General features: G+C 44.1%; 5 protein-coding genes and 1 non-coding gene across 14 annotated transcripts; 1 reads left to right on the forward strand and 5 right to left on the reverse strand.

Moving 5' to 3' along the window:
- Positions 1-14,356: 14,356 nt before the first annotated feature.
- Positions 14,357-17,100, reverse strand: LOC133916125 (uncharacterized). The gene is made up of 9 exons (XM_062359647.1): positions 17,010-17,100; positions 16,742-16,861; positions 16,543-16,610; positions 15,971-16,076; positions 15,800-15,868; positions 15,560-15,617; positions 14,880-15,115; positions 14,694-14,745; positions 14,357-14,613 (listed from the first exon to the last, which is right to left on the reverse strand). Exons 1-9 carry the CDS (start codon positions 17,010-17,012, stop codon positions 14,546-14,548), a joined length of 780 nt encoding a protein of 259 aa, XP_062215631.1. The 5' UTR covers positions 17,013-17,100; the 3' UTR covers positions 14,357-14,545.
- Positions 17,101-17,326: 226 nt separating this feature from the next.
- LOC133916124 (ubiquitin-like-specific protease ESD4) lies at positions 17,327-22,404 on the forward strand. 2 transcript variants are annotated; one of them, XM_062359646.1, is made up of 9 exons: positions 17,327-17,955; positions 18,446-18,525; positions 18,647-18,737; positions 18,851-18,949; positions 20,104-20,196; positions 20,288-20,449; positions 20,876-20,979; positions 21,736-21,808; positions 22,009-22,404. In XM_062359646.1, the coding sequence occupies exons 1-9, from the start codon at positions 17,653-17,655 to the stop codon at positions 22,069-22,071; spliced, it is 1,068 nt and encodes a 355-aa protein (XP_062215630.1). In that variant the 5' UTR covers positions 17,327-17,652; the 3' UTR covers positions 22,072-22,404. The 2 variants fall into 2 exon arrangements, with proteins under 2 accessions (XP_062215630.1, XP_062215628.1); XM_062359644.1 differs by having other exon boundaries at positions 17,329-17,955; positions 18,644-18,737.
- A 224-nt stretch (positions 22,405-22,628) lies between these two features.
- Positions 22,629-22,701, reverse strand: TRNAA-AGC (transfer RNA alanine (anticodon AGC)). The gene has a single exon. It is a non-coding gene; the product is annotated as a tRNA-Ala (tRNA).
- Positions 22,702-23,088: 387 nt separating this feature from the next.
- Positions 23,089-24,167, reverse strand: LOC133914328 (protein STRICTOSIDINE SYNTHASE-LIKE 10-like). Its single transcript, XM_062357449.1, has one exon. It carries the CDS (start codon positions 24,128-24,130, stop codon positions 23,108-23,110), a length of 1,023 nt encoding a protein of 340 aa, XP_062213433.1. The 5' UTR covers positions 24,131-24,167; the 3' UTR covers positions 23,089-23,107.
- A 14,780-nt stretch (positions 24,168-38,947) lies between these two features.
- On the reverse strand, positions 38,948-45,068 carry LOC133916126 (protein LAZ1 homolog 1-like). Of its 4 annotated transcripts, XM_062359651.1 has the most exons (10): positions 44,806-45,068; positions 42,742-43,152; positions 42,535-42,591; positions 41,961-42,069; positions 40,974-41,158; positions 40,796-40,884; positions 40,358-40,613; positions 39,562-39,804; positions 39,242-39,473; positions 38,948-39,137 (listed from the first exon to the last, which is right to left on the reverse strand). In XM_062359651.1, exons 2-10 carry the CDS (start codon positions 42,955-42,957, stop codon positions 39,130-39,132), a joined length of 1,395 nt encoding a protein of 464 aa, XP_062215635.1. In that variant the 5' UTR covers positions 42,958-43,152; positions 44,806-45,068; the 3' UTR covers positions 38,948-39,129. The 4 variants fall into 4 exon arrangements, with proteins under 4 accessions (XP_062215635.1, XP_062215634.1, XP_062215632.1 ...); XM_062359650.1 differs by having other exon boundaries at positions 38,948-39,473; positions 42,742-43,086; XM_062359648.1 differs by having other exon boundaries at positions 38,948-39,473.
- A 15,080-nt stretch (positions 45,069-60,148) lies between these two features.
- Positions 60,149-64,217, reverse strand: LOC133916127 (serine/arginine-rich-splicing factor SR34-like). Of its 5 annotated transcripts, none has more exons than XR_009909457.1 (15): positions 64,054-64,177; positions 63,781-63,883; positions 63,348-63,413; positions 63,184-63,258; positions 62,995-63,100; positions 62,867-62,913; positions 62,724-62,781; positions 62,309-62,358; positions 62,021-62,077; positions 61,859-61,944; positions 61,692-61,787; positions 61,140-61,192; positions 60,678-61,055; positions 60,528-60,602; positions 60,149-60,442 (listed from the first exon to the last, which is right to left on the reverse strand). XR_009909457.1 is itself a non-coding variant. In XM_062359652.1 (14 exons), the coding sequence occupies exons 2-14, from the start codon at positions 63,865-63,867 to the stop codon at positions 60,428-60,430; spliced, it is 852 nt and encodes a 283-aa protein (XP_062215636.1). In that variant the 5' UTR covers positions 63,868-63,883; positions 64,054-64,217; the 3' UTR covers positions 60,149-60,427. The 5 variants fall into 5 exon arrangements, 1 of the variants encoding a protein (XP_062215636.1); XR_009909459.1 differs by having other exon boundaries at positions 61,140-61,251; XR_009909458.1 differs by having other exon boundaries at positions 60,678-61,192.
- Positions 64,218-70,795: the final 6,578 nt, after the last annotated feature.

Consider the following 70,795-nt stretch of genomic DNA (forward strand, 5'->3'; position numbering starts at 1 on the left):
GAGACTCGAACATAAGTCCTACACCAAGTAAGACTGAACAAACCGCTACGCTACTCAGGTGATTTCGACAAAATTTGTACTATCTATAAATATTAACATTATGTTGACCTAAAATCGTAATACATATTTATTTAAATTTGAACTTGCTATATAGCAAAATTACATTTTGTATATACCTAAATTTTCTGGTTAATTTTTCTAATTCAATTAAAAATTAAAATAAATATGTTCATACCTAAGTTTCTATATTGCAGCTTGCTAATTAATTAAAATATATACTTGGAGCTTCACTGCCTGCTCAATAGACTACCGGCCCAATAAATCCACCGGCAGTGAAACTCCTATCACTGCTGGTGCCACGGGGTGCAAATTGTTTTAGCTTCGCGCAGGCTAGCAGAGACTCGAATCAATGTCCTACACCAAGTAGACCAAACAAACTGTTGCGCTACTCAAATGATTTCGATTGAGTTTGTACTATCTATATTTATTAACATTAAGTTGACCTAGCAGACCTAATACGTATTTATTTAAATTTGATATATACCAAAATTAATTTTTGTATATACCTAAAATAAAAAATCAATATGGTCAATAATAAATATATCTTCCACCATACACTATAAATTGAAGCTTCCATAACAAAAATGAGGTATAATTGCATCTAAAACAAATTCATACATAGTAAATAATATGATTTAGCTACTTTGTCTTAACAATTCTCCCTTCATTATGATCACGACGTACTAGGGAGGTTCGTCGGTATCTTCCATGGGACCTAGGTCAACGTCCTCTCCGAAAGGAGGTAGCGCGTCAATTTGATTATAGTCTTCCTCGTCAATAACATTCTCCACTCTGATAATCCTTCTTTTGCCTTGAAGAATCACGTGGCGCTCCTCCTTGTTAGTTGGGTTTGGATCCTTAACATAGAAGATTTGCATAACATCATTCACAAGTACAAATAGTTCTTCTTTGTATCCAATGAGTTTTTGGTCCACTGTAGTCATACCATACTTATCGATCCTCACACCCCCCCGGGAGTCTGACCCATTAGCACCAGAAAAGAAGAACCTCTAACACTCCATAGTCGAGCTCCTGATCTCCTCTATAAATCCGTAATAGGTCTCCCTATTTTCATTGTAGTCGTAGGCATCTATACAGACACCGCTATTTTGGTTGGAGCTCTTATTATCTTGAGCCCTTGTATAAAATGTATAGATATTCATATCATATCCTTGGAATGTGAGGATTGTAGTAGACGGTCAGTGAGCCAACACATTCAACTAAGCACACTCTATCTACTTATCTATCACATGTCTGCGTAACCAAGCGTCAAAATGATCCCTGTGCTCTCACGTGATCCAACCATCGGACTTCCCTGGGTTTCTGGTGCGTAGCATCTTCTGGTGTTCTTCGACATACGAGTCCACTACAACTGATTGTTGTAGAACTACAAAATATACTTGTGTGAATGAAACAGGGTCGTTAGTGCAGAATACGTTTGCATCTATCGTCCATTTCCCTTGTAGCCTCCCCTCATGGCGAGATACAGGCACACCAATCAATTTGAGATTCATGTAGTCAACACAGAAATCAATGACCTCCTCGATTCCCCAGCCCACGGCCATGCAGCCTTCCGACCGATTTTGGTTACGAACGTGTTTCTTAAGAACTCCCATGAACCTCTCGAAAAGGTACATCTGATGTACAAATATGGGGCCAAGAATCCGTATCTCTTTCACAATGTGAACAATGAGATGCACCATGATATCAAAAAATGATGGAGGGAATAACGCCTCAAGATGGGATAGAGTCTCGACCACGTCTTCCTGTAGCTTATCTAGCTTGGTCGGATCGATGGCCTTCTGTGATATCGCGTTGAAGAATGAACACAGCTTTATGATTGGGTTTCGAACTTTCGGTGCCAGAATACCTCTAATTGCAATTGGAAGAATATATGTCATCATCACATGACAATCATGAAACTTCATGCCAGTTAATTTCAAGTCTTTCATGTTTACTAGTCTCTTTATATTAGCGGAGTAACCGGATAGAACTTTGATTCCATGCAAGCACTTGCACATTGCAATTTTCTCCGTCTTGCACAGATTATAGCTCATGGGTCCAAGATATTTGTTGCCTTCTTTCATCTCTTTGGGATGTAGATCATGTCTGAGTTTCAAATATTTCAGGTCCTTCCGTGCTTGGAGTGTATCCTTCGTTTTGCCAGGTATGTCTAGTAACATACCAATCAAGCTATCACACACATTCTTCTCAATGTGCATGACATCGATTGCGTGTCGAACCACCAAATCTAGCCAATATACTAAGTCATAAAAGACAGATTTCTTTTTGAACATAGGAGCTCTAAGATTAGATTTTCAAACTGGTGTACTCCCACGTCCCTTTCCAAGGATAACCCTAAGTCCCTTTACCATCTCATATATTTGTCTCCCAATGCGATGCTTAGGAGGTGATCGAGTCTCAACTTTCCCATCAAAAGCTCTCCTGTTGCTGCGGTACGGGTGATCCTTGAGAAGAAATTTATGATGACCTAGGTACACCATTTTTCAACTGTTCTTCATCCACAAGCTCTCTATTTCATCCAAGCAATGCACGCATCCACAATAGCCTTTGACAGTCTGGCCCGATAGGTTGCCAAGGGCTGGCCAATCTTGGATTGTTAAAAATAGCATTACGTGTAGGGTGAAGTTCTCTCATTTGTATGTATCCTATACCTACACACCATCATTCCATAGTATTACAAGATCTTCCATTAATAGTTTCAGGTAGACATCGATATTGTTACCATGTTGCCTCGGCCCTAGTATCAACACCGGTATCATAATGTACTTTCGCTTCATACACAACCAAGGAGGAAGGTTGTAGATACATAGAGTCACAGGCCAAGTATTATGACTACTGCTTATATTGCCGAATGGATTCATCCTATCCGTATTCAACCCAAATCTTATATTCCTCACATCTTCTGCAAATAGCTCCTTGTATCTCTTATCGATATTTCTCCACTGTGTAGAATCAGCAGGGTGTCTCAGCATTCCATCATCCTTGCGCTCATCAGCGTGCCATCTCATCAGTTCGGCATGCCTTTTGTTCGTGAATAAATGCTCCAAACGGGGGACTATAGGAAAATACCACATCACCTTCACGTGACGCCTTTTCTTCTTTCCTTCACAATCAATATCATCACCATCACGCTTGTACTGTGCTGCACCACAGACGAGACACGCTTGCATGTCTGTATGCTCTCCGTGATACAACATGCAATCATTTGGATATGCATGTAATTTCTGTACTTCCGACCCCAATGGGCACACAACCTGCTTGGTCTGGTACGTGTTTTCTGGCAGCACATTTTCCTTTAGAAGTAATTTCTTTAAGAATAGTAACAACCCTGTGAAGCTTGTATCAGACCGCCCGTTGCTTGCCTTCAATTACAGCAGTGAAAGCACGGTACGTAACTTTGTGTGCTCCTTCTCGCAGCTTGGGAACAAAGGTGTTTTAAAGTCCTCTAACATACACTGGAACTTTTGAAACTCTCTTTTATTGGTAAAGTTCCTCTCCCCATCGCGGAACATCTGCTCCAAATAATCGATATCGGCGTCGGCCAACATCTCCTCTAGATCATCATCGGCCAACGTATCTCCGGTAGGCGGCATATCGATGCATTCGTCGACCGACATATCGGTGCACATGTCTTTGTTTTCTCTTTCAATGTATTGCCCTTCCTATACGATCTCAGCTTCATCGTGCTTGGTCCAACAGGTATAGCCAGGCATAAAGCCCCTTAGCATCAAGTGGGAATATATCTGCTGGGTGGTGGAGAATTGCTTCTTGTTCTCACAATCGACACGTGGACAGCACATGTATTGAGACTGTGTATTTGATTTGTGCATCGCGGCTTGTACCAGGAAACAATCCACGTCGTTCTTGTACTCTGCGCTCACACGGTTCGCATCGTACATCCATCTTCTGTCCATCTACAATGATATTATTATTGTAAATCCAAATTCATAACATCTAGAACATTTTACGATCACCAATAAATAAATTACCTCATCATCTCCTACCGGCAATTGACCCGGGTTGGAGGAGCCGTCTTTTCCATGCTTTTGCGTCCGCTTCCAATGAGTATTTGTTGGTGTCATCCCTAAAAATTTTCTTTATTATTCAACACCTTATCTATGACTCATTAAGAAAACATGAAAAATAAATACGCTCATACATAAATATAATTATATCTTGCTACATACCTAAATATCATAGCAAAATTTTCTAATTCATAAAAAATCCAAATAAATATGCTCATACCTAAAGTTTCCATATTGGGAACATGCTAATTAATTAAAATAGAAAAAATATAATTGGAGGTTTCTACATACCTAAATATCATGGCTAATTTTTCTAATTCACTAAAAATCAACCATAAATATGTTCATACCTAAAGGAGCTTGCTAATTAATTAAAATATAAAAAATATAATTGGAGTTTGCTATATAATATCATGGTTAATTTTTCTAATTTATTAAAAACCAATAATAAATATGTGCATACATATAGCTAACGTAAATCAATAATAAAGACACTTTCCACCATAATTGAAGCTTCCATATCATAAATATGGTATAATTGCATCTACATTTTCTCAAAACATCATGGGCATAGGTTCAACTCCATCATTTCAAAATCTAGAGCAATTTAGCAAATAAAATTCAAATAGAAATGGATTGAAGAGGAAGTTACACACCTTGGAACACCTAGAGCATGAGGATTCCTCAAAATTTTGAAGCCACCAAAATCCTGGTGAGAAAAAATGGCCGCCACCGAGTAAGAACAAAGCTCCTCTCTGTTGTGCTTGAGCTTGCAGAAGAAGAGGGCGACTTGTATATAGCCGGGACATCACTAATGGCTCATTTAACCAGCCGACAGTGATGTTATGCTATCACTATCGATCGGTGGATTAAGCCGGCAGTGATGAGGGAGCAGGGCATCACTGCCGGCTCAATCCATCGACTGACAGTGGTGACCTTTATCACTACTGATTCATAAACCACGATGACTAATTTTTCCTGTACGGCTTGTGAACCGGCAGTAATACGCCATCTCTACCGGCCCATTAGGAACCGACAGTAATAGACCGGTATATAAGAATAGTTTTATAGTAGTGTATCTTTTTCCTCTGTGCCTCTCCTCCTGTGATGGATCCTCATCTTACATACAGAAGATCGTACTCTTCCAGCATCTCACAGCCCATGGGTTCTAAAACTCAAAAGGTCTTAGTGGGTGGTTAAGGATAGAGTTGAACTTAACCTTCAAATATTTGTGTCATCCGTACAGTTCGTTCAGTGTCAGTTCCACCTTATTTATGACGTGTCACCTGTATAGCCTATGGACTATGCCTGGGAACACGCGGCCTATTCCCACCGCCATAACCAAGTCCTGGTCTAAATAAGAAAAAAAACGCTTATCAGAATTGGTCAGAAAAATGCTCATTAGAAAAAAAAAAGCTCATCTGAATAACAAACACATGACAGGAACCAATATTACATGATGTTTCCTCACCTGTTAACATGCACCTCAGATGTTTCTCATTCCCCATGCACCACTTAAATGTATTGAACAACTACTCGAATGCCATAATTTATTCATCCTGTATAAGTGCACATCCAAATATAACATTCTAGTGATGATGATTAAAGCCTCTAAATATAACATTCTAGTGATGATGGTTAGAGCCTACGAACATAAGGAGTGGCATATCATATATATTTGTCTTACATGTAGTATCGAAGGTAACTGCATCCCAAAGTCTACATAATGCGCTTACATGGCTCTAGAAAATGTGCTGAATGACCCAATTATCGTATAGCTTGACATACCAATAGAGCTGTACATAATGCTTGCATGGCTCTAGAAAACGTGTTGAAGAAATTAATAAGCCTACTGATGGCATTGATATTTTCTGCACATAGGTTCGCGGTTTTCCTGTCCCCAAGCCATATAATAATCATCCATAGACATATATGATAACAATACACCAGGAAAACATTAGTTTTTTTTTATCTAAGTTAGAAGATAACATACAACACTTCTTTTAACTGGAGAAACATCAGAAAATGTTTTGAATTGATAATGGAAAATGTTAGCTCCATGACCGGAAATGTATAACAAATTCACAAGAAATCGTTTGTACATTATTTTGAGGTGTTGCAAATACATAATATATCCATTAGGTGCTGAAATTTTACCTGTTCTCAATGTCCCTTGTCGTCATGGATATGTTTTGCTCCCCTCCGTGCATCTCGCACAGCATGTTCCTCACACAATTAGCTGGTACCTTACTCTTTTGCATCTAGACCACATTGCTTGTGGCACTCCAACTTGTAACCATTGGTGCCTTTGTCAGAAGATGGTTATGATATAGCTTGAGGTTCTCTATTATAAACTATTATTGGACACTCTCTCCGTCTTCGTCGTAGATATTCTTGAGCTTCATGTACGATTTACAATTTGTCTTCTTGGACATCTTATTGCGTACTCGCACCAGGCCCGGCTTGTAGAACTTTCCTATCCCTTCATGGGAACAACATATCTCCCTCACTATATTTTTTGTTCTGTGCCAACGAACTCCGACCCTTGCCTGATGAGCATATACTCTTTGTAGAACTCGTACGCAGTCTCCTCGTCTTTGAAGGACATATCAATTTTGGCACAATAGAATTATCCACCTCGGGACCCTAAAAATTAATAATTAAGAACACCAAGGAACAAATTGTTAAACAGTGTTAAGCAGGTTTCACTACTACAAAACCAAGCTTATATACCGGCCTATCACTGCCGGTTCCTAATAAGCCGACAGTGATGTGGCATCACTGCTGGTTCGTAAGCCATGCGGGAAGAATCAGCAATCTTGGCTTATGAACCGGCAATGAGAAGTGTCATCATTGTCGGTTGATGGATTGAGGCAGCAGTGATGCCCAGCTCCCTCATCACTGCTGACTTAATCCACCAACTGGCAGTGATAGCATAATATCACTGTCGACTGGTTAAATGAGCCAGCAGTGATGCCCCCCTTCCCCACTTTCTTCAAGCTCGAACTAACAGACAGTTCGATCAGAACTTTCTCTCCCCCTCACAAACTCTCACATGGCAGCACCAACTTCATTCCTTTTCCCCCTTTGATTCTCCCACCACTCAAGCTCATTTTTGGTCAAGAAGAAGGTCTAGAGCTCTCTAGCTATCCAAACAAAATCCCTTCTTTTCTCTTCATGTGCTCATTTGCCTTTTCTTCATTTTTTGGGCAAGTGAATCCTGAATTTTTCCCAAACAGCAAGCAAGATTATGGGAGCCTCTTGAGCTCAAATAAGTTGAAATCCCCAAGTTAAATCCTATATTTAGTATTTTAACTCAAAATGTTACCTTAAAAACCAAAGTTGATCGTATCGCTTATTTTGATTTTTAATGAAATATAAAATTTTGCCATGATATTTAGGTATGTAGCAAGATCTAATTGTATTTTAGATATTTTATTTAATAGCAAGCTCTAATATAGAAACTTTATGTATGAGCGTATTATTTTTCATATTTCCTTAATGAGCCATAGATAAGGGGTTGAATAATAAAGAAAATTTCTAGAGATGGCACCAACAAACACTCATCGGAAGCGGACGCGAAAGCATGCAAAAGACGGCTCCTCCAACCCGGGCCAATTGCCGGTAGGAGATGATGAGGTAATTTATTTGTTGGTAATAGCAAAATCTTCTAAATGTTATGAATTTGGATTTACAATGATGATATAATTATAAATGGACAGAAGATGGATGTACGATACGAGTTGTGTGATCGCAGAGTATAAGAATGGTGTTGATTGTTTGTTGGTACAAGCCATGACGCACAAGTTAAATACACAGTCTCAATACATGTGCTATCCATACGTCGATTGCGAGAACAAGAAGCAATTTTCCATCGCCTAGTAGATACATTCCCACTTCATGCCAAGGGGCTTTATGCCTGGCTATACTCGTTGGACCGAGCACGGTGAAACTGATATCGTACATGAACTACAATACATTGACAGAGAAGATGAAGGCTTGTGCACCGATATACCGACTGACGAATACACCGATATGTCACCTGTCGGAGATACGTTGGTCGATGATGATCTAGAGGAAATGTTGGCCGACGCCAACACTGATGATCTAGAGCAGATGTTGTGCAATAGGGAGGGGAACTTCACCAATAAAAGAGAGTTTCAAAAGTTCCAACGTATGGTAGAGGACTTTAAAATATCGTTATTCCCGAGCTGTGGAAGGAGCACACAAAGTTGCATACCATGCTTTCACTGCTACAATTGAAGGTAAGTAACGGGTGGTCTGATACAAACTTCACCGAGTTGTTATTGTTCTTACAGAAATTACTTTCAAAGGGAAATGTGCTACCAGAAAACACGTACCAGGCTAAGTAGGTTGTGTGCCCATTAGGGTTGGAAGTGCAGAAAATACATGTATGTCTAAACAATTGCATGTTATATCACGGAGAGCATGCAGACTTAAAAGCGTGACTCGTCTGTGGTGCATCACGGTACAAGTGTGGCCTTGATGATATCGATGGTCAGCAAGATCGTTGTCTTGGACTCACAAAAGAGAGATAAGACGACTTACTAATACCCCATCAACATGCTAAACAGGTTAACTCGATCATTTAATCTTCTCGACGATTGCATCTAAATTTAATTGGTATTCATATTGACATGCAGGACATACACAAGATACCGCAAAAAGAGTGTTATCCACTTTCATTCAGAAAGCGGTACGATGTAAAAATTAACTTTCCGATACATAATCCATATTAATGTCTTGCATTTCCTACTAAATAAAAAGGCTCAATTTATTCCACTGACGAATCATTTCCTCTTGAAGTGTATGAGGCAGCCACCTGGCAACAATCTTTACGCATTTTATGTTCTCACTTTCATACACACATTCAGCCCGGATGGAGACGCTGTTAGATTCAACGATCTTACGGTATAAAATAACATATCGATGCCTTCTTTTCAATTTCTACACGTGTTTAAGGATTAATTCTTCCTATTCTTCAAATGCAACGCTCCAAACTACGCACAAGTGTGTTACAACTTACAGAAATATATGCTCTTCAAGAACAGATGGTTGAGTTCTTCTTCGAACATGTTATCAACCCAAACGGCAAGTTTCATAAACCGATTGTGTCATCCACGCGTGAGAGACATTCAGATGACACCGTACCTTCCAGTAGAGAGTATGCGATAAGGAGGAAGACTACCAAGGTGCTTGATAACGTATTATATTTCGTCAATTGACACAATATTAATGAATTCTAATTAATTACTATTTATTAATGAATGATATGAAGTACTATGTATGATGCGAAGTTGGTATCGTCGGATGACGTTTCGACAGAATGGCCTTCCAACGATGATGTGAACGGGGAGCAAGAAGCAGCAGCCAGTAAGCGTGCCCAGGAGGAGGATGAGAGGTTGGCACGTCAGCTGCGCATTGCGGAGGAGCAAGAAGCAGCGTCCCGTAAGCGTGCCCAGGACGAGGAGGAGAGGTTGACTTGTCAGCCGTGCACTGCGGAGGAGCAAGAAGCAGCGTCCTGTAAGCATGCCCAGGAGGAGAGAACGAGAGAGTGGCTCGTCAGTGTGCTGCGAAGGAGGCCAAAAGCTCAAACCGTAGAGGTATTTAGACGTTAGATTTCAATGTCTTTAACACGCTAGCGAACCTGGAGCATAGGCAACGCTGCGGTCAATCAGGCGTGGCCGGGTCCTTCGATCCACCACCATCGGCCCCTGACATCCCCGGATGTACACACGCTGTCCTTACCGATGCTATCCTTGACTATCATTGTCTGTTGTTCACTGCTAACTCTAAAATAGACAGTGAAGAGAGTTTTAGAGCCGACAATAAAGAAAATTTCTGCAGTAGTATTCCCTCGAAACTTTGCACTACTTAATAACACCAAAAATTGTGTTGTGCCAACAAGTAAAACAATGTGCATCTCTTACGTGAGTGAATGTGAGGCCATCTTCGGGGGTCCTCGTCTCTTCTACGATAAGACTTGATGGCGATGTATTTTCACCTCAACGTGGAATCGACATGAAGTCCGGAAGCATCGGCAACATTGTCATCAATTTCGATTCGGTGTAAATCGGCGCGGGCGTTGAAACCACCAGAGCCACGGATGGAGTAATCAATGGAGCGGTCGAAGACCTTGCTAAATCCGTACCTCGACATCCTGATGTAGTCGGTTCGCCGGAATGACATGAATGCCGATGCTCCGGAGATGGCGGACATACAGGTGTAGCGTCGTCGCCCGAACGTCCTAAACGCTGGTGATCTCTATCATCCTTTCTCAAGGCACAGTGTTGGTGCTGCCACCCAATTATCTCTCCACAAGATCTAATCTGTTTCAACTTGTATGCGTGTTTGTTTTCTTCTGTTTCCGTAACCAAGGATTTCGTTCCATAGATATGAACCGTGGGCATAAATCACGGACGTGAGCAATAACAACCGAGATTTCATGGTGGATTAGTTACCCTGAAAATTATAGTAGGAATATTTTGTCTCTAAACCGGAAAAGGTTGTCATTTTTACCGAAAATTAAAAAGTTGTTCGATGATACCAAAAAAAGTTAATTCAACAAGAGGAAAAGGGAAATTAGATTTGCACGACCTGAGAAGCCACTGTTACGTTCCAAATCAATGCTAACTCTAACAAACCTTCAGTTTTATTATCCGGAGAAGTATATAAAGCATGTTATACGTTCCTTGGTAGGCACTGTAGTACTAAAGTTTTTCAAAGGTAGCAGATTAGGACGAACACAATAGTTTTTTTAGGTTAATTAAGTAGAAAGGTTTTTCCATTTTCAAAGAAGGAAATATTTGTGATGAGAGTCGGGATAATAATAGGCCTCATCAGTTGAGCCCACTACTGTTCAAAAGGATACGAATCATGGGCGCAGTTGATCGAGACAGGAATTTATATTATTATTTCCGGAAATGTACAACGAGTGTACTAGAAATTAAATCATTTGTAAATAGGAAATTTTTTGCCCTTTTGGGGACATAATGTGTAAATTTTGCAATTTGCAATACGAAATCACTGAAATCGTGGAAATTATACTTTCAATCATGAATATGTTCGTTTTCCAGAATAAAAAAGTGCAATTTGATTTTTTTTTTATACGACAACTATTTCTCATGTGTTGAACCCAGTGTGACTAACTTCTCCGTTTGCGGGATTTATCTTCCAGTTTTTTCCACCCACGAACGTGTTTTTCAGTTGCGGGATCAAAACCTCCGGTTTTGTCGAAAACCAGCTTTAATATTGCATCCTAACCAACCGATCTTTCACCTGTGCCGCTATTAGATACGTGCAGCATGTTGCGGAAGAAAATTTTATGAGATCTGATCTTACATAAGATCCCTTCTTATGTATACCACGTGTTCCTCTTCTTACTCTCAGTTGTACGTGCCAGCTGTTATATCAGAGAATGACGGTATAGCTCAGAATCTCGTAAGGATCTTTCGATGAAATATGTTATAGAATTTCCTTCCACACGCTACAGTGGTCCGTCTTCCAATAAAGTTTGGGACCGGAGCTAACAGGGAGGATTGAGTGGCAGGCCAAGTGAAGCTTTCACTATTCGTTATGACTTTAGTGCATGCACACGATGGCAGGACGGAGCTACAGTACAACCACCGGGGTGGCATGGGCATAAAATTTTAGTTTTTTAAATATTTAGTTAAATGATATAACATAAGTACCACTTGATATGTTACCAAAAGTACTTTCATAACATTATATACTTATAAATGCTTGGTCATGTTTTTTGAAAAATTGATGGTTAAAAATTGTCAATTATTTTTAAACGGAAGGAGCAATATCTAAGGAGCGGAAATACTGGTTTGAGCTGAACGGCTGAACCGAAGAATAGAATATGTCCAATAAAAAGACGAATAACACATCAGGGATTTATTTTTGAAATACATTTAATTTTTATTAATGTTACGATTGCATATTTTATAGAAATAGACCCCTGTTGTGCTGACGAGGACTAGTCACCCGACCATTGAGCGAATTTTGCAAAACCACCCTTTCAATATGTGAAATTTACAAAAAAATCAGGAAAATAACAAAATGCCATCCAAATATCACAAAAAAATCTAAAATAATTTTATGGTGTCAAGGATTCTACCTTGAGGTGCTTCGCAAAATTTCATCCCAAAAAATGGCTTATATAACAAGAAGGAAAAAAAAAGACAAGTGTTTGTCTTTCTAAAATTTGTCTTTTTTGCTTCTCATAGCACAAGTTATCATTTGAGCTGAAATTTTGTGGAGTGCTTGAAGATAGCATTCTCTAAAAAAAAATTTATAAATTTATGGATTTTTTGTGGTGTTTTAAAGGTTGAGAGCAAAGTAACGTAATATTTTTATGAATTTGGCAAAAATCAATCGATGCTCGTGCTGTTATACCTTGTCGTCCGTTGGTTGGTTGATCGGGGCTTATTTATAGGGATGTAATTTTGTAATAGTAATAAAAAATAAATGTACTTCTAAATAAATCACACATCATGGTCCTTTTCTTGGCCCAAAGATAAGTCCATCGAAATTGTAAGCTTCTATGGGCTGGGCCATTAACAGGCTAGATTTCATAAACCATCCTTTGTTTCCTTTCCGAAATCTTTTTTCTTTTGGTTTTTGTTCACATACATGTACCTAGGGTTTTCTCATACAGGCATACAGCGACAAAAATGGCCTGGCTTTTCTGAAATTTGCTGTTCCTTTTCTCTCCTTATCAAAGTCTCCAAACTTGATGTGGGGAACGAAACAAGAAGTTTTTTTCATTTTCACAATCGAAGGCTCGAAGGACCCACCACCAATATTACTTCGATGGATGGGTGATAAGGAGGAGTACAAGAACGGCAACGTAAAGACGTGGCCGGACAAATGATACAAGATGTATCTCCAAGTTCCTCTAATTTTTGTTCTAACTTCTGGCAATGTGTATGGCACAATAAAGCCACTGTTGATACATGCATGCACATGTGGGCACATTCAGTGATCAAAATATATGCTCACGCTACATGAGGTTAGGCCTCCAACCTAATTTAGACTTTTGCTAAGACATACCCACATAAATATGTATGAACGTGAGTGTGATGTATGTGTTCGACTTATACTCACAAAAGAAAGAACTCCTTGAGAAATCTAATGGGATAAAACATCACAACCAATTCACCCCGTAGACAATTTTTGTGAAGACTAGATAGCATTCCCTGAAACAACTCCTTATGATTGAATAAATCCACAAAATTCTCACTTGTTTGTTTGGTCTTTTAGCTTCTAAGACAAGAAGCCAGAGAAAAAAATCAAACAAACATGGCCTTAATCATATATATTTTAACCCTCATTAGATCAGATCTTGCTGCTCATATGGGTAAAACAAATTGTGTGAGAAGTATATCATCCTTTGTCATGCTAGTGGTACCTTAGGTCACTTCTAATGTCTTATTTCTTATGTGATGTCTAAGATGAGAGAATCAGTAAAAAAAAAATTGATGTTACAAACAAACTACCAATGCGTACACGTGTGTTGTTAGTTTTTTTAGACTCTCAAAATAATTTATTGTCTCATAGTCACATAGAATCGCTTGAAAAGCTAGTTTCTTCTATAAGAAACAAGTTCATTCTCTCTCTATTTAATTGCTTGCCACATCATCTCTTTGCTTAGGTGAAGACTAATTAATGTCTAAGAAATCAATGTTGTGAGTGGCATTATGAATTTTATCCACCCATAGACCACTTGGCTTAGATATGCAGATATGCTAATTAGGCCTCCAAATAATCAACTTCATTGCTTTCTAGAGTGCAACTATTTGTTTATATATGTCAAAAAATAGTTATATTTGCTTGTAGAAAACACATCTCAAAGTAGGGGCCAAATGGTATAGATAATTTCTAATCAATCTACCGACCAAATGCTTGCAGAGCAAATATGGGATTCCGTATCCGACTCCGAGAGATGGTGGGATAGGATACATGATGAATGACATTCATGTCCTATGAGAAACAATATAGGATAGTATACCATGAACTATATCCGTATTTATCCAATTGCACCCTAATCTCAAGTACACGATCTAACATTACGGTCTTGCACTACGTCATATACTACTGCTACTAAGAGTACATTCCTGGAGTATGTAGCTGCGCATTTGCACGTGCAGGATTCAGCCCAAATGGCAGTGACCGTTGATGGCTAGAGCACAATCAGAAATGCAACAAAAGTGCTTCAAGAGTTGAGTGAAGATTTTCAAATATCTTTTTCAGGAGTGATTCAGTGTAACTCTGTTGTTCTAAGCAACAAGGGCAACTGGGCAAGTATGAAACAATGTCGTGAGATTACACAGCAAAAAGTTTATCCATAAGACGATAACAGCTCAGATACTTGAAGTGATTTCTATCCGGAATAACAGGACACAACGGCTTTACACTAGCAGGACCGCATTGATGCAACCATCATTCTCTGGATTGTTTGTAACTTGGGCATATTTACCTGCGTTATGACAAACAATGGTGGTTATTGAAACTGCGAGGGTGAAGCAAAACAAACAAATAACTCCAATGATATCTCACCCCATACAACTTTTCCAGCAGGGGTCACAAGACCAAGTTCACTCACATTAACCTGAAAGTGGAAGACCACAATTAATCTCTAAATGAAAGATGACTGTCAACTAGGTACATGACACTAAAGAAAAATTATGAGGACATGATTTAGTGGCATAGTGATGCTTTAAGTAAGCAAAACACAAAACATACCTCGATGATGGTACCCTTTGTCATAACACCAAGAGATGTATACATTGGACCATTGGGATTTTTCTTTACTGATATAATGTCAAGGTTAAAGGTGCACTTCAATTCAGGATGGGTCACATGAGCTTTGGTGAAACGCAAGCCAGTCGGCCGTATGAACCGCTCATACTTTGGAGGCTTCCTTGTAAATCCAGGTCCAACAAATGTCGCTTTGGTGACCATTCTCTTCCACTGCTTTGCTGCATATGAAAATAAGTTCGGACATTAGTTAGTGGTCTATGATCATAATTTCCACATCATCATTTTTTGTTGTTGAGAATTTCATGTTGATTCAGAGTGCCAAAGTCCAAACGAAAATTGATTGAATGGCTGCACCTCAAGAAATGATTATACTTGACCAGCCTACCATAATTCTCAAATTCACAAGAAAAAAAAACTCTGGTCACATAAAGAGATGATCACCTATCATTAAAGGCCAAAATGAAGATGCATTATTGTTAATTTCGTGAAGCAATAGTTGCACAAGAAATTTTGCCCTTGCAGCATGTACTTTATTGAAAAAAAGAATGTTATGAAAGGCATACTCATGCTCAGAAAGATTACAAACTAGAAAATTTATGTTACAATTTCCACAACATTGAGCAAATTTCATCAATCGCGAGAATCATTCTGCCAATACTTACTTTTCCGTTTGCCAGTCCGAAGGACTTTGAACATCTCTTCTTCTGCCACAGGTCTGACCTGAAGAGATATTAATTGCATTTGAATTAAATCGATAAAGGAAATTGCAGCCTGCTTGTGCAGATCTATTGTTTAACTCTCATAATAACATCAAGACATGCTGAGCTTTAAGATTTTACCGAAGACCATATTGATATACATTCAACTGTTCAAGAGATAGTGGTGTTCTTTAAAAAACTGACCTTTGGCAAAGGAACATCCCATTTTCCAGCTTTTTCCTTCCTCTTTTGCTTTATAGTGTTACTAAGAACCTGCATGCCATGAAACAATAGCGGTCAGGACCTCATTACAATCAATGAATTGGAAAAACTCATTAAAAGTGAATACAAGAGGACATCAGATGAAGCAATTACTTTTGCCCGTTGTGTCTGATCACGATCAAGTAGATACGGTGGGACAGCTCCTTCCTGAACATCCTCAACCTTATTCCTTCTAGTTGACTCATCGTGCATTTTCAGGCTGCGGAAAATTAGTCGCAGATAAGCACATCATGTAGCCAGCATTATGGAGCACGTCATTTTAAAGCGGAAACATGCCATCCAAATTTACACATTCCCAACCACAACATAATGAAGCAACCTATGTCTGTAGCCTAAATATTCCATACACCAAATAGATTTGAATTCAAATTAGTGTAATAATTGCATTCAGCAGATTATGAGCCTGGTCCTACAAACTGAAGTTTGAGCTTCCAAATAGAATATGAAATCATCAATCACGTGATTGTATCAGTTCCAGTAATCAGGCGCACCTATGTAAAACTATATATTGCCATTCGAATGACATCGGTAGCTTCAGGCACAACATTCTGTGAATTGCTGCACAAAGACTCAATGCTCCATCTCCTGAGCAGTTTAATCCCGTTAAATTCTAACATATCTAACTCCCTATTCATAATCACAAAGAAAATAGGAAAATCACTTACGTCTTCTTCAGTTGCGCCTTCTCAGCATACCGCTTCTTGGCGAACCTCTTGCCCTTGGCGCCGAGAAGCTGCATCGCCACGAAATCAAACACACACACACGCAAGCATCAACCACACCATCCTAGTACCAAATAAAACACCACAAGAACGACAGAAGAGGGGGCACAATTTCTCCAATTGGGGGCCACCCACTACCCACCTTCCTGGCCTGCTCCGACCGCTTGTGCACCTCGCGCGCCTCGCGCTTGCGCTTCCGCTCCTCGTAGTCCGGACGCCGGCCATGGCGCTTCTGGTGCAGCTCTATGTAGTCTCCCTGCGGCTGCAGCGATCCCCAGCACAGAAATTTCAGCGAAAATTTCGGGGGTCAAAAGAGAGAGAAACCCAATGCATTCAGCGTCGGGGACGGATTGGCGCGGGAACCGGGAGGATTCGGTCCGAGGCGGGGGAGGAGGAGACTCGGCACTTACCATGGCGGCGAAACCCTAGCGGCGCCCGGTGTAGCTGAGGAGGGGGAACGAAAGGGAGGAGGAGAAGCCGTTGCGGCGTGGCTATTTATATGTGGCTGCGCAATCTGGCGGTGTGTCACGTGAGAGTCGCGTGATGTGATGCATGGGCCGGGCCTCATAGATGCACGGACGATGGACCGCGCTTGCTTCGGTAAGGCGAAACGAATTTTTCGCTCAGACACCAATCAAATATAATAAATTACAAGACTTTCCATTTCCTCTCTACACGAGGACCTATTTGCAATCTCAAAACTTCTCGAGGAAAAAAGAAGCATCCGGCGGCCGTCTTCTCCGCTCTCCCTGCCGGTCGCCTTCTCTTCTCCCCGTCTCCATCCCCGCGAGCCCAAACCAAACCCCTGCTAGGGTTTTCGCTCCGGGCATGCTCCCGTCCTAACAGCCACCTCCTATGGCCCTACTCCACTTATCCCGGCCATGACAGCCGCCGCTGCCGGCCTCCTCCTCAACCGCCGCAAGCGCCACCTCGAATGACTCCTCTCTGCCCCGCCACTTCCACGGCCCACAGCGCCACAGCCGCCTAAGCTAGCGCCTCCGCCGCTGGGCCTTCTTCCCGCTCCCACCGGAGGCGAGGTCCTTAGTATTCGACATGGGAAACTACGTCTCCGGCCTCTTTGGCGGCCGGCCCAAGGATGATGGGCTGGGGGTGTACAGGAGTTGGTTCGATGCGTCGCGGGATCTCACGGTGGTCACGAAGGAGGAGACGGGGACGACGTCACACCTGGTGAACCGGAGATTCCGGGTGCAAGTGGGAAAAAGGTTACCGTTCTACAAGGAGGCGCATGAGGGGACGAGAGAGTTCGACAGGAGGTTGGAAGAATTAGGGTCCGAGGTGAAGCTCGAAGAGGAGAAACTTGCTGAGCTACGGAAGTCAGACAAAGCTCCCAATGAGGTATATTTGTTTTACCTTCCTTGTACTTTGTTGTTGTCATGCTGGGTGAATAGGAAGAAGATAGGTGATAAAGTCTGCATCTTATGTCAAATTAGTGGGGAGCTCTGGAACAGAAGCTTCTTAAGTGAGTTGTTTTGAAATTGTCTCGAGCTGATGATTCATGACTTGCGCTAACATTTTGGCCTTGTGGAAACTAATATCACCCAACTTAAAAAGACTTGTTTTGAATCGTCAGTAAGATAGGGGCAGGATTTGTAAGAGCATTCTTAAACTATTTGAATGATTAAACCTCCTTTAAACTGCTGAAAAATTTAGAAGAGGCACCATTGAATATAAGTAAAATCGTGCAGAAAACCTGCATGCCAATCTAAAGAGCTATTTTCCCTCTTTTAAGCACATGTTTGACTAACCTGCCTTGATGGCAGCTCTTCGGCAATGTTATATGCTATCTCACTGTTGATTTACTCAGATTCATCTTTCGCTATTCTAGGATCTATCTGAACTCTTTAAACCTCTCACTGCTGAGGAGGAAAATGAAGTCTGTGATTGTTTGTACAGTAGTGGTCCGAGGTACTTTTGACAACTCTGCTTGCATGTCCTTTGAAGCTTCTATATAACTTATATGCTCAATTGAGTGCCTTCTATATAACTTATATGCTCAATTGAGTGCATTCTTTTCCCTTATCAGTAGCAAAGTCCTGGTGTTGCATGAATTTTCTAACATTGAGGTTACCAAAGAGAAACTCTGGTGCTTGAGACCCAGTGGCTGGTTAAATGATGAGGTAATATTCATGCTGAACATGCTAAACAAACTTTACTTAGTTCTATCCTTTACACTGATGAGTGATGACTCCATATTTCTGTACTTTAATGATGATAAATATTTCTCTTGTAGGTCATTAACCTCTACCTTGAATTGTTGAAGGAGAGGGAAAAAAGAGAACCGAAAAGGTTTTTGAAATGCCATTTCTTTAATACATTCTTTTATAAGAAGGTTAGATTGTATGCTTCTTTATCCTTCGTCTATTGCATCTGCAGAATGGTTACATCTCTTTTCTGTACTTAAGTCCGTATGTTTTAGCATTTATTCTCCCCAAAGCACTTATTTTGTTTTGTTCCTTCATTTATTAGTCAATATTGGTTTGGATTTTCTGCATTGGGTCTTACTGTCTTATAAGCAATTTAAATGTGATGATCTGAATTTGATGGATAGCATATCATAGTTTAGTATTGTGGTAATTTATGTAGATGTATCACTTTGAGTATCAGTCCCTCTATATATAAATATGTGAATATTGCAGCACTTGAAGAATTAGTTGTCAAGATGTATCTTTGACCTCTAATTTTTACCTAATTATATATCAATAAAAAGCTTGCAATATTATAATATGTGATAGTACTCTTTAAGGCAAATAAAATTACTGCTACCATTTTTATCTGTGGCACCAATCTAGATAGTTCTTTGGTAATCAAAATTAGGAAAGTTTGATTGCATGTATATCTTGGTGACATGTATTTGTAGGTGTTAGGTTTAGCTGCATAATTGCCCTCCTGAATTCTGAGGTGTATTGTCAATTGATGTTGGACCTTTCTGATATAGATCATGTAGTATGTAACTATTTATGGCATATCTATCGCTACCATTTTTCATGTGACCCATCTAGATAGTTATATGTATATTTAATATTTAAAATTAGTAAAGTTTGACAGAGACATTTTTAAACATAAGGATTAGTTCTCTGCTTGCCTTGGTCCCTTAGATTGTATCATTACTTGATTTGGACCTTTGTTTGGTAATGAGTACATATATATTTGATCAACTCTGTTCATGCTATCCTCGCTTCATATTTTCTTTACTTCTGTTGATTGGTTGTAGCCAAATTGTATTTAAGGAAATCACATTTTGGGAGTATATATACATTAGCTACATTCACTTTGGTTTTAGTCAATGAATGTCTTTGTTACCTTTTTACTGCGATGTAGTAGTGTGAAAAAATTGCTGTCAATTTTTTTGTTTCAGTCAGCCAGAATGCTTCATGTTATCATTCATCTTAATGCACTTGTGTCATATCATTTATCACGCATGTGAATAAAATTGATCATCATATGAATGTTTAAGCCTTATTGACTTCCTGAATTGTTGCTCAGCTTGCTTGTGGAAAAAATGGGTATGACTACAAATCTGTTAAAAGATGGACTACCCGCAGGAAGTTGGGTTATGAGCTCATTGAATGCGATAAAGTAAGGTGGATATTGCATTCTTGTTAGCTGTTTGCACCCTTTTCTCTTTGACTTGATTATTTGTCATGATACTTTCTGAATTCCTTTGCAGATCTTTGTCCCTGTGCATAAAGATATACATTGGTGTTTAGCAATCATAAACATGAAGGAAAATACATTTCAATATCTTGATTCTCTCAGCGGCACGGATCATAATGTACCAAGAGTACTGGTAAGCATGACTGATTTGTCTTGCTCCCAGAATAAAATTCCAGTTAGGGCAGCTAAACACCTCTCCCCATTTGCTCTTATTTATTGTATGCTAATTTTCTGAGATGGGTTATTCACTACACAACTATTAAACTCCTGTTGTTTGATTTAAGCATGTCTTTTGGATTGATATACCTCCAATCTGCGTTATGTTAAGATTAGTGAAAGAGAAAAACTAAATGGATATGGACTTCAGCGGTTCTGTTATGCCCTTTCACATGCTCCTGGAGACGGAGTCCTTGTTCCCTAACCTGATCTATCCTAAGTAAAAATAAACATCAGCTGGGTATATTGGTAGGCCTGTCCTAAATAAAAGCAAAAATTAGATGAGTATGTTGGTAGGTTTGTTTAATTTCCTGAGTGCAAATATTTCTAGGTTAAATGGGGCTTAATGAGTTAATGGCACTATTCTTGTGTTTTCCATATACAGGCTCGATATATTGCAGAGGAAGTGAAGGACAAAAGTAACAAAGTGATCGACACTGGTTCTTGGCATGAAGAACTAGATGATTGTATTCCTTTACAACAGAATGAGTATGTCTTGTTTATACTAATGATTATTGCCTGAGTAAATTGAGTGTCATTTAGTAGAACAGTTGGTTGCCCCCCCCCCCCCCCCCTATCAGATAACTTGTACCATAAGGTCCCTCACATGCAATTCTTATGAACCCATCCCTGCATCTCATGGAAATTTGAAAAGCGTTAGGTTCTGGCACAAAATCAGCATAAAAACTCTGGAAGAAGATTGCAGTCTATGGAGTTTTGTAGCACATTTAAAATTTCAACTTTAAACTCAGATGTGTTGGCAGAAACAAGAAGGGTAGTTTTTTTTTCCAAAACTGAAACTGAAAGGATAGTTTTAAGTGGATAACATCTTTTGGCCTTTTCCTTTTTACTTTTTCTGTATCATTTGTCAGAAATTTCTCATTTTTGTTACTCTCAACATAAATTGTTTGAACTTAGAATTTTTTTGCACAGTAGAGTAAATTATGAGGTGCACCTACATTTTTTTTTTTTTTGAATGATTCATACTAGTTTGGTGCCAAACCAAAATGTTTCCATAGTTTCACTGAATGTGGTTTCCACTCGGTATGGAGCCTTGTTCAAAATTCCATGTGTTAGGTGGATGGTCGTATAGAGAGTATTTTCTGTTACCCAAGTATGAATAGTCATATTTACGAAGGATATAACTACACAAGAGTTTTTTTTATTATAACAAATGATATATAATTTTTGTTCAAAGTAGGGACATAGAAATGTAAGTGAAACCAGCATATTTTATTGTAACAGGTGGGACTGCGGTATGTTTATGCTCAAATACATTGATTTCCACAGCAGAGGATTGAACCTGTCGTTCAGTCAGGTGGGTAAACTTACATGCCAAATTTTAGGCTAGCACTTAGCAATATGGTCTTTGTACTGTGTGAATATGATTGCTTTAGTCGTCAGCATATATAATCATATGTTAACTTGACCTAAGTATAAAAGGGCCACAATATCAGTCTGTTTTGGTGTGATTATACAGGATGACGCTTATCCAACAGAATTGTTTCTTATCCTCAGGAACACATGGAATATTTTCGGATGAGAACAGCAAAGGAGATCTTAAGATTAAGAGCTGACTGACTGATGGATACCCTCATTTTGGAATAGAAGCTGATTCTTTTCGTTTTATTTTTTGGAATTAGAATATAAGTTGATCAAGGCATGGCAATATTCATTATTGGGCATCGTTCTAACCTGTAAATCCGTTCTTGGATGTTTCTGGCGAAGATAGGATCATATGTTCTCGAGAAACTGGATGATTGTGATATGAAGCTGATGCATCCATGATGTAAATGCTACCAATTTTCTGTAAAGCTTTCTTGTCTAGGGATTTGGGTGGTAGAAATAGCAGGGCAAAATTAGATGCTGCTATACTGTTATTGTTTAATACTAATTCGGGCTAGGATTTTTTCCCCCTGTTATGGTCGTAACTTCAATTCAAGACCTTTGTGTGTAGCATTTGCTAACAACGTTTCGGCAGTTAAACGGATGTGCTTATACTCGATACATCCTCCAGAGCATCACAGCTTATACTCTTGGTTTTTTTCCCGTTCCTCTTCTTGCAAAGACACGAAGTAACAAGAGCCGCACTAAGAAGACTACGGTGATAGGAAAGGAGAGAGAAAAAAAAAGGAACATGGAGATGCGGGGTATCGATCCCCGTGCCTCTCGCATGCTAAGCGAGCGCTCTACCATCTGAGCTACATCCCCGTGTTGGTGGGGAGATCGTATGACTATTAACAGTTCTTTTGCATGTCAATTGCATGTCAATACTGTTTAATTTTAGCACATACGGCAAAAGAGCTGAATCTCCTGATGCAGCTCGGTACGGTGATGCGCTGTTATTTGCCACAAATCAAGCAATGCAAGCTAGTGTTTACAACCTATATTATTCTATGTCGAGAGTACTATTGGCCCTCTATATTATAGATTAAACAAAGAAAGAACACAAAAGCGAGACGACAGATTGATCTAAAATCATATATATAAATCAACTTGATTTTTTCAGTACTAACACATCTGGTACTCTCAGCCAAAAAACCATAAGAATTTACAATCTAATTGAAGCTACGTACTAATCCAACTGTGAACGACGCTATAACTAATGTAAAGAAATCTAATGAACGAGACCAACATAGTCGAGCTCCACCGACCCTAGCCACAGCTGGCCGTCCTTCTCCGCGACGTCGCTGAGCGTCACGCCCTTGGCCGCTGTCAGTTCCTCGTGCTCCACGCCGTCTGCGCCGAGCCGGACGCCAACCAGGTGCTTTACGGGAGCCGTGGCGTTGAGCCGCATCTTCTCCTGGTTCAGCGCGACCCAGTAGCCTCCCATGGAGTCGCGCCTGATATTGTCGGGGTACCCCGGCAGGTCGGCCAGGAGCTCGTACTGCCCGGCCTGGGGCCCCTTGAGCCAGTACCTGAACGCCTGGCACGGCACGGTGTGCGCCACCACCACGTGCGTCCTGTCGCCGCTGACCGCGACGCCGTTCGGGTACGGCAGGCCAGCCTTGAGCACGGTGACGTGCTTGGTCCGCGCGTCGTACTTGAGCAGCCGCCCCGTCGCGTCGGCGTTCATCATGATCTCCGTGTTGAACCTGCGCGGGTAGGTGGTGCTGCTGTCGGTGAAGTAGACATCACCGGTGGCCTGATCGACGTCCAGGCCGTTGACGAAGTGGAACGGCACGCCATCCGCTTGCGTCGCCAGAACCTCGGCCTCGCCGCCGTCCGGCCCGACCTTCATCAGCCCTAGGTATGCGTCGGCAATGTAGTGGTCGCCGGTCTTGGCGTAAAACTGCAGCCCCAGCGGGCGGCCGCAGATGCTCTCTGTCTCTTCCGACGGCACCACGGACGCCGTGCACAAGGGGATCTTCCGGTAGTTGGTGCTGTGCGCGAACGTAGTCCAGCCGACGGCGGTGCCGCCCCACTTGAGAATGCGGCCGTCGGAGACGCCGGCGTAGGGCCCCTGGCCCCTGCGGTCGAAGGCGAGGCTCTCGGCGCCGCTGACGCCGTTGGGCAGCGGGATGTGGAAGCTCCACAGCGTGGGCGTGGTCTTGATCGGTTCGGCCGCGCAGAACGACGGAAGCAGAAGAGCGAGGCCGATGACGAGCAGAAGCGACGTCGCCAGGTTGCGCGCCATCATCTCGATCGTCGTCGGGAGCGCTTACTCGATCGATCGAGCTTTGATTGAACGACGACATGGAGAGTACGTTCGTGCGTTTTTATAGGCCACGGCGTGCGGCGGCCGTGTCAGAGCCGAACGCGGCCTCGCCTTGCAAGTTGCAATCAGCTAGCGTTCAGGACTTGTTCTCTTTTTCCGGGTCCGGTTCTAGGTGGGAGAGTCCAGTTCGGACCCGGTTGTTCGGTGATCGACTCGTGCCCCTACGAAGTTTCACCGTAGCCGCTTTTGCTTCCGGATTGGGGTTGGTGTGAATCCTGGGTTTTCGCGCCTACTGCTTCATATTTCTCATCTGGTCAGGGTTTTTGGAACGGTGGTATTTTAAGAGGGCGTGAATGAAGATATTTAAAATTATTTTGATTTTAAAAAATTATAAGATAAATTTATATTAATTTCTATTTAAACGTGCTTAGGTTTATCTGGTGTGCCTACTCTACCGATTAAAGTGCTTGTAATCTATTTAAGAATGTAAATTGCAAATAAGTAAATACGGAAACATAAATAAAGTAGAGAGGGTAAACTCTGCATAAGAATTTTTTTTTCGTGATATCGATAGCATGAATGTCATCCCTAGTTCACGTTGAAGCTCCACAAAGGATATGCTCTCGGTCGGCACCCGGTCACGGCCTTTGAGCCACCGAGTCACAAAGAAAAGCTCTCCACCCGGATGAGCCACCAAGGCAAGATCTCACCACTAACCTCTCTTCTGGTTCCTCGTCGCTGTGATCACTTCGGAGCTTAAGCCACAAAGACAAGGGTCTTCGCGTCCCCGCACAATCGCCTTACTGTCGCTCCACACCAAGTCAGGGGGTCAACAAGCTTGCTGGCGAGTCACCAAGACTCCAAGGTGCTGGTATACCAAAAGGTCCACTGTTGGATCACTCCTTGATCCACTCTCTAGACGTATAAGCACTAATCACTCTCTAATCTTGTGCTTAATCACCTTAGATGATCACTTTAAGCATTTTGGTGTCTTGGATATTTTCTCAGGTGTACATGAACTTCTCCGGACTCCAACACACTCAAATGACTGAGTGGAGGGGTCTTTATAGTCTCAAACTCGCGCACTAGCCGTTAACCTAACGGCTCTAAAAAGCTGTTAATACCGGGTGATCCGGTGAGAACAGCAGTACTAGCACCGGATCATCTGGTGAGTACACTCTCACAAACTAGCCATTAGAACCCTACTCAAGTCTCTATGAATCCTGGGTCAATGCAACCCTCTCTGGAAAATATGCTCCGATGTACAAATCTTCAGAGCACCGGACCTTCCGGTGAGGTCAATGCATTCTCCCATTTGTCAACAATGCTCCATTGCATTCCTCCGTTGTGTTCAAATCAATCACCGAACTATCCGACGGGGTCATCTTCTTCTTCGTCTTTGCACTGTTCATTATCCGGTGTATTATCTGGTGCACTTTTCTTCATCACCGGACCTTCCGGTGTGTTGACCTTCGATCTTGAACAACTGCAACCTTCTCTGGTGAAAATACTCCTGAATGTATCTGTCGATGGATGAACACCGCGAGCAGGGATCCCGAGGGACCCCCTTTGAGATTCGGCCGGGGGGCTGGTCCTGGAACTACATCGTACACGAGATTAATGCGAGTGGGACTTAGGCAGGATGGATCGTCAGCTAGTAGAAATGAATGCACCAAGAATTTAGACAGGTTCAGGCCACGCGGAGGCGTAATACCCTACTCCTGTGTGTCCAGTATGTTGTCAATGCTCCTCTCCTTTCGTCTTCCTCTTTCTTTCTTTTTACAAAGTGCTCCCCCCTCTTTATCTACCGGGGGGAGGCCCTTCAGGGAGTGCCCAGAACGAGGGCACAAGTTTCTGTAAACAATAAATGGAAAGTGACCATCATTGGTCTACAGTTGATGTTCCAGAAGGTTGAAAATACATCCCTCGGACGGTTCCATCGGTCTTCGCGTTCTAGCTTTAGCAGGCGTAGGGGCGCCCACCGGCCAGCTTCTGAGTACTCTCTCATGCTCATATGGTCAGAGTAGGTCTAACACGGTCTGATGTAACAGGGCGATAAGCCTCGAGCCCATCAAAGATATCTTCAAGCCGTATTCTCTTCATGGGCCCCACGAGGGGACATGCGATGGGACCTGCCATATTAATTGTGCCCACGCCTTTCTACCAAGCGACAGTAGGGACTGACGTATTCAGAACAGTAGGCGTGGGGGAGAATGGTTGGATGTGACCGTCCACGCTCCCCATTAAATGCTGCATTGGGCCTCGCACTGACGACACCTCATCGTGGAGTCCCTACGGGATCCACCGGCATAGGGCTTGCCGGGTGCTCGAGGCTCTCTAGATGCTCGGGGACCAACTGTTCTTGACCCCGAGTACCCACTCCCAGACCGTGCTTCCCTCGGGTCCTCAGGGAGGTGGTCCTCGACGGAAGGCGCCATGTGGTACCGCGCTATCCTAGCCTCGGAACTCGGGAACCCCCGGATCCCATATCACCGACAGCAGCCCCCAGGCCCATCGGCAGGCGATGGACTAGAGACTGAGGGTGGGGCCCTATTTCTTCGAGGCCGATCACAGCATTGGTGCCACGTAGCTTTCTATCGCCCGGTGCCAAAATCTTTGCGGGCCTTGCAATTTTTGGGCCCAAGCTCTTGGTATAACCCAAGGAGGAGCCAAAAGGGCGCGCACCATTTCGACTTTCGAGGAAGGCGATGATGAGGCGGGAGACGCCCAGGCTTCCACGCGGACCGAGGAAAACGTGCCTTGCTTACTGCGCTGAGGAATAAGGCATTTGAACTCCCAGCGATAAAAAGGGGAGAGGCAACGGACCGTCGCCTTCCTTCATCGCCATTCTTGCCTTCGCCATTCTTGAGCACTGGGAGCCTCTCTCAGCCTTCAGTGCACCTTGACTCCAGCCACTTCCAGCGCATTTCCCACCCTTGAAAATGCCAAGGGCAGGAGGCGGCCGTCGGGGAGCGTCGAACGACGGCACCATTCTGCCGAAATCCCGCCTCCTGAACGAGGAGGGCGCGGAGAAGGTGCGGAGGCTTATGGTCCCCGCTGGCCAGCAGGGAGCATCGGTGGTGACGCCGGCCACCCATCTGCCCGCCCCGTGTGGGTCGGGGCAGATCATCATCTTCGCCTCTTTCGTGGCCGCCGGTCTAGTGCCGCCGTTTTCGGCATTCTTCATGCAGGTGCTGGACACCTACAGCGTCCAGTTGGCCCACCTGATTCCGAACTCGGTGGTGATCTTGGCGGTCTTCGCCCACCTCTGTGAGATGTTCGTAGGGGTGCCACCGTCTGTGGCGCTGTTCTGGCACTTCTTCATCCTCTGGGCGGTCGGGAAGAAGAAAGGGTCGGACGATGCGGAGGTTGTGGGTTGCTGCAGCTTTTGCCTGCAGGAGGGTGTCGGCGCCGCCTACATCTAGCAGGTGCTGCGCGGCAAGTGGGATGACTGACGCCGGGATTGGGTCTACGTCGACGTCAGCCCCCACGATCGCCTTTTGCTACCCCGGTCGCCGGCGGAGTCCAACAAGCGGGTCTGGGAGTCCGCTCCCGTGGAGGATACCCGCCTGCACCCAATGCTAAACCGCATCGAAGATTTGCGTCGGGTGGGGCTCACCTCGCTGATGGTGGTCGCCGACTTCCTGCGCCGTCGGCTGGCCCCCATGAGGGAACGCGTCCATGAAAGTGCATCTAGCCCCTATGTGTGGTTTTGGTAATTAATGACAATACCTATGGACTAACAATGGTGTTGAGTTTGTTAGTAGGTTGTTCCATAGGTGATGCATGGATAAGAGATATGCATAAGCTCTAGGTAAATGGGGAGATTAAAAATGCATCAAGATAAATAAGCTCTAGATGATGCTCGGGTAAGTGATGACAATGCCTATGGGCTAACAATAATATTGAGAATTGCTATTAGGTTATTCCATAGGAGATGCATAAATGATGAAGCATGGATTCTTTGAAAAATGCCATGAGTCCAAAGAATTGCATCAAAAGTCATTGAGATTTTAGTGATGCTCATAAGAAGAAGAAGAAGCTCAATAAGATTAGCAATAAGCTTGAAGGCTAAGTTACTTGTGGAGATCAAATAATTAAAGGTATGACTTGTCAATAGAGTTTTATGGACTAACCCGTGTGCTATGTGTTTAAGAATGAGTGGGGTTAGGTTCTATATGAAAATTGACAATATGCATGAAGGCTAATAAGTTACTTGTGGAGATCAAGTAACTTAAGGTATAAATGTTGTCATTTAGGTTTTATGGACTAATCCATGTGCTTTGTGCTTGAGAGTGAGTTGGGGTTAGGATCCATAAGAAGGCATAAGTTGAATTGAAATCATATATACCAAGAGTGAAGAACAAGAGTGGACTCCATATTTGATAAAATGAATTCCTTGAAGATGTCGAATACAAAGTGGTTTTCTATGACAAGACGGTGAAGGGCAAGCAAGACTCGACTGCGATGGACCATCCGTGGTGAAGGGCAAGCAAATGGCTTGGCGCCGAAGGACCAAGACGGTGGTGAAGAGCGAGTAAAGGCTTTGCGCCGATGGACCGTGCGAGGCCATGGGAAGCTATGGATGATTCACATCAATCATATGTAGAATCAAGATGAGATGGAGTGAAGAATTTATGAAAGTTGGCAACTCTCAAGGTTTGAAAGAAAGAAGCGGTACTTGAAAGTTTTTCAAAAGCTCAAAGTGGTTCAAACGAGTTTTATCTTTGAATTTGAGTATAGGTATGCCGCACTATTAAGAGGGATGCAACGTGAGTTAACTGTCGCATCTCAGTGCTCAAGAGTTCCTAACCAAACCCAAAGTGAGAGTTTGTCGATAAGAGTCCAGAGCGGAAAGTGCGGAAGTGTCCAAAATGGGTTTTGGAGTGTTTCTAGTTTGATCCTATGTGTTTTAGTTCATGAATTCAGTTGGGATGTGTAGCCCTCTGAATAAGCTTTCCATAGAGTCCAAAATCGTCGAAATCGGACTCCGGGATCAAAAGTTATCGCCGTTTTTCGGAGGTCAGCTGTGTTGTGGCCGGAGACTCCGGTGTAGGCCGGATACTCGGTACTTGGAAAGGCCAGAGACTCTGGTGAAGTCCGGATACTCCGGTACCTGGAGTGGCCGGAGACTCCGCGAAGTCTCTGGGGCTATTTTCTGTGTTATGTGCCGACCGGATACTCCGGTGTAGGCCGGATACTCCGGTAAAAGTCCAGAAAAGAGCCTAACGGCTAGTTCTGACACGTTCTGTGACCGTTCTGATGCCGTTTTTAGAATTGAGACCGGATACTCCGGTGTTCACCGGATACTTCGGGGTAGATGTGTCAAAACAGTAACGGCTAGTTCTTTGGAGTGGGCTATTTATACCCCACTCACCCCATCCTTTGGGGCTGCTGCAAGGGCACGAAAAGAACATCCTCTAGAGCCAAAAGAACCTCTCCCACTCCATTTTAGTGTGTGATTTGAGAAGAAAAGTGAGTTGGGTTGAGAGATTGGAAGATTGAGTGCAAGTGAGCTAAAATTCAATCTTGAGCACTTGAGTTCTTGACAAGAAGTTCTTGAAGCGTTTGTTACTCTTGGAGGTAAAGCCTCCTGGCCGGCTAGGTGTTGCCCGGTGAGCTCCTGCACGTGTGGTGAGTCGTGGGAAAGTTTGTGAAGGTCGATCTCGCCTTCGAAAGGGAAGAGATAAAGCTAGTGGATCGAGGAAAAGCGGTTGAAAGAGACCCGGCTCGTTGGAGCTTCCTCAACGGAGACGTAGGATTCACGGTGGTGAATCCGAACTTCGGGAAATAAATTTTGTGTCTCCTCTTTGTTCCTCTACTTTTGAATTCTTGCTCAAATCTTTGTGCATATTGCTCGATCTACTTGTTTGTGTGTATTTGGGTGTAGGTTCTCCGTGGATCTACTTGGAATCATCTCCAGAACACACGACATCACTTAGTTTGAGCTAGAACTCTCTACCCATCCTTTATATTCAGTTTCAGGCTCAGTTCTGTACAGAATCCGGACTTCACCGAAGTTTCCGGACCTGTACAACCTGGAGGATCCGGTCTTCACCGGAGAATTCGGGAACAGTAATTTCAGGCATATGAACAGTGTTTTTAGCCTTTTTCAATTTAAGTTTTGTTGCATATCTCTTGCTAGAATTGAATAATTTTAGTCACCTTAGGATTGTAATCTCCACACTTATTTAGGGTGATTGTGCACTAGTTGAGCTTAGCATATTTAGGTTTCTCACTTGTGAAAAATCCGTTAATTTATATTCCGCTGCAAGTTTAGGCCAACAGTAAAAGAGGACGAATTTTTGTAAAATGCCTATTCACCCCCCCCCCTCTAGGCGACATCATTGTCCTTTCAGTCCATCCCGCCTGGATATACACCGGGTCTCGCGATGTGACGAGGACGTGTATAGGCGACGGCAATAATGTCGATGAGGGGGCCCTGGCGGCGCTGCTCAAGGTGATAACCGACATCGAAGATCTCGCCCGGGCGGTCCTACCACATGAAGACCTGGCGCTTTGTTCAGACCCGGGCCGGACGGCTCTGCAGGAGTCGATGCCTGTCTTCGACGCCACGGGGCCGGCGGACCGCACGGGGCGTCGAGACCCCGGGGCACTGCACATTCCCGGGGCGGACAACAACGAAGGGCGGGGCGCTACCGCAGATGATGGCAGATTGCCGAGCCAAGGGGGCAAGGGGAAGCGTCCCCTGTCACCCATCGCCCTACCGTCCTCGCCCTCTCCGTCGCCATCACCTCCGCCGATGGCTGGCGGCGCGACGGCCGGTGGCCGAGCTGGCCAACCCTCAGGAGCAGGTCCCGGGGTGGATGCTGGGACCAGTTCACAACGACCCGGGGGCCAGAGCCCACCCATGAAGAGGAGAAGGTCGAATCCTAGGCCGAGGGCCCCCGAGTTCCAAATCCCGCAGTCCCGATGGCGGTACCGCGGGCCAAAAACCATGTAAGCCCCTTTTTCTTCGAGCTTGTTTTGCCCGTGTTTTGGCTGGGGGTTGATCTCTTCCCGTTCCAGGCCGCCCAAGGGCTCTTCAGGAAGCTGAGCGTCTCCCGAGCAACCGGGGCCTCCCCCCGGCCCTGAATTGAGAGGCCAGGCTGGCTCTGCCTCGAGCACTCCGACTGGGGAGGAGCTACCGGCTTTAGGGGTGGCCGTCGCTACAAGGGTGGCGCTGGCGCCGCTGTCGTCGGGGTCCCCGAGCGCCTTTACTGAAAAGGCGCAAAGGGAATCCAGCTCTCAGGCATCCCCTGGCCAGGCCCCGGAACCCCTCCCCGAGGTGTTGGGGAGTGCTCGGGAGGTCATCGGGCGGCTTGAGGCGGCCATCATGGCAGAGAGGGCCAAGCTCGAGAGGAGTGCGCCGCCCTTGTTAACGAAAGGGGCCGACTAGAGGAGACCCGCAAGCTCCTAGAGACCCGTGTGGCTATGGCCCGCACAGCTTACGAGAGGTCCCTGTAGGAGCTGACCACGGAGAGGGAGGCCTTAGAGGAGGTGTGCGAGTAGGCCATCACCGCACAGAAGGAGGCTGAACGCTTGGGGCAACTCACGGCGAAGCGCGACCAGGCATCAAAGGAGCGCGCCGACAAGCTGGCCACTCGTGAGGAGCAGCTTGCTTTACGCGAGCAGGAGGTTGCCTTACGGGAGGAGGCTGTCGGCAAGAGGGAGGAAGCCTCGCTATCCGCTGAGACGGACCTCCGTCGCCAAGCCCAAGATCTCGGACACGACCGCGCTGACGTTCTCCACCGAGAGGAGCAGATTGCGCTGTGCGAGATGGACGCCAACCTAGCGTCGTCAGCGCTCGCCGCTCGGGAGGAGAGCCTCGCCAACCACGAGGCACGCGTGACTACCCAAGAGCAAGCCATCGAGGCACGGGCCGAGCAAATAGAGCGGGCCCGCATCGAGGTGGCTGCCCAACTCCAGGAGGCACGGGCCGCGAAGGATGTCCCCGCCGGCAACAAGGGTCTTGAAGCTCGGCTGAAGAAAGTCGAGGAGGATCTTAATGCCGTCCGCCAAGAGCGGACGCATGTTAAAGCGATGATGCAGGACATCTTCCGGCAGGCGCAGGGCTCCGTGGAGGCAGCCGGGCTCGGGTCTGTGACGGTGGGTTCCCAAGGGCTAGATATGCTAGGTCATCTTGCCCTTGGGTTCTCGGAGATCGCTCGGCGCCTCGAGGCTCTCCCCGCCACGATCCAGGGACAGGCGACCCGGGAGGGGCGTGCGCTGGCCCAGGATGTGGCCGAGCACGTTCTCGCCTGCTACCGTAGCCGAGACCCCGCCTTCCCACTGGAGCCAGCGCGGCAGGGCATGGTTGAGGCAGAGGAAGCCACCGCTTGGGTTGCCGTCCGCGAAGTTGCCACCGAAGTGGCGGAATTTTTTGTGCGGGGGTCGGGCCTAGGCAGCGACAGTGGTGATGACGCGTGATCTCCTCCGTAGCCCGCAATGAGTTAGGGTTTCTCTTTTTTATGAAAGTTGTAATTCTGGAAGTGATTCCCTGTTGATTGGCTCCCTTCAGTATAGTAGAAGCCGTCCTTGGAATCGTACTCCATTCTGTACTTCTCCTTCCTTGATTTCGTTTTTACTGATGCCCAGGGTGGCACTGACCAGGCCGAGCACCGGCAGTTTACCCCCAAGAATAAGGTTGCCCCGGCCACTCATGCTCGAGCAGCAGGACTACCCGAGACCCTCGAGGGTTCGGTAGTGCTCGGGGTACTCGACTCCCGAGCATCCAGCCCCCGAGCCCGTGCATAGGATCCTGTGCTCGGGGCGCGCAGCCCCTAGGCACTTGCGGGTACGCGGCTGCTGAGTCGAATAGACACGAACTCTTTTGCTCGGAAAGTGAGTCCACTTGGCACGGTACCTGCCGCGACTCGTGAACGTTTTTTGTCTCGCAACCTCTCAAACATATAGACTGGAGACGCGCACAGGAAAAAATGCAACCAAGAGTCCCCATGATTCAGTGGTGTCCGGGGTAGGACTGACCATGTCGAGCACCGACGCCCGACCCCAGGGACTAGGTGGTCCCAACCACTCTTGCTCGAGCGGTAGGACTACCCAAGAACCCAGAGACTCGGTAGTGCTCGGTGTACTGCCATGCCAACCGGGCACCATAGCCTACCATAAAGGACTTAGGTCAGCGATCGCCGCCTGTGCGGTACACCGACTACCGTTCATCTTTGTTGTTCCGGAAAAAGCGAATATGAGGGCGGGGTTTTGCGCGCGAGGAGATCACTTCGCCGAGCAGATTAGCACAAGAGGGTTCCGAGAATAACTCGGGAACAATAGTTATTACGTATGTATGAACGGAAATTCACATGACTTTTTATGAAGATACCCCAAGTAGTAACTTACCGAGTTGGTGTCAACCTCTTGGCCGACCAGACCAGGAAAGGGTGGATGCCCCGGTGCTCAGGGCGCTCGGGAATGTGGATTCCCTTGTGCAGAGCGCTTTAGCCCCCAGGTCGTCCTTTTAGCACCCGAGCATTTCCCGGGGGTTAGGTGGTTCCGACCACTCATGCCTGAGTGGTAGGATTACCCGAGAACCCTAGAGGCTCGGCAGCGCCTTGGGTACTGATGCCCTGATACTCGGGTCGCTTGGTTCTCGAGCATTTCCCCGCAAGCTCAAATGGGAAAGGTTTCTTTGCTTGGTGCGCTTTGTCGGTGCGGTACTCATTATAGCTTGCTCTTGTTTTTACCCGCAACCTCTCGAATGCCCGGACCGGCGAAGTGCACAGACGGAGATACGACCAAGAGGTCCCATAGTTCGGTGGTGTACGGGGCGGGACTAACCAGGCCGAGCACCGACAGCACGCCCCCGGGGACTAGGTGGTCCCGACCACTCATACTCGAGCGGTAGAACTACTCGAGAAACCCAGAGGCTCGGTAGTGCTCAGGGTATTGCCACAGCAGTCGGGCACCACAGCCTACCACAAAGGACTTAGGTCAGCAATTGCCGCCTATGCCACATACCGACTGGCATCCGTTTTTTGTCAGTGGGAAAACGAGAGAGAGCGTGTTTTTCGCGCGTGAGTCGAGCATCTCATCAAGCAGATTAACACATGGATTCCAGAGGAAAACTCGGAACAAGAGCAATATAGGCGTATATTAATGATTCGTACAGATGTGACAAATTTAAATAGCAAGTGATAACTTACGTGGTTGGTATCAGCCCCCGGCCAACTTGGGCAGGGGAAAGACCCCTGGCCTAGTTGGCCCGAGCACAAACACGCTTACCTATGGATAAAATTTGCGAAGGTGCTCAATGTTCCATGCATTCGGGAGAGGCTGCCCGTCCTCTGTGGCCAATCGAAATGAGCTTTGCCGTGGGGTACTGGTCATGATGAAGGGGCTTTCCCACATGGGGGAGAGCTTGTTCTTTCCTTCGCGCTTCTGAGCGTGTCGGAGAACCAAATCCCCAACCTCGAGCGATCGGGCCCGGACACGATGCTGATGGTAGCGCCTCAGGCTCTGCTGATATCTGGCGGCTCGGACGGCAGCTCGTCGCCGACGCTCTTCCAAGTACTCAACGTCGTCGCATCTTCGTTGTTCTTGTTCACCCTCCAAGTATGCATTCACCCGAGGCGAGCAGAGCGTAAGCTTGGAGGGGAGGACAGCTTCGGCGCCGTAGACGAGGAAGAAAGGCGTGTCCCCGGTGGCTCGGCTTGGCGTGGTCCGGTTGGCCCATAACACAGCGAGTAGCTCATCGATCCACCCTTTCCCAATCTTTGCAAGCACGTCGTAGGTCCGGGTCTTGAGCCCCTTCAGTATCTCGGCATTCGCGCGCTCCACTTGTCCGTTGCTACGGGGATGAGCAACAGAGGCAAAGCAAAGCTTGATCCCGAGGTCGTCGCAGTATTCCCCGAACAGGACACTTGTGAACTGGGTGCCATTGTCGATGATGATCCTGTTTGGGACGCCGAAGCGACTTGTGATGCCGCGGATGAATTGGACCGCCGTGTTTTTGTTGACCTTGATTACTGGGACCACCTCCGGCCACTTGGTGAACTTGTTGATAGCGACGTACAGGTACTCATAGCCCCCGACTGCTCGGGGGAATGGACCCAAGATGTCCAGCCCCCAGACCGCGAAGGGCCAAGACAGGGGGATGGTATGAAGAGCCTGAGTTGGCTGGTGAATCTGTTTTGCATGGAACTGGCATGCCCTACAGCGCCGGACCAGCTCGGAAGCATCCAGGAGGGTTGTTGGCCAGTAGAAACCTTGCCAAAAGGCCTTCCCGACCAGCGTGCGGAACAATGCATGGCCACCGCACTCGCCCTCGTGGATCTCAGTGAGGAGCTCACTGCCTTCTTCCCGGGTGATGCATTTCAGGAGGACACCGTCAGTGTCGTGCGGTAGAGATCCCTATCTACTAAGGCATAGCGTTTAGACTGTCGAGCAATCCTCTCTGCAGAGGCGTCGTCCTCGGGAAGGATGTTTTCTTTCAAGTACCATCGGATCTCGTCAATCCACAAGGGTTCCTGAGGACTACCGGCAAGTGCAACGCACTCGTCGGGCGGCGGCACCTTGACGGGACCTCCCACTGAAGGTGTAGCATGGGTCCCCTCGGCTGAGCTCGAGGGTTCCCCTTCATCCTGGTCAGTAGACAGGACGGATGGCCGTGTGAGCCTTTCTTCAAAGGTTCCGGCCGGGACGAGCACCCGGACGGAAGCCAGGCGGGAGAGGTCATCGGCCACGGTGTTGTCGCGGTGGGGTATATGCCGCAGCTCCAGGCCGTCGAAGTGCCGCTCCAGTCTCCTGACTTCTACCACATACGCCGCCATCTGCGGGTCCGCGCACTGGTATTCTTTTGATACTTGGTTGACTACCAGTTGGGAGTCACATTTGACAAGCAGCCACCGGATCCCTGGGGGGTGAACACTGGCGCGCCGGGGAACCCCGGCGGTCGCGGGCCGGCATAGAGGATGCTTGGTCCTCCACTGCCTCAGCCTCGCAACGGGACTCCCGGCGGCGCTCGAGGGTGACACGCGCATCCTCGCTGGCCCTCCGCTCATTAATGTGCAAACAGAGGTCTTGAGCTCCCGTCGTGTTCAGGGGAGCAGCACTTCGGTTGGAGCCCCCCTGGCCGGCTCTACCGCCACCTGAAGATGCTCCAGCCTTAGTTGTACCGTAGAGGGAGATGGTACGGGAACTCTGGGCAAGTACTCGCCGATGAGCCGTGCCCACCAAGTCTGCTACCTCCTGTAGCCAACGGCCCTCTGGCGCTTCTCCCGCTGCCTGGACAGGTGGGTGCCTAAGGAGTGCTTGCGCCACAAGCAGGGCACTCCCAGGGCTGGTGTCGCCAAAGTTGAGTTTGCGCTGTATTGGCGCTCGGCGTTGTCTAGATGCCGATCTTGCGGCAGGGACGATCGCTACTTGCTGCGGGTTCGGCGGCTCGCCCATGGCAGTCGCGGCCCTACTGGGCCTAGCGCCATTGTCCCCGATGCAAGGAGGTGCCGTATGAGCCGGTTGTCGACACTGCTGAGGACGAGCAGGAGCCATGGCCCCCTGGGCCACGTTTTCCATCTCCTCATTCGAGTCCGAATCAGCGCACTGACGATGATGTCCACCCGCTATTTTTTCTGTAAAGAACGAGGTGGATTCAGGGATACATCCCCCCTACCTAGCGCACCAGCAGTCGGTGGATGAACCACGAACAGGGATCCTGAGGGACCCCCTTTGAGATTCGACCAGGGGGCTGGTCCTGGAACTACCTTGTACGCGAGATTAATGCGAGTGGGACTTAGGCAGGATGGATCGTCAGCTAGTAGAAATGAATGCACCAAGAATTTAGACAGGTTCAGGCCGCGTGGAGGCGTAATGTCCAGTATGTCCAGTATGTTGTCAATGCTCCTCTCCTTTCGTCTTCCTCTTTCTTTCTTTTTACAAAGTGCTCCCCCCTCTTTATCTACCGGGGGGGAGGCCCTTCAGGGAGTGCCCGGAATAAGGGCACAAGTTCCCGTAAATAATAAATGGAAAGTGACCATCATTAGTCTACAGTTGATGTTACAGAGAGTTGAAAATACATCCTTTGGACGGTTCCATCGGTCTTCGCGTTCCAGCTTTAGCAGGCGTAGGGGCACCCACCGGTCAGCTTCTGAGCACTCTCTCATGCCCGTATGGTCAGAGTAGGTCTGACGCGGTCTGATGTAACAGGGTGATAAGCCTCGAGCCCATCAAAGATATCTTCAAGCCGTCTTTCTTCATGGGCCCCGCGAGGGGACATGCGATGGGACCTACCGTATTAATTGTGCCCACGCCTTTCTGCCAGACGGTAGTAGGGACTGACGAATTCAGAACGGTAGGCGTGGGGGAGAGTGGTTGGATGTGACCGTCCACGCTCCCCATTAAATACGGCATCGGGCCTCCCACCGACCGACACCTCATCGTGGAGTCCCTGCAGGGTCCACAGGCATGGGGCTTGCCGGGTGCTCGGGGCTCTCTAGGTGCTCGGGGACCAACTGTTCTTGACCCCGTGCACCCACTCCAGGACGGTGCTTATCTTGGGTCCTCGGGGAGGTGGTCCCCAACGGAAGGCGCCATGTGGTACCACGCTGTCCTGGCCTCGGGACTCGGGAACCACCGGATTCCATATCACCGACAGTATCCTCCTCTGAGCACTGGATCATCCGCTGAGGTCAAATGCCTCTGGATATAATGCTCCGGTGTGTTCAATCATGTGAACACCGGACCATCTAGTGAAGTTATTTTTCTTGGGACTTCTCCAATTCAACCAAATTTTATCCCGACTTCAGTGACTTCTTCATGTATTACATTCATGAGAGCTACTAATATATATTCTTGATAAACATGTTAGTCCCAACGACTATATTATCATTAATCACCAAAATCACAATCATAATCTAATAGAGTTATTTTCGCTACAAGTTCATTACAATTGAAACCATGTTGAGCTCTAATGCCCTAAACATTTTCAGGTTCCTTTTATCGTCGACTTTTACAACCTTTTGCCCTGATGCTTACATGCTTACAATTGAAACCATGTTGAGCTCCTCTTTGTGAGCTGTGGTGATAAAGAAAGGGCAGCGCCTCAGCTGAAAAGAAAAGTCCATGTTGCTAATCAGTTGTAAAATCTGATCGTTACAATGGTCCCTTTTCCCTTGAGTTATTGCTCTTGGTTAGCACCACTCCAAGCTAAGAATCTTTGTCACAAGCAAAGTGTCCAGCAGAAAAGTAAATGTCCTATGGCTAGTGGGCCATAGCGCTGAGGTGTGGCGAGTCAGTTCGATTATTTCTATTCTTACTAAAAATTGCCTTGACTTAGGGTGTTTGTTTCTTCTATGAATCGTAAGATTCTACATTCTAAATTATGGATTGTAGAAATTACTCTGAAATTAATTGTGTTACAATTCAGATCTGGATTACTGCAATCTGCTTTCAGAATCCATCTATTTGTTTGTATAATTCGATTATAAGCACAATCTAAAATCCAGAATCTAAAACAAATATGACCAAAATCCAAAATCTCAAACAAACATGACCTTAAAAGATGACAAATGTGTACTAAACCAACCCCACCCCCAAAAAAAAAAGAACATGTACCGCAAGCATTCGTGGACGTGCAGGAGTTATCAAAGCATTTCTGTCTGAAAAAATGGAAACAGCAGAACTATTGATTCCGCTTTGTCGATTTTGCAACCATGTTCACCCAGTAATACAAATATATCCCTTAAATGCATGTTAATTCGCAGAAATTGGGCGAGTTACATCGGTCTTTGCCTGTACTGAAGGTAAGTACTAGTACTAAACAAGGCCGCTCTTAATTTTTTTTAAAAAAAAAAAACTCAATGTAACTACTGCCACCTGAAAGCGAACGAGCCAGGGTCAGCTATTAACAAGAGGAAGTAGGGGCGGTAACTGAAGGTCTGAAGCCACCTGCCAACTACTACTACTAGTCAGAGTTTCTGTTGTTTTTCCTCACTATGTCCTATGATGTAGGAACACGCTGGGATTAAAAGTTAGTCCCCTGTTGGTCAAAATCAAAATCCATTAATCCACTAACACAGGCTAGCTGCTAGAAGCAGCTGCCAAATCTGAGCCTATTTGAATTCCTGATGTACTTTTTCTTACCTAATCCACTGTCACTAAAACTACCACCCGCAGCATGATCATGAGCTTCTGAAAATTCCTCTGACCATGGTTTCAGGGGAATGAGATAGCTATCGTCCTTTGCCTTCCTCTTTTGCTTCTCAAGCTGCTTGACGTTTTCAGAGATCTGATGAATTGTCTGATTTATCTTTGTAAAACTCCTCTCCATAGGCTCCACGACATGGGAAACTGTATATTTGACATCATCAACCATCTGAAAAGGTGCAAAATAAACAAATGAGTCAACAGTGCATGGGTGCTATATATGTCAGGTACGAATAGCTCAAGTATCAGAAGCATACAATTTCACCGCTTCCTAACACAACATCACGAACACTCTGTGGAAAACTCAACCGCCTGTCTTTACCATCAGGAGGAGGAGTTCGCAAGATTGTTAAGCTGTTGATCCCTGTGTCTTCTTCAGGATCTGGAGCTCCCAGAGATGCATAGTCAGACATGACAGCAAAATTTGGAACACTTCTTTCACCACGCCTGTAAGGTTTAGCTGGAAATACTTTCAAATGGACAACCGCCGCAACTCCCATCTGTCAAGAGATACAAAGTGTTACAGGAATGAACTTAAACATAGCATTTTTCTTCAGGAACTAGGGAACAGACTAGGATGAAGGAGCATCAAGGGTAATTATCCTCGGTTCTGAACAGAGGTCTATGTACACATGTGCACAAAAGTAAAAAAAATCCCACTACCACGAAAAGCAGTGTACAAAGATCCACCAAAAATCCAACAGCAGCAGCACAGCCCAGGTAATATCAGGATCCATGCTAATATAGAGTAACAAAATATTACTACTGCAGACAATTCAGAATAATAGTTTCTATGTCTACAGTAAATAGACGAATGAAGCATAAGCATTAACCAATTGGACACAAATTTCAGTACTATCCTTAAGTTTTTCACAAAGCTAGCTAATTGATAGAGATGACTTCCTAAGAAAACAAAGCATGAAATGACCTAAAGCAAGGAAAGGTAGCATTAAAATTGCCTCGTATGGATACAAAGTCAAAGCATGTAAACCAACCAAGAACAGTCAGAGCATAACCATGACAGTGGACAGAAAAATGGCAGATAAAACACACCTCAAGGCATATAATGTAATCCTGGATACGTGTTTGCAATCTTTGCGCCAAATGTCCTTTAAAAAGACCAGTTGAGAAAAGAAATGCAACAGCAACACCTTGCCACCAGGTCAAAAATACAATAGATTTGAAAGTTAGAAACTTGGATAGGGGCTTAATAGGTTCCAGCTTCTCCTTGGTAGCAGTATAAAATTGTATAAGGCAATATAATGCCCATGTCTGGCTGAAATTTAGGACAACAGCTAAATATGGATACCTGCAAATGGATCAATAAAGTTCGTGAGAATGCAAAAACTTGAAACCTTTTAATCATCGTCCATGCAGAATCATAGCAAATTTAAGTATGAAATGACTAGGTATTGGTGAAATATACAAGGACACAAGTAATGGAACATTCAAAAGAACAATGGGAATAAAAGCGATGGAATTTACTCCTACCCATATTTCCATGCAAACTTTCCTTCTCCATAGATTCCCAGAAGTTCCAAAAAAATTGCCAAGACAGCACAAATAGGCTTCAGTATCATCTATAGAAATTAGAGAAGCACATAATCGATCAGAACAGAATTAAGAGGATTCAGCAAAGAAGACAAAGGTCATCTTCATGTGTACATACATATTGCACAATCCCAATTTTCACAGCATGGTAGAAGTCAGGACCAAGGTACCAATTTCTCATAAAACAGCTCAATGGGAAAGGATGTTTCACAATGCCATAATCATAATCAGCATCTAGCAAAGGCGAGATCTCATTGATATGAAGCTGACCCTCCATAAACCTAATGGTACTTTCTTCCCCACCTTGAATGACAAAAGAAAATATTGTCAAATAAATAAAGCTGAACAATAACTACTTACGCTCGAGGCCATAATAACCCACATTCAAATTAAGCAGGCCCAAGCACTGACCAAATTAAAACAGGGAATAGAATGAAGTGTTTCACCAACTTCTTATACCTCTTTAAGATCAAATCTTGATATTATGTAACTCCAATAGTTTAAGAGCGTAAAATAATATTATTCCACATAAAAACTTAATTCAGTCATATTTCTTTGTGATCAGATATATTGATAAACTACCTGACATAACATTATGCAAATGATGGATAAGACAACATAACGTTTTGCATAGTGTGTACAGGCGTAGAGGTGAATTGACTTTATAGCAGATAAAAGAAATGCTGGGATAACTTCTTGATGTGCATGTCCTAAGTCTTGAGAGTAACAATTCAAAATGAATAAGACACAATATGCAACAAATAACCATATCAAATGCTGAAATGTATTTGTATTGAAGTGTGAGTGCCACTACACATCGCACACTATAGAGGTCATAGCAGGATGTAGCAGGCCTCTACAGCACCAGGACTGTACGGAGCACTATAACAGCTGCTACGCAGAGGCCGCAACCTTCTGTATGGTATACCACACTATTTAAGATAATAATAAGAAGAAAACAACATGAGAAATTTCTGCTAATCAGCCAAAATCATCCTTTGTTCAGCTGCTCAGAAAGGAATTGTTGTTATGCATGACTTCCAACTATTAGTCAACTAAAAATAAAGTCACTTGTACAGAATTCCAACAGAGATCAAATACCCACCTAAACATGCTATCAAATATCTCTCAAAGCAATACATGGCGAATGCCTCGTAACAGTCCCGCATCAGTTCACAGATGAATGCAACATTTGAATTCAGTAACGAGAAGAACTGCAAAAAATAACGAATGTTATATATTTACACCAGTAAATAATGAATCTTATCGAAACCGAGGAAACAAAACAAATATTACATCATGTAACAAATTCAAGAGCCAAAGATGCAAGAAGGGAATAAAAGCATGAGAATGTGGTATCAATGAGAACACATTTCAAAAACAGAGTTACAGGTGGCTAAACATGAATGTAAATGTTCATGTGCTTGCACCTTAAATATTCCAAAACTCAAGAGTGATGTATCACAAACAATGTTGATCAGTTAAGAACAGAGAACTAATTTTTTAAAATAGGAAGACAAACAATAGAAAGTATATCCCTTCCCTAAATGTTCAGCGTTTTGATTTTCACTCCAAATATCATAATTATATCAAGTACACTAAACTAATTTAGGAAGTGCAGTGGCATCTCATTGCACAGAAACACCAGGATAGAAACAAAAGCTTCTGGGTCTACTTACTGATTGAACAGCGTATACCGGAACCATCAGAATAAGACCAATCAAGAATTTCTGCTCCTGTAATGCGCGCAATAAATTAACTGAATCAGAAACTGGGATGGTTGAAAATGTCAAGATGTAGTTGAAACTCTAGGATAAATGTTGCTGGCACCTGTATAGTATATTATGATTCTAGGAAATTAAACCAAGGAATGAAAAAAAAAGTACCTCAGGTTGATGGTATGCACAGAGATGCTCAAAGATTAGAAACAGGGACAGAACAAGTGCAACAGTTACAGATGTTCCTGCACTCAAAATCGGCCAGCTTGGTAATGACTTTGACACTGAAACAAAGCCAGGAGAAAACATATTCCCTGATCGACCCAAACAACTGCTCACATGGATCAGCATCAAAATGAAACGGATCGCATTTTTCAGTGCCATACTGTCAGAGACAGTAATGTGGGCTAAAGTTGTGATTGTTCTCTTTAGCCAAAACTCTTGGTTTGGCTCTTCAACAGGCTAGAGGATTGAAGGATTCAGAAACTGAGGGGCAAATCTTCTTTTGTACTTCTGTAATACGTCCAAACTCATGTTAGTCTCCTGCAACACTTCTACATAGAGCATGCTGGCCCTTCCCTATTGAAAAATATTTAATTAAAAATTCCAAAGCATAACAACAAAGAATGCAACATACATAGAATGTTTTTGCTTTTTAACAAAATCTTCAGTAAACAAGAGCATCAAAGATTGAACACTTGCAATCAAAATTCTCTCCTATAGAATTTGAACCACACAGCCAATGAAATTGTCAACAATATCTAAGACACAACCAAAAGCTTTTATTTATGTGGTAATTCCATTATGAAGTTAGCATGACTGCATGTTCTGTAACATCTGAACATAATTTCTCTCATGAATTATGGATGTCTCAAATAATAAACGGTTGGCAGGTGTGCATCACCATTTTCCACAAAAAGTAATGCAAGAATGAAGCATAACAGCTTCCTCTTTTCAATATTACAACAATAGGCCAAGCAAACACTATTGGACTCTTCCACGGATACAACAACCCTATAATAACTGAGCTAACAAACAACTCCTTCCTATTGATAAATATTCCCAATATTCCTAAAGAAAAACTTCAGACAACATTAACTAGCATAAAATTCTGCATTTATTGAACGAATCTTCACTACAAAGTCATACAAACACAATCACCAATGGTGCAATATTTCTATCATTGCTAAGGAAATGCGCAAAACAAAGGACAACCACTGGAACATTCCCAAAACTGAAGGACTGAACTGTTAGTTGAAAGCTCTAATGTTCCTGTTACCAAAATTAAAGAAAAATATAATAAGACCCTGCGATCAATATAAGTTTTCCAATGGTGCAATATTTCTATTATTGGTAAGGAAATGCGTAAAACAATGGAAAACCACTGGAACATTCCCAAAACCGAATGACTGAACAGTTAGTTGAAAGCTCTAATGTTCCTGTTACCAAAAGTAAAAGAAAATATAATAAGACCCTGCAATCAATATACATTCTCGAATGGTGCAATATTTCTATTATTGCTAAGGAAATGTGCAAAACAATGGACAACCACTGGAACATTCCCAAAACCGAAGGACTGAACTTGAAATCTCTAATATTCCTGTTACCAAAAGTAAAATAAAAGATAATAAGACCCTGCAATCAATGTGTTCTCCAGATGTCAGGCACCAAATACCAATCACACGAAGTCACAAACACATAGCTCAGTGTGGCACACCGCACACATCAACAGCTCCTGTTCTACCTGTTTTCTAGTCTCTAATTCTTCTTGAAAATGAATAGTAAGAATTGTGTCCCTGTCCGATCTAATCTCTTCAATTTAAACTAGCCATTGACTGCTAAACTACGACCTCCTTAACTTCGAGAACAACATGATACTAAAAAATGCATTACCAATTATAGGATATCTTGAAAACCAACAACTAACTGGGTTCACTTAAACCCCCTTTTAAAAAAATAAACCGCTACTGGTAGTAAGTACGAGTTTAGGGTAATGGGACCCAAATCCGCGTACTCGGACACTGAGATCGACGCGCTGAAGACGAACAACAAGAACCTAATCGAACCACGGATGGATCAGATTACTACTCCACACAGTAGCAAACAAAATCCCGCGACTAACTGGATGCATTGGAGTAACCGTCGAAGTAGGAAACAATCGGATTCGACTGCTCGCAACAAAGAAGGGGGGATCAGAAGAAATTAGAACGATCCAAACGAGCCAGGGCTCACCAGCCAGTCTGGATGGACCCCCACTCGACGCCGTTCGGTGGACGGGCGGAGAGGGTGGAGAGTTGGTGAAGGAGAGCGCCGAGCCGGCGAGCACGTGAGACGGAAGGGATTCGAGGTGGCGTGCTTGGGTGGAAGGGGACCTGGTGCCGTGTTCGGCGGAGCGGGCCGGCGGAGAGCGGGTGCCGCTTTTCTCTTTGGTGACGGTGGCGCTGCGGTGCGGGACTCTGAGAGCAGCCGGGTGGAAGAGGCAACGGTGCAGGTGGGCCACGATGGGCTTGGCGACTGGGCCCAGGGGACTCTCCTTCTAATGGTTCTACGAGTTCCTTCCTCGTCTTCTCCGAAGCAGATACGAATTATATATATATATATTATTTCTTAATATTTTCAAAAGTACACCGCCGTTTTAAAAAATCGCAGATCTAATCTATTGTCGTTCATTCAACGGGAGTGAAAAAGGTTTCACTTATTAAACGAGTGAGATCTTATAGACCTCAATGATCAGCGAATTTAATAATTGAAAAGAAAAAAATTCCACCCGTTCATCGGACGCTCGCCCGCTGAACGGGAGAGACCTTCGTGGTGTCTCCATCACACGGGCCCACCCAAAAGGTCTCATCCGTTGAGGGGGCGAGACCTTTTAGGTATTTAAACCGGTGTAGCCAGTCCTATCGACATCACGCCTCATTTGTTTTCCACTGAGCTGAGAGGAGAGGAAAGGGAAGAGGAGGAAATTATGCGGCAAAGCCCTGTCGGAGGAAAAATGTATTTTTTTTTTAATTTATTTATAAACCCAGTAGGGTGGTCACTAGTGCTAGAACGTAGGTTAGATGCTAGATTTAGATTTTTTTAATCTGATAGGATAGCCACTAGACGTAGTTTAAATGTAGATCTAGTTTTAGAAATAGAGTTTGATATAGTTTAGCAATTAGATCATATTTATACATATATTTAGTAATTAGATATAGTATTTAGACATATTAGGTATTAAATGTAGATTTTAGATATAGTATAGTCATAACTGATGTCGTAGATATAGGTTTTAGATGTGTTTGATGTATGGTCCGTGAATATTTTGTTGCAGTATAGATTACATATTGGGCTATTTTCGTAGTGAATTTTTTATTGTAGATGTAGTTTTACATAATTATTTATATTTTGTTGCAATAATGTTAGGGTTTTTATCAATGGTTGTTAGATACGTCGAATATATGGCAGTTTACGAATTTTTATGGAAAGAGTGAAATATTATATGGTCCAGAAGGGGTAGTATTATTTTTATTTCAATCAATGGACAAGGGTATCTCCGGATCTATACACAAAAGTGCCAGACACTTGTATGTCTGGTTGGTGCGGGGTTTCAAAATAGACCCTCAGATCCAAGAGATGACCATTAACATTGTGGGCAACCGTTATAGAGAAGGTGTGTACTCGATGGTGTTCCCGCTATGGAAAGATGAAATGTGGAAGAGGTACTTATAGGATATTGTGCACCGAGGTTTGCCTCCTCCTATGGTTCTTGTGCAATGGAAGAATAAGGAGGTAGTTGAGGAGATACAGGGTGAGGGCACATGGAGGAGGAGGGTGCTAAGGAAGAGTATGAGGAGGATGTCAATCTGGATGGTGCACATTCACCGGATTATTCGAATGAAGCTACCAGTGAGGCAGACGAGGGGAACGAATCACTTCTCTAATTGAACAAATGGAGTGAGATGATCGTAAGGATAACGAATCCCCTGAGTATGACATCTTGGATGATAAGGACGATGCTCCAATTCCCACGGACTGGAACAATCTCAACTTCAACAACCTTGTGGTGAATGAGGGGAATCAAGTGGCCTGAGAATATACGTAGAATGAGGTGACTCAAGCTGCTAGGTATCCTACTAGTCAGGCAATGAAGGATGTTGTGACTCAATAGACGATATCAATTCGATGACAGTTTTATATTGTCAAGTCAAGCAAGAAGGAATATGATGTCAAGTGTGCAAAAGAGGGTTGCCTATGGCGGGTGCACAGCTTCAAGGGGAAGTAGATTAACTATTGGGAGGTGTCGATTGTGGTCGAGCACACTTGCATGATAGACGAACTTTAGCCCAGCCACAGGAACAAAACCTCATCCTTTGTCGCCAATGTGATGTACACCCAGATTGCGAACAACCTGAACTACGAATCAGGATCCATAATTAGGCAATTTGAGGAGGAGTGCAAGTACACTATCAGCTACAACAAGGTATAGAGGGCGAAGAGGGAGGCAATCGAGATGAGGTTCGGGACCTACGAAGTGTCATATAAGAATCTATCATATTTACTGTACATTGCTCGAAGGAATTTGGGGGACGTATTTACAACATTGATAACTACCCATTGTTGTCCAAACTTGACAAGTACGTCATGAAGCGATGTTTCTTCGCAATAGTGGCATGTATCGGAGCTTTCAAGCATTATTGACCTATATTGTGCATTGACGATACTTTTCTTATAGGCAAGTTCACGGGACAGATCCTAACTGCTATTGCGGTCGATAGGAACAATCAAGTTCTACCATTAGCCTTCGCATTTGTAAAGGGTGAGAACAACAACAGTTGGTATTGGTTCTTATACCGTGCGAGGATGATAATTTTTGTGGTCGGTCGAACATGTGTATTATACATGACCGGCATGCTAGGATGCTTAAGGCAATTTTGGATCTGCAAAATGGAACAGACGATGGCTTGATTATACATGTATGGCCAGATCTGCAGAGTAGGTGGTGCATGAGGCATTTGGGTGCAAACTTCTTTCAGCAATTCAAAAACAAGAATCTCGTGAACATGTTCAAGCAGTTGTGCGATCAGAACTAGCATCAAAAATTTGAGCTGACAAAAAATTAAACACATGAGCATGCTGGGAGGCCCATGAGGGGGCCGGAGGATGAATCGGTATCTCTTGAGTCCCTACCAAAGGGCAATTAAGCTGGCATCACGTGGAGTATTGGATCCTCTACCAAGTCATTTAGCGAGTGGATTGAGAATGGGCTGAAGGAGAAGTGGACCCTTCTCTATGATATAAATGGGGCTAGGTACGGTATTATGACTACAAATTTAGCAGAAGTTTACAACTAGGTGATGAAAGGTGAGAGGGGGTTGTCGCTGGTGGGGATTGTAGAGTTCATACTTCAAGGGACATGCAAGTATTTCAGGGATCGCTATGCAGTAGCGCACACGACACTAAATATTGCTAGTATGATTTATCAGACAAAGATAACTAAATATATGGATGACAAGGCGGAGAAGGCAAAGATGCACCAAGTAAAGATCATAATAACTGCACAGCACAGATACAAAATTCTATGCAGGGACAAAAGAAGGAGAGGGGGAAAACGTGATAGAGTTATCCACGAGTGCACCATTTTGATGACAGGTGCATTTGCACGTGCTACAAGCTGATGTTATTGCAGAAGCCATGCTCCCATGTGATTGTCGCTTGTGCTGTGATGGGTATGAGGACTTGGAGGTACCTCTTCGACTACTTAAATAAGTAAGCTTTGTTCGACACCTGGAACCATGAGGTCTACGATTTCAGGATTTATGGTTTTTTCACGAAGGAAGCTAGGCCCAATTGTGTGTTCATCCCTTGTAACATCCTGAGTTTTAGCATATAAAAATATAGCAAAATTCGCTCCAAATTAAAACTTTTTCTAATTATTAAACTAGTATAAAATCAACGAAATATATATTTGAATATGAATATATACTCGTATGTATATATTCAAATATATTATTTTGAGCTAAGTATTCCAGAAAGCATCAAGTTAATTTCTAAATTAATCGTTGCATTGAATTGATCATATGCATTTTGGTTTATTGGTTCTTATGGTTCTTTGCGTAGCGATTCGAATTGAATGCTTCTCAATTCGAATCTATTCTAGTTCCTTTCGGCAAATTTCTAATCTAAACCCAACCGAGAAAATCAAGCTTCCAATCCAGCTAAAATCTATAATTCAATTATTCCATTGAATTATCCCCAAGTAGCTAAAATATATATTTGAATATGAATATAAACTCGAATTTGAATGTCTCTAAAGTTCGAATCCCAATCTTGATTCAATTCTTTCGAAATCCATTGAATTCAATTCTCCTGAATTCAAACATTTCTCAAATCTCGAAGCTTCAAGTATGAATCTTTCTCCTAATTCAAATACCCTTATTTGAATTAATGCCAAACTCATATTCGAATAATCCTATTTGAGTTTAATCCTATATATCTCAAATCCATTTTCAATTCGAACTCATTTCGAATTATCACCAATCCATTTCGATTCGATTGCATTCAAATTGAATCACTCAATCTCAATTTGAATATTTCCAAATCCTATTACCCAATTCAAATCGATTCCATTAATTCAAATTGAATTATTGTACATCTTTTTACAATTCAAATACATCTATTTGAATTATCACACATTTCATTTACAAATTCAAATACATCTTTTGCAATTCCATTACACAAATATCTTTCTCTCTCACACATCTCTCCCTCTCTCAGATCTTTCCCTCTCTCTCCTTGCCCTGATCTTTTCACCACCATGCCCCATGCCCTCACTGATCTTTTCATCTGGATGGCAACAGCCATTTGCTCTCTCCCTCATGCCTTCACCTGCAAGCCATCGCACACAAGCATACATACACACAGGCGCTCAACCGTACGCTCCTCTGCCTCTCCTCTTCACGCCCTGCAAGCATAGCCACGCCATCCAAGCTCGCGTGCGCGTCTCCTCCAGCCACCGTCGTGCTTGTTACCGTCACGCGTCACCGTCATCACGTGTGTCATGCCGTCCGCTCGCGCGTCGTCCTGCGCGCAGCCTCCACCGCGGCGCACGCCGTCCAGGTAACTCGCCCGCGTCCAGCCGCGCTGTCCCGTCGCGGAGGCGCCACCACAACTCCACCGTGCCACGCCATCCATACACGGTGAGCCTCCCTCTTCCCATCTCCCGGTGCCCATTCCTCCCCTCCTCCCTTTGCTCAACCGCCCGTGCGCTCCTCTGCGCACCGCGTCGCACCCTCCAGCCGCTGTGCGCCTTCGCCTTCCGCTGCCGCGTCGTGCACACCGTCGGCCCAAGCCACGCCATGCGCGTTGCGTCGCTCAGCTGGCCCAGGCGCCCAGCCACTGTCTCGGCCCGCCTTCCTGTTCTGCCCGGCCGCAAAGCCGACGCGCCGTCCGACCGAGCCGCCGCTAGCCGATGCGCGCGCAGCCGTCTCGGTCGCGCCTCCCGTGTCGCGCCTCCGTCGTCCCGCCGCCGCAGCGTGCGCCGCGCTGGCGCGCCGTCCCGGCTGCCGTCGCCGCTGCGCTCTGCCTCCTGCGCTCCGCCGCGCGTCCCGCAGCGCCACGCCGTCTCGAGCGCGCCGTCGTGCCGCACTCTTCGCCTCCCGCATCGCCGTCCCGGTCCACCGGCCGTGGTCCATGGTGGACCACAGACCCGCGCCCAACACCGGCCCACGGACCATGAACCTATTCCACCCGAGCCGGTCTACGGTGGACCTCCCTCACAAATCCCCTCGGGTTCACAGATCCATAAACCCAGTCCACGGAATAGTACCTTTTTCTAATTTCCAGATTTTCCTTTTTCGGCAAATCTTCCGTTGGTCATAACTCCTCCGTTTCAACTCCGATTTCGGCGATTCTTTCGCCGATATTCCTCTAAAATCATAATCTATCTCCATGCCAAATATTGTACATTTTAGAGTTCATTTGTTTTCTCGTTTAACAATTAATTCTTATCACGACGTTTAATCTAGATTTAGATCTCATCTTTTAATAAATAAAGTCGAGTTAGATAATTCGATGATGATGTTTAGGTTGTAATCGTAATATTGTCGCATGTGATAACCTATCTTAGGTAGGTTAATTCCATTTCTTAATAAGAATAATTAAATGTTGTTTCAATTAAGTGTTTAAGAATAAATTGATATTTCATGTGATATTCCATATGATAGTTTATAGATTTAATCTTAGTTCAATTAAGGTAATAAATTAACTCGTGTAGCTGTTAAATAAATAAATATCAATCATTAGAATATGATAGAATATTTTATCGTTGGTAATTAATTAATTGAATACCCTTTTAATAATTAATTAATTAGATTCAAAGGATAGATTAATCTAATTATTTAATTACCTGTATACTTTTATGATAGCAATAAATATACCTTATTTAGTGTGGAAATTAAACAACACTAAACATTTAGGATTAATCATTAAATAACCATATTTAGTGCTATAGATTAGAATATTAATCTCCACACTTAAGCACAGATAATCGTCTAGAGTTATACTTACGTATATATGTATACATGCTCACATACATATAGACATAAGTATTACAGATATATTCATGCATGTACACGTGCACTCACCTACACGTAGAATCTCTAGCTGTCGTCTTCTAGCAGTTAATCTAATAAGAGTTCACCTAGTTAATCGTGATTGTTCAGGTTTTCTCTTAAGTTGATAAAACAACTAGGTTAATAGCCTAGCCTAGCTTCGCTAGATGATCCCGTTATTCTCTGTGTATTGGTTTCATATTGATTAGAGTTGCCGATCATCTTCCGCTAGGTTTAGCTTTCGTCGTTTTCTCCGTTGTTCTTCTCCCGCTTTGGTATTTCTTGGTTTTGTTCTGGCATTCAATTGCTTAGTCGTTGTGCACTTTTGTCGTTAATCTGCGTAGGCTCGAAGTCAAGGTTCTAAGCAAGAACGCGAGGAAGGAACTGAAGGTAAGGCCCAACGATGAAGAAAAACCCCGAGAAACTCAAGAGACAAGATCAATCTTGAATTGACCCTTCAAGAAGGCAAGTACTATCTCCTTGATCATATTGAACCTATGGTTTTTAAATAATGTACATGATCAACTAAAATCGGACTTATTATCGCATGTGCTATATATTGCGTTTTCCTTTCAAACTACTTGTAGTAGTTAATCCTATCAACACTGCCATGCCTTATATGTCATCACTCAGAATACATATCACCCTAGGAATACCTGTTGTTAAATATATTAACAATAGACGACATCTTGATATCTAGCATGCTTAGGATGGAATATGTTTCCTTGAAGATGTCGCTTTTAAAACACTTCCTTGATGGTTGTGAATTCCGTGATGGTCGGGAAATCCTTGATGTCATGTGGGACATGGAAGGTGATGTGTAAAAATAGGTGAAAACTGTTTTGGCGAGGGCAGGTAGAGTAGTCCTCCGGGGAGGGTGCTCTTGGGGGCGTGAGGTATCGTGAGGGTACTCATTGCCGGAAGATACCTGCTCTGGTCGTTTAAGGACCGAGTCAATGCGCCGTCATGCTTAGCCACCTCGTGCAACCATGCGTCCTGTATGGGCAGGACTTGACTTTTCTTTCACCAGACTGAGTTGGGCATAATACCAGGAGGCTGAGAGCAGCGCTTGAGCCAAGTTACCAGTTGTCCTGATGTTTGGAGGTTGCTAGCCGGCTTAGGCTTAAAAATGGGACTGGCCTTCGGAACATGGCCTCTGGTACTTGATGGATCACGTGGAAAAGCCCGGCAAGAAAGGTGTTTGGAGAATCTCGGTATGATTCGCTCCTCCGCTAGCTACGGTGGAGGCTGAGCATATCGTATGGGTAAAGCTGTACAACCTCTGTAGAGTGTAAACCTATTCGAATAGCCGTGTCCACGGTTATGGACATGCGACAGCAGTAACCGTTTTGACTAGACTCTGGGTGTGTGAGTTTTGATGAGTGAGTGTGTGGACTAGATGTCCGTGTGATGTGGTTCCTGGCTCGATCCGCCAGAAGCTATGTGGTACTAGAGGTACACCAGATGTGATAAAAGGGACTGCGGAGTGAGGTATAGCCCCTCCCAAGACTGAAAACCCCCAGATACAACTTGTTACCCTGGTTTTGGTTTTAAAACTATTTCGACAGCTTTGCTATCAGGTCACCTTCTAACACGTTGGGGACTTGAGGTGATACTCAGTACCAACAGAAGATGTCTGAACTGTTTTGGTTTTAAAACCGTTTGACAACTTTGTTACCAGGTCACCTTCTAATACGTTGGGGACTTGAGGTGATACTCAGTACCAACAGAAGATACCTGCCTTTGTTTTCAAAAGCTTTGTTACATTTATTCAAAGGGTTAACGGTGGAGAATATAACTGGATACCTGCATAAAATCTGCTTTACGCTTGAAACTGTACCGTAAAACCTTAATTCTTAAAATATTCATTATGCATCTATCAACCCCCCTTGAAGTAGTATAGGACTTATTGAGTACCTTCCGTACTCAGTCTTGTTGATTTCAGATTGTTGAGTTGGAGTTCAACCTCAACCCAGATGAAGTCGAAGAGAAGAAGTCTAAGGTCGCGTCTGCACCCGAGTTGCCTGTGGCATTGGGTTGCATCGTCGTTTCGCTCCGCTGCGCTGTAGGCTCTTCTACCTAGCTGGTCTGTTGTGGATTCTTGTCCACCGGACCATCTTTTCGCTTTTTAGTTATTTATTTTACTTATTTTTATTCGAAGTATGTATTTGATATCATTCTGTTGAATTCTGTGCGTATCAGCTACTTGATCCAGGGACTGATACAGGAGGCACAGGGGAACTCGGGTTCGGGGTCCTGACATCCCTGATCCCGATAAGATGAAGCAAAAGAAGGGACGATGCGGGACTACGAGGCTCCGTAATGACATGGATGAAGTAGACGCTGGGGCAATAGAAAAGGACACACTTACAAGAAATGTGCCATTGGTGTCCCCAGTGTGAACCCACTAAAGCAGGTCCTTTCGGGTCTGGTGCAGATGACATACGTCCTCGGGGTCATTGATTGTCAGCTTTGTCGGCTTATTTATATCGATTAATGTTGTAATTCGTAGTATGATGGATATTAATGTGCACAACATTATACTTTACTATTTTAGTACTGCGACTTTTACTATGTGCGAGGTTGTAACGTGTTAGGTTGTGATTTGTTCACATATTTATGTACGATTTGAACAATCTATTATATCATGTTATATGCTAGACGTTTACTTTTTTATTTCCCATAAATAAAGACCAGTTTAGACCAAGTCTAGAGTGATCGACACTTCTTACTCTGTGTTTGTTTTGCATATACAAATGTAAACAACATGTGAACATGCAGGTATGGCGCACCTCGAGCTACTTGACCTGAGGTCGACATTAGGCACTTGTGCACCGCACCGCATTGCAGGCTGAGGATCTTCTGGTACTACGACCTTGTGTGCCGGATTGACGAGTGTTGGATTCCGAGGTTTTTCTATTTTACATTTAACGTTTCATACAGATTTTTATCGTTATTCGTCGCTAAATGTATTATGTTTGCACGTTGCATGCTTCTGGCCTACTTCCGTTATGCCGTCTAGTGGAAGTGGATGCGTCGGTGGGGGCCTCAGAGGCGGCCAAGCGGTTCAGCTATGAAAGGGCCCTCCTCGCGGACCTTGTCGACATGTGGCGTCTCGAGACGCATATGTTTCACCTCTCGTGCGGCGAGATGGTGCCCACGCTTGAGGACGTCTCGCTCCTAATGGGCCTATCTTGCGCGGGTACCGCTGTTGGGGCTAGGGACATGGGCGTGGGCTGGTGCGACGAGATGCTGGCCCGCTTCTTCATCGTTGAATGGAGGGACGGTGTAGCCCTGTTCAGGCCTTTTCCAGGGACCAAGAAGCACGGCTCGACGAAGACCTTTTTCGTTTAGTTTGTTATACGTATGTTTCGTATCATTTTCTCATCTCTGTTATGTTACTAACAGAATAAGATATTGGTGCTTGTTCCTTTTTTTACAGGCTGACAACATCCAACCTCAGGTAGGCGACAAGGACGTCTCCCACCACCTAGAGGCGTACCTCATGTGGTTGTTCGATTGGGTCATGTTCACTGAGACCTATGGCAACACGGTCTTAAGGAGCATGATCCCCTACTCCATAAAGGTTGCTGAAGCTGACCACTGGGAGGTCCCACAGTATAGCTGGGCTTTAGCTATGATGGGTATGACATACCGTGGACTGTGCGATGACTGCACGAAGACCGACATCAACGCGATCCTGACCAAGTGTCCCCTCTGCTTCAGATGTGGTCGTACGAGCGCGTCATCATCGACAAGCCTGTTGTCGACCACAGCACGTATCAATTCGTTGCGGACGGCGTCGACAGCCTGACCATGGGGTCCTTGTGGTGCGGACAGGATGAGTGTTATGCTACATGTGTACGTATATGTTCATTACGGATATATTTTTGTACTGTGCAAGATTGATGAGGAGGCACGTGCGTCAAAGTTGTGCCTCAACAGTGGCGACGATGTCCCAAGGGCAGAGATGAGCACAGCGTTTGGCTGCATTATCTGGAACATGACCAAGGTCTTTTGATCGATGAGTTGCAGTTCATCCTCGAACATTACAATGGGACCACGAGCGTTGGCTCATATCTAGTCACACCCTTCTGCAACCTTCACTGAGCCGCTGCACCTACCGGTACGTCTGAGCTTCACTATCGACCCATCAAGGACGTCTTCGACACTAGCTTCCTATTCGACCCCTACTACAGCGAGGTGGTCCTTCACCGGGGCTGGTCACCCTTTCTATGCCACCAGCAGGGCGACGCACCCTTACTCTACAGACCTAGGTCCTTCGAGTTTTCATGTCCCTGGCTCAGGTACATCACTCGCTTCATGCATAATAAATTGTTTCGTATGTCACGGTGTCTTGATGTTAACATGTTTTCTTCATTGTTCCATATGCAGAGATTGAGGATCTATGGGACATAGTAGCTACATGGAGCTGCTTAGCAAGGATGTTACTCAGGTCCCTGGGTACGACTTCATCTTCGGATAGGGCGATGAGATCGATGCGTCGTAGCTACCTAGCGTGCCACTCCTGGGGACACAGCCCTCCCAGGACAAGTACGCCACTCCACTGCCGGCTGGACGTCCTGCGCGACCGATCATTCCACCAGACCACCTCACGTACTCAGTAACCAGGTCAGAGCGAGGAGGCACAGGGTCCCGAGGATTGATGCAACCAGGGACCTCATCCCTAAGAGGGGACGTAACTTATAGGCAGCTATGTCATTGCTACTTTCATGGTGTTATGTAATTGTCTTTCTTCAAGCAGCTCTGATTATTGTTACTGTCATAATATCTTTCTTCAAACTACTCGTACAACGACCATTTCATAACAGTGGCATGAAAAACAGGTCGACCGAACGTACGATGGCATATATGATACCCCTTGTGGTGTGTACCGGTATTTCACCTTACATGTCTTAGGGAATGAAAAACAGTTAACGTCAAATATGAAATTAAATCCTCTGCCTACCGCAAGATCACATCGATATTACTCCCAGTTGTTCCCCTGACCTGCCATGCGAGGCGGGATATAGATTCTTCTAACATTTTTGGCTCTCTCCTAGCGCAATTGTTCTTGTAGTTCCTCGATGACGACGTGAAGGTGACGGATATATTCTTGAATGTGTGGTTCTATGCACAAGTCAATCTAGTATTGGACCCCACAATCATCCGTCTCAAAAAAATTATAGATGAGATAAGTAAATGGTGTTACGAAAATAGGAAAGAAGGTGAGTATTATTTTTTCGTACTTTGAAATGTGGACAATGGAAGAATTAACGTCCTACGTCACCGAAATGCTCATAAACTTGGACTACAATATCATCTCCATGTCGATATGTGGCCAAAACAAGCAAGGAAGAGCATTGTGGTTTTCGTAGAAATCTCTACCATAGATGTCTAAATGAGGGTGTGGCAGTAGTGGATCGATGGGGCCATCGAGAGGATGAGGATATGCCATTCTCTTTATTCAATTCGAGGTCAGGAGATGTGTGAATAGAGAATCGATAGGGTTATGTTTATATACAAGACGTCCCGGCGGTAGTGGACATATGCGGCAACACATGTTTTTTCTTTACATTGTTTTGCAAAATAGATGCAATCAGATGTATACTCAACTTTCTGTAAATATCATTTATCATTGAGTAAAAAGGCATCGCCGTTAAAGGCTCCAAACAAGAACATGGTGCTTTAGACATGAAGTGATTATATGCCTCAGCTTTTAGCATGAAATGATAACACCTTCCTGCAGCATTACATCTCTGTCGTGACTCATACTTTAGACACGAAGTGACCGCATAACTCATCTTTAACCATGAAATGACAACACATCTATCATGACTCAGGCTTTACACATGAAGTGACCATACAACAGATCTTTAAGCATCCTATCCTATAGCTTGGACACATCCTGACTACATATAGTAAAATGATGATGAAACACTCGTCTGTGACCTTATCCCTTCTTTTATAGTACCGCACATCTTTCTCTCTCTAATGGTGGAAGCTTTCGACATCTGCACGAAAGGAATCCCTCCAACACACTCAACAATTCTTGGCAGTATACCCCTCTTGTGTATGTAAGGATAACCCATCCATGACTACTTCTTCTCCAATACAGTCCAACACAATCCCTTCTATGGCTTTCAGGTGCGGCTCCGGGTTCGACAAGGGTAAGGGCAAGATGGGCTCTTACGAGCTATTGTGTGACATCCTTGACAGATGCAAGCGTGAGGATGAAGAGTGAAGAAGAAATAAAGACGAAGAGCAGAAGAAAAGGGAGCTAGAGTTGGAGATAGAAGAACACAAGGCACGCATGCCACAATGCGACTACGGTATAATAGCAAGCCTGAAACGGTTCCCACTTGCCACGATTGCTTGGTTCTGTTATGGGGTAAGTGAGCATGATATCCTATCGTGCTACGAATTTTGTCTAATTCACCTACTTCCCTCCAAAAGTATGACAAGCCCAGGTGCAAGTACGAATGGTACGTGGACGAAGAAGAATATACGAACATCAACTAAGGCTACGATAAGGCTGAGGCAATGAGGTGTGCAGCTGTTGAACGACTGAAGATGAGACTACAGGAGCTCAATAAAGAGTGGTGAGATAAGTACCTCACTATATATGATAACATGCAGGTTCCTCCATAATGCGTGTGCGGTGTACCAGCTGTGCTAGGACATGTGGTACATGGAATGGCACAAGGGTACTTGTGCAACAATCCCTACCCCTATGGATGCAATTTCCAAGAGATCCGCTGAGAATATCTGGATGAGAAGCCTCCATCTTTTTTACCTACCCAATAGATATTTTCTTGCACTCGACAATTTGTCTTTCCATAAGACATGCTTCGTTTAGCGATAGAATACTACATGCCATTGTAACTTGTAGAATGTGTATGGTCTGTTCATATTGCCTTATGTATTGTACCCACAGAAAGACAATAAATGCTGACGATGACCCTTATTTGTGATGTACTTTACTTTCTTCAATGAAATGTCTGGGTTTTATCATTGTAACAATATGTTCTTTCTAAGCCCAATACTTTCATAGGATTCTCTGCATTCCATGCAGAGGCAACAACAACTTCTTGCTACACTTTTGCAGAATAAAATGACCACACCAAGCAACAACTTTCACAGGAAATCTCTGTCAAGCATCAATGCTATAAATTTTTTAGCTTTCATAGCGATCCTATACTCTAGCCCCCATGCAAGCCCATACACTCAGTTCATGCACCAGCCCCAACCACTATAAATAACCCCACCCTCATCCATTGATACACCACTCCTTCCTTAGCTCTCCCATCTGCAATGTATTTCTTAGCTCCACCAAGCCTACCTAAGAAATATTAGGGGATTTTCATCCCCCAGAGGGTCGAACCACCAATGTATTTCTATGGCGACCCTTGTAGGCTTCGCAAGTCCCATGATATCTACACATATGGCATACGCTTCTTCATGTGTGCCAACTACCAGTACGACAAGCCTCGACATGGACCGTACAGGTATCCACCGGTATAGCAACATAGATCACTCATGTGACACTTTTCATATGACTGCATACACTATCTTACTAATCTCCCATGTTCTTTCATTTATCTAGTCTCCTTCACCTGTTTGTGACTTCATAAAATGGCTTGATATGGAGCAAAATGAGCACCAGAAGCGGTGAATTGATATGAGCATATGGTGGAGGAGGTAAGCGTACAAGCACCGGGAGTACGGGCAACACCAGGAGGAACTACGACTAAAGCGTTAGGAGGAGCTGCTCATGAGGAAGACAACGAAGGAGCGCGCCGCGGCTGAAGCACGCGAATCAGCGAGGGAAAGGAAGCGGAAGAATAAGGCGCAAGGCCCCGAAGCCTTACAAAAGGGCAAATATCCTAGATGCACTCAGTAGAGAGCATCTATTGTAACATAGTATTTTTTTTCATCGTCTAAGATATGTTAGGATTAGTAGCGGTACACTATTAGGTTAGTCTTTAGATCTACCGTACATGCCAATATTTTTTGTCATCATCTCTTTATGGTTATGATCATTTTTACGAAGCGATGATAAATCTCATATTCCATGTAATGTTTGTCAGCGTATATAACCTCCATACCAGGTTCTATGCTAATAGTGCTTCACAAATACGATTGTTAAAAAAATAGATTTTATATTCTCCTAACATAACTTTACTAAAAAATTACTCATACAATTTTACATCAAATAATTAAACAAATGTCGACAAATTTACATCGAACCAAAAATTTTAAAACAATAACCACTGCCGACAAATATTTGCATAACTAACATTTCTCACCAAATGAATTTCAAATTTTTGCATAAAAAAAAGTTAAATTAAAAATAAAATAAAAATTATTTTAGGTCATCGAAGCTGGAGAGGCCCCAACCCCAGCCCCAGCGTTGAGCATTTGTTCGCCAATGCCAACGTGAAATGACGTTGCTGTTCCATTGCTCGTTCGACTTGTGAAAATCGCACATGCCGCTGCTGATTTTTATCTCCGAGTATGCAGCTCGGTTGGCTTTCAATTCTAAGCCAAGCTGAATGCACCACATACAGGACTGATTTCTCAACTACCATCATCATCCAGTAAAGTGGAATGGCAACAATTTAGTCTCGCATCTGTTATCAACAGATTCGCCTTGCATTGCGTCAATAATATTGGCACGCGCACCGTCACAGGTTGAAAAAGTAACAGCAAATGCTCATCCCAGGCATGAACACAGCAAATATTTGGGCAGTTAGCCTGGCTGCCCAAGTCGGTGCAATGCCACATCCTGCCGGCAACGGATCACTCAGCTCAACTAACATTTCTTTGGTACGAGTATATCGTGCCCAAAATATAGCAGAACCATCCACCCATCATCATCATTATTGCAGCTAAAATCAATGCAGCTTTTGCCAAGGAACTTGCCTAAGCATCTCGCAAGCAAATCAATACCAAAGCAAACAAAGATAGTGAAGGACGGAAAATGGCATGAGGTCCAGAACAATTCAACATGAGTTTTAGTCAATATAACCCACATAGCATTCAATAATAGTCGAAGTAAATAAGCCCTTACACAGGCCTGACAACAATAGCAGGGCCTAAGTCTGGAGTTTCCATCGATACAAGCTGATAGTTAATATCATGATATCTCATTGCACAGTTGCTAAGAAAACTGATGGTACTCAAACAACATAGAGGATATCAAGTATCCAGACACGGGAAGCTCAGGACTCCATCTGCAATTCCTCATCGGCACAGCATTTCTATTCGGGTTTGGCCTGAAAATGTGAATTGAAGTAGTGTCAGATCAAACCATTTGGTGAACCTGAGTTTAGCAAATGCAGAGAAGCAAAATTATTTTACATCGGGAGAGCGTGAGCCAGATGGGCTCCTGCTTGGGCTCTGTTTCTTGGGACTTCCTACTTCACCATTTGCTGGCTGCATAGACATTTTATGCAGATAAAACATGAGAAAAAATAATATATTTGTTTGGATATGATGAAGGAAACTTACAGAAGCATTAGGAGATTTTGATCTTGCTGGTGATCTGCAAAAAGGTTCCAGAAACAACTGAATTCAATATCCAAAATGCAAGTTTAACAACTTGATTCCAAAAGCCTTGACGCCTTGCCCAGCGATAAAAGCTCATTGAAGGTAGAATCATCCAGTTCCGTAAGTCCAAAGCATGCAATAATGTAAAGTTGTAGTGTTAAATGCGAATTGCGTGTGAACTACAGCAACCATCTCAAGTATGCACGAGGCAGGAAGAAAACTCATTCCCCGAGCATTGAACTCCAAGCACATTCCTAGCAATTGTACCACCATAATCCAGATCATCAATCCTTAACGCTCTTATGTCCGGTATTCCAAACAATGCGCTATGCCCAAGCTCTGATGGTAATCAGTTACAGTACATTAGGTAAAAAAACTGGATGATTTTAGCTTTCCATAGAAGCTCTCAATTAACGAGCATACCTCATACAACCAACTGAACTGTAGCAAATTGAGAAAATCCCATCCTCAATATCCTAATGCGCAATCCCCAGATCACCGCACAATCCCAGATAAAATGATGAGATAATCGAGTCTTCAAAAACAAAACACACAAAAGACTAAGCAGTTCATGTCGTTCATAAGAGAATCTGAACACCTGAGAAGGAAACTCCCAAGCAATCAGACTGTATAGCAAGGCATCAACACAGATATGCTTGGGAGCATAATTGTGCTCACTTAATTGATGGCACCAGAGTGCTGACATGGAATGATACAATGGTTATTACAGGATCATCAGGTACCAAATGAAAAATTCTATTGTTGCAGTAAGTCAACAGCCTTCCTCTCAGGCTAATGAGGCAATTCTTTGTGCAAATGCCGACACAATAGGCAACAAGTAATTATGATACAAATTGTATGTATATAAGATCGCATATTTTTTAAGAATGTATATCTGTAGTGCTTCTGGAAAATTAAGCAGATAATACTTGATTTAAGGGTTCAAATCTCAAAAATTGGATCAGTGTATGTTACCTTGACGGAGAACGTCCTTTTGATGCTGACCTTGAACGGGAAGAAGCAGACCTCGAACGGGATCTAGATGCTGAACGGCGGGCCCTGGGAGATTTGCTGCAGAGCATATTCATAACAAGTTAGTTGTCAACAAAGTTACCAAATGACATCAAATTATGGCGACATACGATGGGCTCCTGCTTCTGCTGTAGCTACGACTTGGGCTTCGGCTACGTGAATAGGAGCGGCCACGTTTGCCATCATATTCCTTCACCTGTAGATAATAAGGTGCACGGTTAAAAACAAAAGAGATTCCAAGGACTGAACCAGAATAAAGCAACAATGATTACCCTTATAAAAGCTCGCCCAAAGGCATTCTTGAATTCAGTATCATCCAGTTTCTTAATCTGCAAGTGGTTGTCAAAGCCAAGAGGAAAATTCAAAGCATCAAAACCACAACGCTAGGGCTAAACTGAAGAGATGGAACAAACGGTGACAGATAGTGATACAATCCAAAATCAGGTATTGAAGGTCAAATAGATTAAAAGTACGAGAAAACGCTATAGTATGAAATGCTTCACACATATTGGTCAGCAAATGCCACAAGTCACATGGAAACATATAAAATATGGACTTACAGCATATTTCATATCATCATAGTTTGTGTAGTCCACAATCCCTACGGTGCCTGTAACAACATAGAAATATAGGTGAAGAACTTGTGACAAAAAAAGTAAGAATTATTCTCATAGATAGTTTTACACCATATTCCTTAATGAAAAAACAAGGATGAATATGAAACAATCAAATGACACCCAGTACTTTTTTGGAACACATCAGATATGAAAAAACCGAGTAAATGATATTATCGGTATTCCAGATTCAAGGGGGAATAGATCATGAGTGGATTTTTTCTGCCAAAGACCCTATTGCTTTTACAATAATTAGCACCAGAAATATACTTTCATGACTGTGCTTCTAAAGATGTATGATGAGCATTTCAGAAATGAAAGTAGACTACAAGCAGAAGCTGTAATTCAGAATGCAACTTACCACCGCCTTCACGGTACACTTCAGAGAAACAAACATCACCAGCCTTCCTCATATGGTCCTGGCCATACAATATTAAGTGTTAATGTGATGAAAGCATACATTTTAAGGAAAAAGCCTCAAGGGAAAAAGAATCTGCCACAAACCTTTAAATCTTGCCATGATGCAGAAGAAGGCAGTCCAGTAACAAGAACTGTAGCAATAATTCAAATTAAGAATGCAGACAGAGAATTGAACAGTAAATAATGATTTTCAACATGAATACAACCCATACCACGATACTCAGAGTGCCTCGACACACCACGGCGTGCTCCACCACCAAAGCCACTTGAACGATCATGCGAGGAAGCATTACTCCTCCCACCATGTGCAGCTTCAACCTGCCCACAAAAGTGGGCATCAGACAAACAAATTGAAGACAACATGTGCAAATATGTAAGTCATCAAAGCTTGATTAGCTTACTCTTAGACGGTTTCCATCATAGTTGTAACCATCCCGCCCAGCAATTGCATCTTCAGCATCACGAGGATCTTCAAACTACAAGACTCAAATCATCCATCAAATCCAAGGTCTTTTCTGAGGGGAAAAGATAACAATGTCGTTCAAAACATTCAGATGTATCCTACCTCAACAAAAGCATAACCAGGCGGCCTTGGGGGGACCTTCAAGTCAATGTCAACAATTCTCCCATACTGCATTAACAAGATTTATAATATTAGACCTTAACACACAAACCATACTACCTTAAAATTGTATGACAGCTAAGAGTACGTCCTCAAGCACATATCTTAACTTGAGATTCTAGAGTGAAGTAGAAAAAACAACTAGGCAAACTCCAAGGTTTCCTAAAACAATCTCCAGCTGTTTATTGTCATGACCATATTAGCACATGGATGCATCCCATTATATCGCGACAGTAAATCATAGGATACAAGATGGTGGAACCGAATCTAACAAAACACATAGTAACAGTCTAACAGAGCCCAGCCAAACACATTAACAAAGCTTACTTTATTTATTAAGATTACAACGCAGAATAAATAAATAAAAACTTCCGACCTTGTAGAACAGATCCTCCACCTCCCTCTCCCGGATGTCGCCAGGGAGGTTCCCGACATAGATCGTCCGGCTCCAGCGCCTGCTCATCCTCCCCTGCTGCAACCTACCAACCAAACAAGCATGGATCAATAAACCGCCCCTCGCCGCATCCGCATCTCCCCAATCCGACCGAACATAACCCAGATAGAGAAGACAAAAACCCAACGGAATCGAGGGAATCAGCGTGGTGCAGCGCACGAATCGCAAGGGAAGATAGGAAAGGGAGAGTTGTACCGGAACACGCGGTGTCTGGAAGGGCGGGGCGGGGCGGGGCGGGTCGAGGCTAGGGTTTGGCTTCCGCGGCCGCGAGCTCGAGGGGGCGGGGATGAGGTTATGAGAAGAGAGGAGGAGGCGAGGGTTTTTGACCGCTCGAATGAAGTCGAGACCCGAAATGAGTCAGGACAGGTCAGGTAGCGGCGGGTTCGGTCCGCAGGCTTGCAGAAGCGGTGAGCCCGTCCGTGTCTTGTGGGCTGTGGCCGTCGGTCCCGTTCAAGTTTCGAGCCCGGTTTTTGGTAGACGGGATAGGAAAAAAAACATTATATATATATTTTTAATATTTTCAAGAATGCAGGTTCGTTCGAAGAAATTACATATATAGACTATATCATTGCCTATTTAACGGGTGAGAGTAAGATCTTATCTTTTAAATAGATGACAATTTATGAGCTCTTATGCTTAGTATATTAAATTACCGAAGAGAGGAATGTCTCGTTCGTTCAATGAACCAGAACTTGGTCTCGCCCGCTGAGAGCGGTCGAAACCTACGTGGCTGTGACACCTGGTGAACCCACTCAGAAGATCTCGTTTGTTGAATGGGCGAGACATTTTAGGTATTTAATCCAGCTGCGTCAGCCCTGCTGACGTCAGCCGCTCATTTCATACCAACACAGCTGAGAGGAGAGGAGAGGGGAGCAGGAAAATTATACGGCGAAGCGCTGCTAGAGGAAAAATGTATATTTTTTCTGATTTTTTTACAAAACCAGTAGGATAGCCACTAGTGCTAGGTTTTACCATATGTTAAATGCTAGATTTAGAATTTTTTACAAACCTGGTAAGATAGCCATTAGACGTAGGTTTTTAGAATTAGGGTTAGATATAGTGTAGCAATTAGATTCTTTTTATATGCATCTTTTAGCTAGATGTAATATTTAGACATATGTTAGATAATAGATGTATGATCTAGACATAGTTTAGTAATAACTGGTTTGATAGATGTATGATTTAGTTGTGTTTGATGTAGCTATTCGGGAATATTTTGTTGCGGTATAGATTATATGTTAGGCTATGTTTGTAATCAATTTTTCATTGTAGATGTAGTTTTACATAATTATTTCTATTATGTCCCAATAATATTAGTGTTTTTATCGATAGTTGCTAGGTATGTCGGATATGTGGCAGTTTAGGATTTTTTATGGGGACAGTAAAATATTATATGGTCTGAAAGGGGTAGTATTGTCCGTATTTCACTCAATGAAAAAGGGTATCTCGAGACCTATTGTCGGATACATGTACGCTTGGTTGATACGGGGTTTCAAAATAGACCCTGGAGGGGATGGCTATTAGCATTGTGGGCAACCGAGTGAAAGATGGTGTGTACTGGGAGGTGTACCGCTATTGGAACATTTGGTGTGAAAGAGGTGCCTACAGGATGTTGTGCACAGAGGTTGGCCTCCTATGTTGCTTGTGCAATGAAAGAATAAGGAGGCAGTGGGGGAGATGTAGGGTGGGGGTACGCGGAGGAGGAGGGTGATGAGGAAGAGTATGAAGATGTCGATCCGGATGATACACATTCATCGGAGTATTCAACTGAATCGACCGGTGAGGTAGACGAGGGGGAACAAGTCTCTTTTCTAATTGAACAGATGGAGCGAGATGATTTTCATGCTGACGATTCTCTTGAGTATGACATCTCGGATGATGAGGACGATGCTTCTGTTCCCATAGTATGAGATAATCCCAACTTTAACAACCTTGTGGTGAATGATGAGAATCAGGTGCTTGTGAGTATACTCAGAATGAGGTGACCAAGGGTGCTAGATATCCTACCAGTCACGCCATGAAAGATACAGTGACTCAATAAGCGACATCTCTACGACGGTAGTTTTATGTTGTGAAGTCAATCAAGAAGAAAATATGATGTCAAGTGCGTAAAAGCGGGTTGCCCGTGGCGGGCGCACGACTTCAAAGGGAAGTGGGTTGACTATTGGGAGGTGTCGATTATGGTCGACCACACTTGCATGATGGACAAACTTGAGCCTAGCTACAAGATCACCTCAGCCTTTATCGTTAATGTGAACAACTTGAATTACAAATCAAAGTCCATAATAAGACAAATGGAGCAAGAGTATAAATACACTATTAGCTACAACAAGGCATGGAGTGCGAAGAGGAAGGCAGTTGAGATGAGATTCGGGGCATACGAAGTGTTATATGATAATCTATCATATTTGCTGCAGACCATTACTCAAAGGAACTCGGGGACGTATTATGATACTGATAAGTACTTATGGTTGTCTAAACCTGGCAAGTACATCCTGAAATGATATTTCTTCGCATTAGGAGCATGTATCAAAGCTTTCAAGTATTGTTGGCATATCTTGTGCATCGATGGTACTTTTCTTACCGGCAAGTACACAGGACAAATCCTGGCTGCTATTGGGGTTGATGGGAACAATCAATTTTCTACCGTTGGCCTTTGCATTTATGGAAAGTGAGAACACCAATAATTTGTATTAGTTCCTATACTGTGTGAGGATGATAATTATTGGTGCTCGATTACGTGTGCATTATACATAACTGGCATGCTAGGATGCTTGCCTCAATTAAAGATTTGCAAAATGGAATATACGATGGCTTGATTGGACCTGTGTGACCAGATCTGCAGAGTAGGTGGTGCATGAGGCATTTGGACGTAAACTTCTTCCGCCACTTCAAGAACAAGAATCTCATGAACATATTCAAGAGGTTGTGTGGTCAGAACCAGCAGGAGAAGTTTGATACTCTTTGGAAAACACTGGATGAGCTGATGAAGAAGCAAACACATGAGCGTGCAGGGAGACCTGTGAGCGGACCAGAGGATGAACTAGTACCTCTTGAGTCCCTGCCAACGAACAATGAAGCTGGCATCACACGGAGGATAGGGTCATCTACCTGGTCATTTAGCGAGTGGATTGAAAATGAGCCGAAGCAGAAGTGGGCTCTTCTCTACGACACAAATGGGGCTAGGTATGATATTATGACTACAAATTTAGCAAAAATTTACAACTGTGCGATGAAAGGTGTGAGAGGGTTGCCGCTGGTGGGGATTGTAGAGTTCGTACTTCAAGGGACCTATAAGTATTTCAAGGACCGCTATGCGGTAGTGCACAAGACGTTGAATGATATTTGTTTGATTTATGGGACGAATATGACTAAGTAAATGGAATACAAAACGGAGAAGACAAAGATGCACTAGGTGAAGATCATGAAAACTGTACTGCACAGATACGAAATTCTATGCAGGGACAAAGGGAGGAGAGGGGGCAAGCGTGAGAGAATTACCCACAAGTGCACCATCTTCAATGACAGGTGTGTTTGCACTTGCTACAAGCCGATGCTACTGCAGAAGTCATGCTCCCATGTGATTATCGCGTGTACTGTAACGGGTATGAGAACTCGGATGTACGTCTCTGGTTAATTCAAGAAGAAAGCTTCGTTCGACATCTGGAACATGAGGTCTACGGTTTCGGGATTTATAATTCTTTCATGAAGGAACCTAGGCCCGATTGTGTATTCATCCCTGATCCGACAAGATGAAGTAGAAGAAGGGACGGTCCAGAACTATGAGGCTCTATAATGATATGGATGAAGCAAAAGCTGGACGTCGTGAGGACTTGTACAACAAGTGCAACGAAACAGGACACATTTACAAGAAATGTGCCGTTGGTGTCCCAAGTGTGAACCTCGTGGAAGCAAGTCCTTCTGAGTCTGGTGCAGATGAGAGACATCCTCGAGGTCGCCGGTCGTCGGCTCCGTTGGCTCATTGAGATTGATTAATGTTGTAATTCGTAGTGTGATGGATATTCATGTACATAATATTATACTTTACTGTTTTAGTACTGAGACTGTCACTATGTGCAAGGTTGTAACGTGTTAGGTTGTGATTTGTTTACATATTTATGTACGACTTGAATAATCTATTATGTTATGTTATATGTTGGACATTTATTTATTTAGTTCCTATAAATAAAGACCAGTTTAGACCAGGTCTAGAGTGGTCGATACTTCTTACTCTGTGTTTGTTTTGCATATACAAATATAAATAACTCGGGAACATGTAGGTATGGCGCACTTGGAGCTGCTTAACCCTGAGCTCGATGTTAGGCACCATTCGTACCGCACCACGGTGTAGGCTAAGGATCTTCTAGTACTACGACCTCGTGTGCCGGATGAGCTCATGAGGATTGACGAGCGTTGGATCCTAATTTGTCCATTTTGATTTAAACATTTCATACCAATTTTTATCGGTATTTGTCTATAACTGTATTATGTTTGCAGGTTGCATGCTGCTGGCCTACTTCCACTATGCTGGCTGGTGGAGGCAAATGCGTTGGCAAGGGCCTTGGAGGTGGCGACGCGATTCAGATATGATAGGGCCCTCCTCGCGACCATCGTTGATAGGTGGCGTCCTGAGACGCATATGTCTAGCTCCCATGCAGCAAGATGGTGCCTACGCTCGAGGATGTCTTGCTCCTGATGGGCTTGCCTTACATTGGTGCTGCTGTTGAGGCTAAGGACATGGGCATGGGCTGGCATGATGAGATACTGGCCTGCTTCTCTGTCGTTGAATGGAGGGACGACGTAACCCCATTCAGGCCTTTTTTAGGGACCGAGAAGCATGGCCTGACGAAAACCTTTCTTGTTCAGTTAGCTGCACATATGTCTTGTACTGTATTCTCATCTCCTTTGTGTTACTAACGAATGAAGATATTGGTACTTGCTCCTTTTTTTATAGGCAGACAACATCCATCCATAGGCTGGCGATGAGGACGTCTCATGCCACTTGGAGGCATAGCTCTTGTGGTTGTTCAGGTGGGTCATGCTCATCGAAACCCGCGATAACACCGTCTCGAGGCGCATGATCTCCTATGCTAGAGAGGTTGTGAACGCTGACCCAAGGGAGGTCCCGCAGTACATCTGTGCTTCAGTTGTGCTGGATGCGACATAATGCGGCCTGTGTGACGGTTGCACCAAGACTGACATCAATGTGATCCTCACCAGGTGTCCCCAGCTGCTTTAGATGTGGTCGTACACGTGCTTCACCATCGGTAGACCCGTTGTCAACCATAGCGCGTACCAGTTCACTATGGACGACGTCGACGGCCCGACCATGGGGTCCTTGTGGTGCAGACGTAGGGTAAATGTTATGCTGCTTGTGTACGTGTATGTTATTACTTCCTTTTTTTGTTTCTCTAACGTAGTTTGGTTTCACAACTGAGTTGATCTAGCGTGTATACACACCGCGCGTACCCAGGCTGTGTTCACCAGTTCAATGAGCTGGCGGTGGACTATGTCCGCTAGAGGCCATATACGAAAGCCGAGGTACATCGACGCACTCTGCTAGGACTTTTGATGCTCTGCTCATGTTATTAGGAGTACTGGCTCATGACTTGCGCTCTCTTCTTCGACATTTGCGTCGAAGAGTACTCACCGCATTGCATGATGTAGTAGTTCGGGAAGTTATAGGTGTTCCCGCTACAGGTAACTAGGTCGGTGCCTATCAACATACACATGTGTGTAATGTTATAATTACATTTTTCATATGACCCATGTCTACACCTGTTTTCATGTATATATATATATATATATATATATATATATATATATATATATATATATATATATATATATATATATATGCAGGTTAACACGGAGGGGGCTTATTCCACGAGCGCGTTTGCGTCGCGTGTGTAGCGGTGGGTTGACGAATGGGACCAAGTTGTCGAGCACATCGTGGACGAGGATCGGCCACACTCTGAGGAGGCATATGTTGAGTACCTCTCATGGTTCATGCCTCGAACGTGAATTTGGGTCACGTACACATCGACCGAGCTTCCACACCATGTGGCAGGCGTGTGCAACACGTACCTGACGCACAGGGACCAGATGCGTTCTCTTGAGGTATGAATAACACTACACGAGTCCTTATTTACTACAATAGATTGTAAAAAAATTGTGTAATTAAATGAAATTTCATTTGCAGATTGACATACTGCACCAGATTGATGCTGAGGCACATGCGTCAAAGCTGCAGCTCGACAATGGCAGTGAGGTCCCCAGGGGCGAGATGAGCATAGCGTTTGGCCAGATTATCTGGAACGTGGCCAAGGTCTTCCAATCGATGAGCTGTAGTTTGTCCTTGGACATTACGATAGGACCACGAGCGTCGGCTCGTATCCTGGCATGTCCGTCCGCCACCTTCACCGAGCCGCCGCACCCACTGGAACGGCAGACATTTGCTGCCGACCCGTCAAGGATGTCTTTGACCCTGACATCCTCTTCAACCCCTACTACGGCGAGGCAGTCCTTCACTGGGGCTGGTCACCCCCTATACAGTGGCATGTTGCTTCGAATTTCGTTCTCCGGTGTCGGTGACCCCCATTACGGCATCACAATGTCTAGGCCACCCTTCACCAGTGGTGGTAACTGCTTCCACGCCATGAATAGGGTGACACACCCTTCCTCCGTGGACCTAGGTCATTTGAGTTCTCGCATCCCCAGCTTAGGTACAATGCTCACTTTATGCATAACAAATTGTTATATATGTCACGATTTATCGATGCTAACATGTTTTCTTCGTTGTTCCATGTGTAGAGAACTAGAGATCGACGATCTCCGGGACGTAGAGGCGCATGGTAGCTACATGGAGCTACATAGTTGGAAAGTTACTCAAGTCCCTAGGTATAACTTCATCTTCGAACAGAGCGATGAGCTCCAT

The sequence above is a fragment of the Phragmites australis genome, chromosome 4 (assembly GCF_958298935.1).
Source record: "Phragmites australis chromosome 4, lpPhrAust1.1, whole genome shotgun sequence".
In the NCBI taxonomy this organism is placed as follows: domain Eukaryota; kingdom Viridiplantae; phylum Streptophyta; class Magnoliopsida; order Poales; family Poaceae; genus Phragmites; species Phragmites australis.

Coding starts and splice junctions, on each gene's coding strand:
- LOC133916125 (XM_062359647.1), bottom strand. Junction 16,077..16,542: donor AAGGCGCAACTGAAGAAGAC/GTAAGTGATTTT, acceptor AATTTTCCGCAG/CCTGAAAATGCACGATGAGT. Junction 14,614..14,693: donor TGCTGGAAAAGTTGTATGGG/GTGAGATATCAT, acceptor GTCATAACGCAG/GTAAATATGCCCAAGTTACA.
- LOC133916124 (XM_062359644.1), top strand. CDS start 17,653: ATGGGAAACTACGTCTCCGGCCTCTTTGGCGGCCGGCCCAAGGATGAT. Junction 17,956..18,445: donor CAGACAAAGCTCCCAATGAG/GTATATTTGTTT, acceptor TCGCTATTCTAG/GATCTATCTGAACTCTTTAA. Junction 21,809..22,008: donor TGAACCTGTCGTTCAGTCAG/GTGGGTAAACTT, acceptor TCTTATCCTCAG/GAACACATGGAATATTTTCG.
- LOC133914328 (XM_062357449.1), bottom strand. CDS start 24,130: ATGATGGCGCGCAACCTGGCGACGTCGCTTCTGCTCGTCATCGGCCTC.
- LOC133916126 (XM_062359650.1), bottom strand. CDS start 42,957: ATGGCACTGAAAAATGCGATCCGTTTCATTTTGATGCTGATCCATGTG. Junction 42,070..42,534: donor CGGTATACGCTGTTCAATCA/GTAAGTAGACCC, acceptor TATTTTTTGCAG/TTCTTCTCGTTACTGAATTC. Junction 41,159..41,960: donor ATATTTGATAGCATGTTTAG/GTGGGTATTTGA, acceptor TTGTCATTCAAG/GTGGGGAAGAAAGTACCATT.
- LOC133916127 (XM_062359652.1), bottom strand. CDS start 63,867: ATGAGCAGGCGCTGGAGCCGGACGATCTATGTCGGGAACCTCCCTGGC. Junction 62,359..62,723: donor AGTGTACCGTGAAGGCGGTG/GTAAGTTGCATT, acceptor ATGTTGTTACAG/GCACCGTAGGGATTGTGGAC. Junction 61,788..61,858: donor AGCAGAAGCAGGAGCCCATC/GTATGTCGCCAT, acceptor TATGCTCTGCAG/CAAATCTCCCAGGGCCCGCC.